Source organism: Indicator indicator, chromosome 25 (genome assembly GCF_027791375.1).
Source record: "Indicator indicator isolate 239-I01 chromosome 25, UM_Iind_1.1, whole genome shotgun sequence".
Classification (NCBI taxonomy): Eukaryota; Metazoa; Chordata; class Aves; order Piciformes; family Indicatoridae; genus Indicator; species Indicator indicator.
Genome location: NC_072034.1, coordinates 5,744,666 through 5,816,754, shown reverse-complemented (window position 1 = coordinate 5,816,754; position 72,089 = coordinate 5,744,666). Strand labels below are relative to the sequence as shown.

At 38.7% G+C, this 72,089-nt stretch overlaps 1 protein-coding gene across 1 annotated transcript; it reads left to right on the top strand.

The window, feature by feature from the left end:
- Window positions 1–33,020: 33,020 nt before the first annotated feature.
- On the top strand, window positions 33,021–67,077 carry PDE5A (phosphodiesterase 5A). Its single transcript, XM_054392274.1, has 20 exons — window positions 33,021–33,614; window positions 34,524–34,613; window positions 42,082–42,153; window positions 43,696–43,785; window positions 44,919–45,056; window positions 45,445–45,512; window positions 47,577–47,685; window positions 50,619–50,703; window positions 53,302–53,477; window positions 54,900–54,959; window positions 57,047–57,193; window positions 58,564–58,689; window positions 59,356–59,450; window positions 62,678–62,765; window positions 63,828–63,928; window positions 64,023–64,100; window positions 65,101–65,164; window positions 65,702–65,776; window positions 66,251–66,334; window positions 66,940–67,077. Exons 1-20 carry the CDS (start codon window positions 33,036–33,038, stop codon window positions 67,075–67,077), a joined length of 2,463 nt encoding a protein of 820 aa, XP_054248249.1. The 5' UTR covers window positions 33,021–33,035.
- The last annotated feature ends 5,012 nt before the right edge of the window (window positions 67,078–72,089 follow it).

Below are 72,089 nucleotides of genomic sequence, written 5' to 3'. Positions count from 1 at the left end.
ATGCCAGAGCCCCACAATGCACATTTATTTGTGCATCATGTATAAAGAGTACATTGATATGCACACTCAAGGTTTACATTTCCCTTTTATAAACTCATACAATGCCTCTTACCTCTAACTTTGACTTTTACATGTTTGACAGCCTCAGCTCAGAGTCTATATTAATAAATTCAAAAATGCTGGTTGCCATTTCAGAAGAAACTTCCTTTGAAGGAAAAAAAAATCTCTTTGATAATCCTAGGATGGCTGTGTTCAAGATGCACTCAGGACCCAGGGTGGCTAGGGGGCTCACCCAATGTTTTCACACTGCAGCAGTATTAAGTCCAAGGGGAGATTGTCCAGTATCTGGAACTGTTTAATTTTCACCAAGCATTTTCTACTGAGCATGAAGATTATCTTCTCTCTCCTTCTTACCACTGCACAATGTATATATGTGTTTCAGTAATGTTATCACTTAGTGGGATTACCACATTTACATAATTGCATCCATCAAGTGACCGTTTTAGGACACAGTTCCTTGGCATTTGACCCATTTCCTGTAAAGAGGGGAAGGTCTTTGATTTCAGGCCTAACAAGGGTCACTAGAGAGTGAAGCCAAAGATGCTGAACACTGATTTCAATGGACATCTCAAAACCACATGTTTAGTTGAAGAGTTAAGATAATAAGGTCCCTGACTCCTAAGTGCTGTGTACCTCCTGGGAGACATGAGGACCCTCCAGCTGCCCTGGCAGTCAATGGGAGTTGAGGATGCTCAGTATTTTGCATAAACCAGCTATAAATGCATTACACTTAATGGCATAATCTCAAGGATAAGAGAACATCTGTCATCCAGTAACAGCAAACACCATTTGGTTTCATATCACTATACTCCTGCTTACTTGAACAAATGAAGCTCAAGTGACACTGGGCATTGCTTCAAAGAAAAAGTAAAATGTATTTACACTTGCTACTTTGCCCTTTTGCACATTTTGAACAGCTATAATGAAAGGCTTTGCCTACAAAAGCTTTCATTAGACTAATTCGCTATTTGTGCTTTCTCTGTGATCGTTTCAGAATTATATCATTTTTTTTCTAACTATCTCATGGAATATATCCAAACTAGTTATGAAATAACTCATGGCCTATTACTCCTGACCTTAGCCAGTAGCCTATTTCTCTTTCAAATATAATATCAAGAGTCCTTCTTGATGTTTCAGCCTCTGCTGCTTCTCTTTGCTGGTACTAAAACAAAGAACTGCATAAGCAGCACAATATTAAACAAAAAATCTTTTCTGTAAGGCTAAACTAGTCCTCCGGAATTTCTCCAGAAGAAATGTATAGTTGAGCTAGTTTGAACACTTTGTATTGTTCATAATCCATACTGACTTCTTATTAATATTTCTAATGTCTGGAGGAAAATTAAATTGTACTTTTCTGTGCTTTGGAATCAATTTTTAATGATGTTCAAATTATCTGACTAGATAATCCTTCCTCTTCTGACTCCTGACTACAACTGTTCCTTCTGTCACTTGATAAAACAGATAGCAGAGCATGTGCCCTGCTCTAAATCAGAAAAAGGTTCTTTGGAAAGCTTTGGGAAATCCATCATTTCACCCACACTACTATGTACTGGAAAGGCAGTTCATCATCACAACGTTATGCTTTCCAAATGTAGGTCTCAAGGGACTGATGTGCTGAGCCCCGACAGAAGAGTACTTGACTTGAAAAATCCAGCTTAGGATCTAGCAGTAGAAAAGGATGCTCAGGCAGGCCAAAATAACCAAATATAAACACAGCCCTGAGAACTGAGGGGAAATTAGTAGAGAACTAGAACAGCTTATAGAAATCTAGAGAAGCAAAAATATGTTTATGTGGAATCTTGGCATACAAAGTCAATTTGTATCTAGTGCTTGGCTGAATGTTTCAGCCAACATTTCAGAATGTTTGTCATTTTCTACAGAATTTATGCATTTCATTATAATTTATAGAAACAATCTCTCTGCTTCCCTAAATAAGTACAGAGCAAAGTTCTGTAGGTAGGTCTTTTTCTGCAGACTTGACCAATTATATCCACACACACACACACACACTCCTTCAAAGAATAAAGCATTTTACTTGAGATGCCTGCAAGCTCCCAGATGAAGTTACAGCTTTAAAACAACTCACATTTCTAAAGTCCCCAAAGTCTTGATCCACAGAGCTCAGTCCCACACTTGCACCACTATTCTCACCATAATTTCACACTGACACCTCTGTTGTCACCATAAAACTGAGAAGTGATGGCTCAATACAATGTTTAATATTATTTATTGTATGCCTTATGACAGCACTTGAGAACCAGAATAACTTGTTCCTACTGTATTTAGAACTGTGCAATATCTGTAACATGAGACTGTCTTATTTAGATTGTTACCTACTAGAGGTAGGAGAAATAAGCTCCAAGAGATGAAAAGTTAGAAACCAGCTCTATTGATTTCCAAACTAGTGCATTATACGACAGAATATGCCAACTATTACATTGTCATGAAAGCCTTTGAAAGGCTCAGCGTCTTTGTGCATCACTCTCAAACTCTCTTCTAGGTCACTAAAAGAAAGCTTTGTACCTCCTTGCAAGCTGAAAATAAGAATTTGTGAAAATCCCCTATGAGCACATCTGAGCTAGCCTTCAAACAGACACTGAAATGTTTTGCTGCTTTTATCTGCACTGTATGCTGTAGTACATTCTGTACAGATATAATTGAGCTGGTTCTGACCACAACACCCCAAGTGCTGAAAACAGGATCCTTGTTAGTGCTGACATCAAGGCAAGCTTACTTATCTCACTCTCCCTCAGACATATTACTACCTTCACAGCAATACATTAAATTGTAAATTATATTGTAAATTAAACTGTTCTCTTTTTTCTGGCTATCTTTGGTTTCAGAGAAGCCTTACTTCTCAAACAGCACTATAAGTCCTTGAAAACAAAGACAGGGAGATGCCACTTGTCTTCTTATGGCTACAAATCAACTGGATTAAAAGGTTTCTGTCATGTTCCTTGTCTAGATTACCATCTCCTTACATTTGTTGACACAATTCACAGATAGTTAAGTCCTTAAAGCAGATATTTCAAAATAATCCAGGCTACTTTAAGTATTACTAAGAGTAGTTTGAGTTGCCTTTTTTTTCTCTAAATTAATCCTTTTTTTTCTCTAAATTAATAGTGTTTAGCACAAATTCCATGAATAGTAGTGGCACCAAATTTCAGGGATCAGTAACCCCTGCTGGAGACAGGGCAAGTCTTTATGAGAAACTTGAACTAATCTGCACAGTGGGGCATTAACCTTATCAGCCCAGTTAGCTGGAGCCTGAACAGGACACTCAGCAACCTCACTAAGGCTGAAACAAGTCCTGGATCTGTGATGTGAAATGAATCAGGAAAGTGTCTCTACGACACTGCATGAAATAAAGTTTCTTTCCCTGAAGAAATTCATATTCATTAGTATTGAACCCTTCAGCTCCACCCATCCCTTTCTGCCATGAATTATCCACCCATTTTTCAGGGAAAATCATTTTAATGTAAAGTCAGTGTTCAGAACAATGAAAGCCATAGCAAGTCTTCTTTTCATAGAATCATAGAATGTTCTGCATTGGAAGAGACCTCCAAAGATCATTTAGTTCAGCACCCTCTGCAGTAAGCAGGGGCATCCTCAACTAGATCAGGTTGACCAGAGCCCTGTCGTGCCTCACTCTGAATATGTCCACGGATGGGGCCCCAACCACCTCTGTGGGCAACCTGTTCCAGTGTTCCAGCACCCTCATGGTAAAGAACTTGCTCTCTTCTTTAGTTTGAAGCCATTGCCTCTCGTCCTATCACTACAGGCCTTTGTAAACAGTCTCTCTCCATCCTTGTAGGCCCCCTTCAGGTACTGGAAGGCCACTATTAGATCTCCACACTATTAGGTTTCCACTAGGAATATCTTCTGTCATGCTATAGAAAGCCCTTATGACACTCTTATTTCTCTTGTGTAAGTATTAATGATGGGAAGCCTTCAATGCCTTTGGCAGTGGTAGGAATGGAGATAAGGAATTCTGACTCTTTGCTATATCAAGCCACTAAAAATTCACCAATGAGACAAAAATGGCAGAAAATCAGAAGGGAGAATAACTATTATCTACTTGTGTATGGGATGAAATTGCACTGCTGGAAGTCTAGCTCATGGGACTAAGAACTTGAGCCTTTCTCTGGTATCTTTCTCAGTGTGCTTCTCTGGCTCCCAGGTCCAGCTTTCCAGCCATGTTTCCACAGGTATTTTATTGCTGGTGTCTGCACCACTGCCATTTGCAAGATGGAAATTCTTTTCCATGAAGAAGCCAACTTGAACAGAAGAGTGGGCTGAGTGAGACTGGTGTGCTCCCAGCCCATGCTCAGCCCCCCACCTCACATACCTCTGGCTGTGCCTTAGTATTGCCTCCACCATCCCTGAAACACAACTGTGGGGCCAGAAGAGACAGCTTGCTCTCACTGCAGCCTGCACACTCCCTCTGTCCTACAAGTCCACAGCAAAGCATGTTCTGGCTCTGAGACCAGTGATGGCAGACATGGAGACTCAGGATGAAGCACTTGTGCATGGCCACCCTGCTCGCTCTCTGTTAGGGCGGGCTGACTGTGCATGCCTCTATCAAAAAGTAACAGCCACAAAAAATCAGAGGCTGTTTTTCCTCTCCAGACTGCCTGCTTGTTATTTTTTCTCAAAACATGAGTCCATCTGTGTCTTCCCAAGCTATGGACGTGTAGAGACATCTGTGTCACTTTGAAAAAAGCATGTGTATTTGCTTTGAACGGGAAGTTGGAATTGCCAAGAAGTAATTGTCAAGAGCCTTTGTTTCTTTCCTTTTTGTACCTGTTATTTCTGAGCAAAAATGACCTGAATCTCCTCTCCTTACCAATGAGGATCTGAATTAAGCATCAAAACAAATATTCTTGAATCCAGATGATATCTATTGATTTCATTTGATCATACACATAACCTGTATCTACTAAGCTCTTACTCAGCTCCCTTCCAACCCCTACTATTCTATGACTCTGTGAACTTCACTGTACTTCCTGGTGGTAGCAAAGTTCATAGGACTGACCTACTCACCCACTGTATTAGTCACCCAGAGATATTCAGCCTGATGGACAGCACTAAGTACTCCCATGACAGCACCAGAGACAGAGACAAGACCGTTTCTGTAAACTGTTGTGGTACACAAGCAGTAAAAATGGAATTTTAGAAAAAGCTGAACCTGGTAGAAGAGTGACTGTGCTTCTCAGATTAATTTAGTTTGATAGTAGTGATGAGAACATGATGGTGAAGTGGACAGCAAAGATGAATCCATGTATCACTGCAGCCAGCCCTCATCCTAAGCCTGTGATGTTTTTACTGCATTGCTGCACTTGGTGAGGTTAATGAGGAGCAATAAATCTATGCATCATATCCTGTTGTAATCACAGAAATATGAAACAATGAGCTACTCCTTGCCATAAAATACTTGCCTTTCACAATTTCTCCTTCCCCCATTATTACAATCAATTGAATTTACTTCAAGGCAGCTAAAAAGTGAAGACAAAACATTTTATTTCAACTCTGCAAAAGACGTGGGACTCGCCTGAGGAAAACAACCACACAGTGACAACACTGGTCATTAAATTACCAGATCTGCCACACAATGCAGCGTAGGGCTTACCCTCCCTGTGGCAGGACAGTCATTATCATTAGCTCTGGAAAGAAATCAAAGTCTTTTATTCAAATCTTTGATATGTATTCTTAAAACCCAGCAACAGTTCTTCATTATTTTTCCTTTTTCTTTAGAGATTGCATTGAGAAGCTGCAGCTCATCCTTAACTACTGAAAGTTTACTTACACACATGGGAACTGTAGCATGAAATGTTCAAAATGAATGAGATGAGACTAAAAAGTAAACACCATTTAAATATTTTGCTTCTCAAGACCAAACATCTTTGATCATGTATTTACTTTTCCCAAATAAAAGCTTCTGTCATGATATATGAAAAGACAGACTCATGGGAATGAAGTACAATTTCATATATATTAGTCTTTCTCTTCTGAAGTTTCCAGATTAGTAATTGAAATCAGAGGTTTATCCATCAAACACAAATCTCTAACACCTTAGCTAGCAGAGTCATTATGCTATGGTAGATTTGGAATTAATCTGAGACAGCTATCTGATTGAAAAGAATCATCTTCCTACAGGAGTTTCCTTGGTGTTCATAAGACCTGTATCTTATGATCACATTACCAAAATCCTAGAAAGTTAGGGGAAGTGATAGATTTTTCTCAAAGGGAGTCCTGTCTCTGGACACTGCCAGTCTTTTCTTTCTGCCAGATATGACTACCCTGTGGGAGTCATTTGAACATGTTTTGAAGGCCATAATTTTTTGCTTCAGAATGGCTCAGACTGTTCTGAGCTGCAGGTATTTTGAAAACAAAATTAAGTTTCCATACAAAGTTAAAAATACTCCCCGAGCCCTCTCCCACATCAGACTGCAGGAGTTGAATCCTACTATGCTATCAATACAGTCAGTATATTTTTCAGGAACAAAATATAAACATGGACTTAGAACACTTAATGTAAGTTTGCTAAGTACTTTTGCTTCCTTTCTTGGTCATGGTTATGAGAGAGTGTTTGTTTAAATGTGGAAGAAAATTAATAGATTCCCCAGACTTCCCTCCTTTGCCAGAAAATACAGCAGTAACTGTACATTGCATAATATGTGGTGAAAAGGGAAAAATTAGATTCTCTTGTTAAAATACTTGTTGTCTGTCACTAGTTTGTTTTTCTCTTTTCCTATAAATGCACCCTTAGGGCCACCTTGGATTCCACTGACTCTATAAGGATAGGTTTAGTCCTTAGGAATAATGAGAAATGTCTATAGTCTAAATCCTGTGTTCTTACATACTGGCATGAATCCCAAGCAATTTTCCTACCACTCTGACAGCAATGCTGAGGAGGACCAGGGAGATGGCAGTATTCTGTGGAACTGCCCTGAGGGTAAAAGCTCTTGGCATGGAGGTTTAGACAGCCACAGCCAGTGTGTGGTAGTGAAAAGAAGTGTGGAGAGGCATTGGAATAGCCCTGAGAAGTTGTAGATGTCCCATGCTGTGTTCAGTCCCAGTTTGGATGAGGCTCTGAACAACATGATTTAGTGGAAGGTGTCCCTGTTCAGGGCAAGGGGAGTTGGAACTAGATATCTTTAAGGTCCCTTCCAACCCAAACCATTTTTTGATTCCATGATGCCACACCTCACACTTCTGCTAGGCTGCTGAGATGCCCACCAGCAGCAATGAATTTAGAGAGCCAGAGCCTGCAGAGCAGCCAGAGCAAAGGAGTTAAACCACAACTAGTAGGAGAACATGCACTTCAGTAAATAGCATGTATGTGCTGCCCTAAGCTTTCTTCTTTCAATGAAATCTTCTAGTTGGTAGGAACTAAGCCCACCACCCATCTGGAGGCTGTTTGGCAGCTTGTGAGAAGTGAGGGATTTTATTCCAGTCACTTTCCAGCAGACTGTGTTAACATAAGATAGTCATTACAACTTGCACTATTGGCAAAACTGCAGCGACCAAAGGGAGCCAAGGGATATGAACAGGCAGGACAAGGAAATCTAAATCACTCTTCAGGCACATTAAAAAGGCTCTTTGAAGAATGAGCCCTGCACCACACTGTGGACAAGGACCTCAGCCCTAGCAATGACAGATCAGTGTCTTTCACTAGCACATACTCTCTCACAAAACACTCACATACAAATAAAGCTGAAAATGCTTCTTCAATTTCTAGGATATATAACTTCCAAGACAGAATTTTAAAGCAATGTACATATGTAATTGCCCACCAAATCCACAGAGATGGACTTTGTAGAGCCTGAGAAAGACAAGAGTAGGACGGATCCAAGTATGAACTTCATATCCCTTTTCAGTGAATTTCTGTCCCATCTCTGGGTGTGAAGCATCTGCAAATGACTCTGCCAAAACTCTGGAAGCTTGTTGGGAATTAAGTGCAAGCAGAAGCATCTATGCTCCAGCTAGCACAGCTGTGTGACTGATGTGCTCGTCTGCCTGTGGAGCACTCACCATGCCAGCTGTGTGACAGCATGAACTGGGATGGAGATCGATGAGAGGCTCTCAGAGAGAGGCCATGGCACACTTCAAAAGCATTTTTTTCCTTTCACTGCCCTGCTTTTATGCACTGCTCATGTTGCTTCGGTTCTTTCACTTCTTTAATCTGACAAACATCAATAAAACAGCAAGATCTCCTCCCAGCACTGATTTTTTTAAAATAATTTCTTTAGGCAGTGAGCTCACAGGGTCAGACAGCTCAGGTTACCCAGCCACCTTCCTGCATTCGCACCCAAAAATTTATGTAGAAAGTTTCCATTCTACTTTGTGAAAATCAGCCAGGGCAGCCTGATTTCTTGTAATGTCCTGTACTGAAGGGAACATTGCTGTTGATTACACAAAAGTGTTTACCTTTAATAGCTTTCTAAATTGTTTCATTTCATTGTGTGGTGCTTAGCTCACTGACTAATCTGCTATGATGAGGAATAAAATAACAGTTATATTTTTCTCATCTTTGGAATAAAACCAGATCAACCTGAACCTAAATTGCCCATTTTGTCAACAAGAAAGAAAGTAAATATAAAGAAAAGTTTTTTTCATCCTTTCAAAGGCCTTTTCTTCTGTGTTTATAGCTCTTTTTATGCTCCATGAACATTAGTGTGGGCAAAGCTGGCCTAGCATGGACAGTACACAGAGAGAATCTCAGGCTTGTAGCAGAGATTTGCTATCTCTGAATTAGATTCTTGATTAAATAAAACACATTTTGATGGGCTCAGAGTTGCCTTTTAAAGGTCAAGACATTCAGTCAGAGAACTGAAACACCATGTACAAAGCACAAAGGCCTGGTCCATGTCCCAAGGACCTTTACTAAGCATCACAGATCTATGAGCAGTGGAGATCTGAGATCAAAAGGACAGCAACAAGCCAGAATCACCAGTGTGCACACTCAGATAATGATGGCTCTCTATTAACTTGTGTTCCTAAATGCTGTGAAAGAAGAGTTTTCTGAGGGAAATTTGAATAGGAGAGGATATTGTGCTTTTGCACTAGTGTAAGGTATATTCAAGCACTGGTGATGAAAAGAGTGCAGATGAAAAGGAATATGGTGAAATGTGGTGAGAACACTAGAGGGAGCAGCAAAGAACTTTACTCTTGATGTAGATGCTGGAAAGTTATTTATGGGGTGATGGGCAATACCTAGATAGGTATATCTTTGTTTCCTTCCAAAAAGAAACTAGAAATAGGAGGGTGAATGAAAGTTACGCTGCCTCTACACTGTTCTCTGAAGTAGTGAGTAACAAATGTTGAAGTTCAACCATAGCAGAGGGAAAGAAGCAAGAGAGCAGGTAGATTCTAACCTGAAGCAGGGGAGCTGTTTGTTCTGGGAGAGTCAGAATAAATCCAGATGTGCTTTTTCTGTTTTGGGACTGACAGACTTTTAAATCAATTATACTAACTCTGCAGACAGGGAAGAACTTGTGCAGGAGAGACCTCACTGTCTAACACCTGTCTGGAGCCCTGCAGAGCTCCAGCTGAAGCTCCAGGCTGTAAGGTTCTCTGCTGCAAGAGTACTGACCTCTCCTGAGGTGTTCAGTGACACCCTGACTCTCCATGAGGGTGTTAACAGTGTGCCTCTTTTCAACAGGGTTCTTTTGGGTTTTTTGAGATGTTCACATTGATTTATTTGTTATCTTTATCTCTCCACCAGATTTGCCTGATAATGGCTTGTGGATTTGAAGGATGCTGGAGTTAAAGGAAGTGACAGATATTGAAAGGCACAGTTAAACACACAAACTGAAAGAAGTTTCACCCTTTTTAAAAATCATCTTGTAGTCAGAGCTTCAGAAACTATTTTATATCACTATTCCTGAGCACCAGACTTCAGAAACAGCAAGAATCCTGAGGAGGAGTGGGGGGAAAAAGAAGAAAGAAGCTTTATTTTTGAATGAGGGAGGTTGTCCCATCTAAAGATTTCCTACTGAGATGTACAGTAACCAAACTGTCCTGCTGCTTTGAGCCACTCTGAATGAAAAGCAGCCTGAACCTTCAGGGAGCACAGCAGCAAGTAAGGACTGTTAGCAAATGAAAACAATAGTACCGTGCATGTTTCCGCTCAACGCACAGCAGGGTTGTATCTGTGTTAAAATCTTTATTCTACAAGACTTCATGGCTGGAAAGCACTTGGAAGAACTTGCAGCATTCACTTTCAACTTCACTGACTAGTCTAAGAACAACTTGTATTTATTTATTTCCTTCCCTTATTAATAACTATAAGCATTATAGCAATCCAATTCCTGTTGCTTTATATATATATGTTTCTATCCTTTTTGTTATACATTTTCTATTCTAAACAAGTCATATTCCAGTAAGCAATAGAAGTACAAGATTACACAATGGCAAAATTTGTTTTTCTTAGCAGTAATATGCATCATGCATCCATGACTGAATATTAATCCATATAAAACGAATGTCTTTCAACATCTCAAGAATTCAAAACCATCAAGACTGATTTGGTTGTTTGGTTATTTGTTTTTTTCCTTTTTCTTCCATACAGCTTCTATACAGCTCTGTATTGTCTTATATTCCCAAACTATTTTTAAGTAGCAAACGAGGCTGTATTTTTATTCTCATATACAGATCAAGAAATTAAGAGACACTAAGTAACTAAAGAAAATAGCTGTGGTTTATTTCCTACAAACTAACAAAAAGATTTTGCCTAAGACAGAAAAGCTGGAAGGATAAATCAATCCTCATCTGAAACACACTTAAACAGCAGATTGACAGAGCAAATAAACTGATCACAAGAACTATTCTGATCAGTTATCAAGAACATGTTGAGTTTGTTTTATGCTGAATGAACATACAGATGTTCTTTCATTTGATAGCAAATGTTTCCTGATTTATCCTGAAATTTCAGAACCTAAAAGTAGGAACAGAGGAAGAGATGTGATTCAGGGGAACCTGCAGTAGTCATTTTCCTGTAAATACAGATTCCAGTTCTGTCATTGCAAATTTAATCAACAGTGGGTTTTCCTCACAAACCCTCAAAGTCAGCTGTCAAAGATAAAGCAGGTTTTGGCAGTTAGAATCAAAATGGATACAGTGAAATTTCAGACCACACAGTCTCCATGAATCTGAAGTCTGCAGTCAAATGTGTTGAAGCCAGTACTGCAATGCTTTTCTGCTTTTGCTTTTATTGGTATTGTGGCACTGGCAGCGCTTACCATGCACTCTGAGTAGCATCACATTCTTATAAGACACAGAAACTCCCTCATCTAGAGCACTAATGAAGGAAAACAAAATGACAGATTAAAGCCATGTACCACTCCCACAAAAATCCTGCCTTTCAGTCCATTTTGCACCTCTCTCATTCTGTCTTGCATGGGAAGGAGGAGCACAGCAGGGAATATGGATGTGTTCAGTGCAGGGTGAATGGGGAAGCCAGCTGCCCTCACAGGCTGGCCCATGCTGTGTCACATTTAATTTCCTCAAGGGCACTCATATTCAAGCTGTGAGAACAGCACACAAATTTCTGTTACCACATAACCATTTTACTAGGGAAATAAATAAAATTAAAATGAATGAAATAAGCTCAAATAAAAATTAAATATTTTTTCCTTTGGGCTTCTAAAAGCAGACTTTGCAGCTGGAAAGCAGGAATGTTCAGGCACAGCTGATAGCTCACCAGCAGCTGGAAGGAGTTTTGGGCTCATCAATAGTCTCCTTAAGTTTGCTGTTCTGAACTAGAGCAGTTTAGCATGATTATGTGCTTAGCTCTGTATCAACGTCCCCATCTACCTAGCTCTTTCTGGCAGCTTTGCTCTCAGTTCGATTCTTCCTCACCTAAAATCAATGCTGATGGCCCACAAGAGCTAGCGTGCTAGCTTCTTGCCTCCTTTATTGGGCATGAGACTTTTTCCTTTTGTAGGATGAAAGTCACAGTTTGCATTTTCACGTTCTACCAAAACAAATGTATGTCTAAATTTTTTAAGTGAAAAATCTCAGGTAGCTATTCACTGATGCTTGGCTGTGGCTTTCAGGTGTACGTACATATGGCACTGATGGAAGTTTAAATCCCAAGGTCAACTGCTTAAAGACGTAAACAGAACCACCTACATCCATACTGGTGTCCCATTCAGGCTCTAAATCCCTGTTATACTCCAGAACTACCTGTTGCTGAGCTCCCTCAGAGAACCTCTATGTGGCTGGCACTGCTCAGGAATGAACTCTGTTTTCAGGGCTGGTTTCTTGAGCTTCTCCTTCACTACAAGTCTACAGGCCAGCAGAGCAGCAAGGTAGGAGTCATCAGTGAGGTAGGAGCTCACTGGTTCAGACACTCACATTATCCAATTGGGAGCAAAGACACCAAATCAGGTCTGCCACATTTGAGAACTGGTCAGTGTTGCTTGCAACATGCTGTGGCCATGACTTTCTATCTCTCCTAGGACATGGGATACACTGCCAGATGTAGCTGTGTAACCTTCGTGGCTATAGGAAGCACAGAAAGATTTAAAATCAACTCCCCAGTGGATTAGGATTAGAAGACTAACCGAAATGCTGAAAACAAGTGACTCATTTGATGTAATTTTGGCTATGACAGAAACTCTTTCTATAGCCTAAGTCAAATCACATATTTTTCCACTTTATTACAGCCATCTGTAGTACAGAACCAACTACTGCAGTCCTCACTGATCTAATGGGGAACACTGATTAATAGAAAAGCTTTTAAAAGATGCAAAAGGTATTTGGTTTCCAGAAAAAAAAAAAAAACAAACCAAAACATTCTACTTTGTCATTTGCATTGCTTTTACAGCAGCACATGAAATACCAGCTATGCCAAATGTTGCAGAAACACATGGCCATGGACAGCCCCTGCCTCAGAACCCCAGCAGTGTGCAACCTGCCAATGATGGACCGTAAGTAGCAATTTCTGAAACAGAGCACCAGGAAAAATATCCAGCCATGATAATTTGAACATAGTAGCTGTTGGATTACTCACTGTTATCCTGAGAGCTTTACTTCTTAAGGAAGGCAGGGTGGTGCTGACCCCAAGCCATTTGAAGGGAGAATCTAAAGATTCATTTCACTGATTTGCTCTAATTGTTTTCTTCTTTTATTTAGCAGACAGAATCTAGTTACCTTGTATCAAAAGGTTTTGAAGGCTCCAGGTCTTCGGGTCAGCCAAAACTTAAGTAAGATGGATGAGGTGGCATCAGCAGCCACTGTGGGGAACACCTTTTCATCAGGCTGCAGCTTCATTTGGGATCAGCAATGGTATGCTGTGAATAAACTCACTCAGACTCCCTTGGCTGGACAAATGTCTACACCACAGATGTTTTGAGAGATAGGCATGAAAATTGAACAAGAAAACTGAAGGATCCTGACTATGCCATACTCCTCTGAAAAAAAATCAAATGGGATCCACAAATAGACACACACTCAAGCATAACAACCTCTTTTCAGTCTGACCTCATACATAAAATGCCATACAGGCCCAACATATTCACTACACAGTGCCTCAGTTACAAATCAGTCTCTTACACATTTCTTTTGCCTGTTCAGAACAGTGAAGATTTTGTGGTTATACCTTTAGGTCATAATATCAATGTCATACATGAGTAACCTATTTACCTTGTTTACTGTTGGTTTTGTGGTTTCTTTTTGGTTATCTTTCATAATCACGGATTAATGCTTTACTTAATTACCAAAATATGCATATGCATTCCTAAAATGCTCTGAAAAAAAGAAGTTTTATGCCTATAGTGCATAATACTTGAGTGATATATTCTGTGTTTATTTGTAGGCTCTGCCTTGGACTGGGTACAAACCTCTATTCCCCTCCTTCCTCCCATAAATTAAAACAATATGTGACTATTTGATGACATACCCACCCAAGCAAGAGATATGATTTTGGTACAGTTTCCCATATGAAGAAGTCCTGACTCAAGAAGATATAGAGATGATTTTAACTCAGAATACTTTTTCCAGAACGAGTGATGCATATGGAATACCAATGATGTTTTTTTCTCAAAGTAATCTCATGGGTAGATCACAGTCGTGCTAAAGTATGTTTTCTTCTAATGGGTCAAAAAGAGTTAATTTATTCAGTTAAATGCAGTACAAACTGGGTCAGGGGAACATTTCGTCTTTCAAAAATGTCTCCCACATAGATCAATAGGCAATGATCAACAGTTTAATTACTTTGGGGTCTGGATAAGATCAAGTCTTCTATTACTCTAAGTAAATAATGTCACTGGGTACAATTTCAGATTCATAAAAATGCTTTAAAACTTCATCACTGGCCACATGTCTTTTACCTATTTGTAGCAGGACTGCAATCTGATACACATTTTTGGGCACCTCAGACTGTGTTCAGCAAATGCTTCACAGGGTTTCCAGGGCAATGACTAAGCAGCAGTTTTATTCATTATGGTTAGATAGAAAACAATGTAATTAACAGCATTAACACTTTTGTGTATGTCATATCCTGGGTTATGAAGATTTCATATCAATAATAATAAACAATACTAGAAAGATTAACCATCTCTGTACCATTCAAATATTGCTCATGTGATCTATCAAAGCAGAAATTCCCATGTTCACTACTAAGATTCCAAAATATCAGGAAGTAAAATAACAGCTATGAACCCTAAACCTCAGTAAGATAACATTACAAAGAACCAAACTAAGAAAAACATGTCTTGATCCCATGCGAGTTCCCAAAGACAAGAGAAGCAAGCATTGCTCCATTATTTAATAAGGAAATTGCAGATCATTTTGTCTGACATCAATGTCAGGAAAACTGATGGAAAGGCTGGTACAGGAAGAAATCAGTGTACAATTAAAGGATGATAGTATAATTAATGCCAGTCAACACAGAAAATCAGTTTTGGCAGAAAAAAAAAATCCCCTTACTATTTTCCCATGACGTTAAGAATTAGCTTGACAAAGGAAACTTCTGTATGGATTCTGTAGGGCTTTGGCTCACAACTTTACAGCATTTTTGGTAAAAACCCCACCAATGTTTAGTATTAACATGGTCCATACTAAATGGGCCCAAACCATACTGATGGATATGAACAAAAAATATATAAAATTACTGCTTGAAAAAGCTGCAAATTGCAAGAAGTTACACAGTGATAAACTCTGGGAAGAGCAGGCTATTAATATTGACCAACAAAGTTTACCTATTAAGGTCTGGACTGTATTTCAACACAGGAGAGACAAAGTTGTTCATTAAAAGAAAAACAGATAATTGGTCTCATGTCCAGGATGGAGAATGATTTTGTGAAAAGCAATGACTGAAGAAACAGCAACAGCAGACTCAAGCATTGTCAGAGCAAAGTGTAGGTGAAAGTTATTTTACTGTACAAGATGGGGAACAGCTGTCAGGAGTTGTTGGTGCTGACACTTCTCTGCGGTTTGAAAGAGATCATTACTGGGAAAACATGCTAAAAACCCCATAGCCTTTCTAAAACTCTGCATAATGTGGAATTGCTGGATAAGGTTCCATGGTCTTTCATTATGAAAACATGTGGAATACCATCATAAGAGTAAAGTATTCAAACTGCTGTGGATTTACTTGTTTTTCCCCACAAGAGTATTCCCCCCATGTCCCATTTCTGGTATGCCATATTAATTGCAAGGTACCCAAAATGTCCCTTCTACTTCATTTAGTATTTATATGTGTTAGTTGATCCTAGCTTGGAGAATGTCTTCAGGAATGATAGAGCCAACCTGGGAGATGTCCAAAGTGAGAAAGAATGAGCAAGGGCTGGAAAACATGATGTACAAGGAAGAATTGAAAACCATGGCCCTAATTAGCTTGAAGGAGAGAAGGCTGAGAAAGAAAGACTTGGTAACAGTCTTCAAATCTTTCCTGAAACTTCCAATAGAAAGCAAAAAAAGTTAAAAGTTGAGCATGCTGCTCAGCTGGCATATTAAATGTTAGTATGTTAACTGCAAATTCTAAACTACATTTTTCAGGAGGTAGGTAGACAGTATTTTCCAAACAAATACCTGTGTATTACAAACAACTTTGAGAAGCTGCTGCTTTCCTGAGGTTAACGATAATTTTGCATGGTACTTTGATTGACGCAAATGCTCAATCACATTCAAATGAAAATAGGAGGAAGCTACTATTTTACATGGCTTCCTGAAGGACATATGCAATATTATCCCAGAGGAGAAGGCAGTTTATGCAATGAAGGAGCAACTCTGCATAGCTGTTTGTTTGGGAAGCATTTCCAGTAATTATTTGGAAAGGACTGAGAGAATAAACTGGTAAGACAGTCTCATGATTTAGCATTTTCATCACTGAAGTCACAATTGGATTTTTAAATTATTTGGATTTTGATTGCTGTTTCACTCCCTTTATGCAACTTAAATAATGGAAGGGAAATGGAAACTTGCTTTACTAAGATGAGAATTCTTCTACTTTGTGTGTGTTTGCATGTGTGTGTGAAAGTCCTGGCTAATAAGAAAGTGGAAGTTTGCTCTACCTTATCATATTCTAGCCTCACTGGCAATATAGTACAGCCCTAAGATTATTTTAGGAGCCAAAATGGACCAACTGGTTTCCAGATTTAAGAAACAGTAGAAAGCAAGTCAATTCCCACTTCTTAGCAAAGCTAAATGCTGCTCCAATTCGTCTAATGAGTAAGTCAGACAAATAAGTCAACTATGGTGACATCTGAAACCTTATTTCCTTCTTTTCTAAATGGAAAGGATATAGAAATAAAATAATTTCAAATAAGTTTAAATAAAGATAGTTATTTGAGCACAAAATGCCACAGAAATACTTATTCTTTGTTTACCTACTTCCATATTTGTTCTTACTAATTATTACGAGTTAGCAGCTTTCTAATTTATGTGCCTTGAACATACAACTCCCTCCCCACCTTTCTTATGTCTTTATAATACAATATTTGCAAAACATACAAATGAAAGGCTTCAGCTAGAAGCCTTTTCTCTCAACCCATCCTGCTACAGAACGGCTTATTGCTGGCAAGGCATCCTGGCTTCTATACTGGGCTCTCAAGCACACTGCTTTGCCACAAGCAGCTTGTAAACTTCAACTGCACATATTTGTTTGCATGTCACTACTACAAACCCCTTTCAGGTTTACAGCAACTGCACATCAGTTCTGTCATCTGAGTTCTGGAAACAAACTGGAAATGTGGGAGTGAGCTAAGATACATGGAGCTTTTTCAGAGAACTTTGGAAGCCAAAATTATGGAAGACTTTTTCCACTTTTACCATTCACTTGTTTGTTACGCTTGGCCTTCATCCCCTCCTGTCACCTTAAAAATGAAAACAGCATGTTCATTATTATTCATGGAAATTCATAGGATAAGGGGAAAGTATCCCTTTTCTCCCCCAACTATTCCATTCCTATTTCTTTTGGGAAACACTATGCTGTTCTCTGCTTGGGTAGGAATCTTCTGAACTGCTGCTTTGCCATTGAATTCACAGGAAGATCATCATTTGCATTGGCTTTATTGATTCTTATCTGCAGGCTAAGGAACAGATGCCAACCCCAAGCCAAGCCAAACACACAGAGCTGTGCCCCTGCCCAGCCTCCCCCTCCTCTGGTACTGTCACAGAGTCCACAGCAGAGGCTTCACCCGGGGGCCCAGCACCTTGCGGCACGAATACAGGGGTTCTTCGTGCTTCCCAGATAGCTTAGTATTTAACATTACATATTTACAGTGCTCAGTACAGTATCTGCTCTTGACTGGGACTTACTGGATGCTACTACAGTAAAAATGCTCATTGCTATTATTGCTGCTCCTAATTACATTAAATGAGACACTATGTATTGCAGCTGATATAATTTCATTGGACATTACCTTGTTATTCTCCTATGAGACTAGGAGAAAATTCTATCTTACTTTTTAAATACCAGTAATTAAATTATATACATTTGTATTCATCCTTTCTGCCTCTTTACAGAAAAGATATTTTCCTGTTCTTGTTTTTCCTCTCTAGATCACCTCTGATAATTTTGCAATTGCCTTTTGAGATGGCATGAGCAATACTGTGATCAATATTCCATATGACACCATTCACAGAATGGCATTACAGATATTTATAAAATCTGCATAATAGTATGCTTTTCATTTTTATTTTTTCAGTATTCTAACACAGTATTATTTTCCAAAACCTCTGCATAGCTTAGCTTTTATTGCCACATCTACAGCAGCCTCAAACCCTTTGCTTGAAAAGAAATGGTTAATTTAGAAATCTATAAGCTACATGACAGGCTTATTTTCTTTCTTTTTTCTGACATACCCACTTTCCAGGTTTTGACACTAAAATTCAGTTTCAATTATTGACATCTTGTCTGTTTATGCTGTTTTCTTGGTAATTCTGCATTTGACTTGGTAATTCTGCTTGACTCTTGCAGCATATCTTAACTGGTTATTACTTTACCTTCATATGTGCTCTTTGGTCACCAACACATTTCTCCTGAGATTCCTCTTACAAACAGAGTAAAACTTTTCTTCCTGTCTGCCTCATAATGCACACAAACTCTTACAGCCAAATGACAGTCAAATGAGCGTTATGCACTAATGTGACACAAAGACACAGAAAACTTTCCCCCCAAGCTCATGGACAGGCTCCTAATTCCTTTTCTGTGAAGTTTCTTCTGCTTCCTCTTCTCCAGCTGCAGAATCCCATTTCTCTGTAAGTCAAATCTCTGCAAAGCACTGCAAAAAAATTGCTAAGATATGCAGGGGTGTCTGCTCAGAAGACAGTTTATATGGTATTTCTCAACTGATTACATGGGAGAATAATATTAAAGACCCTGTACATCTCCCTCCCCAGAAACATGCTGCTATTTGTTATTCATATCTTACCTTGAAAGGTACTGCACATGACACAGGAAACCATACATGTGCATCACACTTTGTGCAAGGTCTATTGTGAATGTAGATTATAAACTATCATAAATGCCTGTCTTAGAAAGGAACTACAATACATGACAGTAATGCTCAGCAATAACCAAAATTTCAATACTAGCTAACATTAGAGAATGTAGGAGCTGAGAGTCTGGAGCATCTTCAAAGCCAGGCTGTGTTTATTAGGTGTCTATAATCTATGTAAAAGCCTCACTGTAGGCATGGAAGATTGAAACCCCAGAGTTTTCATGCTCCTCCCCAGGCTGAGGTCTGCCAGAGATCATATACTGCAACCCAAAGAGTGATACGCTCCTAAGTCACACCCCATTTACTGCTTGTTCGAAGCAGCCTGGACCAGGCCATACCTTGAAAAAAGAAGAACTGTGAGGTGGGAGCAAGGGAGAAAGATCCATTTGTCAGAGTCCGGGAGCAGAATTTACTTTTTCGTGGCTTCTCTTTTTTTCTCAGTCCCGAGGGACCGCCTGGACCAAATCGCCCCAGATCTGCCTGAGCGCACGGGAGCCGCTGAGTCCCCCGCCGCGCACACAACCACCTCCTTTCCGCCCTCCCCCGCCGCCGCGCTGGACATCACCAGGCCCGGGGGCTCTCGCCGATGCCCCCCTCAGAGGGGCCGGGCGGGGCGGGGCGGGGCCGGGGCGCGGCAGCCCCCCGGGGCGCTGCGGGCCGCGGCGGAGGTGGAGCCGGCCCGCGGTCGGGCCGGAGATGCGCTGAGGTGCCACCGGCGCCGAGCTGGGGCCGGGCACCGGGCTTCCTGCCGCCCGCACACCTGGGAGCAGGGCGAAGGCGGGAGGAGGGAGCCGGTCCTCTCCATCCCATGCTGGGCAGGGGACACCGCCAGCAGGAGGAGGAGAAGGGCCGGGAAGGGGGAAAGCGACGACAGCAGCGGCAGCAGGAGGCAGCGCGGCGGCGGGAGTGGAGGCGCAAAGCATGGAGCGCAGCTGCCCCACCACGCCGGAGCAGGAAGCAATGGAAGCGTGGCTGGACGACCACGGCGACTTTACCCGCTCTTACTTTGTTAGAAAAGCCACAAGGTAAGACTGGAGCGGCGACGGAGAGAGGCCGACCCTTTATTCCTCGCGAAAGGTCGCTCTTCCATTTCCCTCTGCCAAAGAAAACAAGAAGGCGATCCCCGCCCGCCTCGCCTCACCACACACCTCCCTTCCCCCTCCCCCCCCTCCTCCGCCCATCGGCGGCACTCTCGAAAGAATTAAAACTGGCATCGCCGCGCAGCAGCGCGCTGTGCACATGTAGCAGCTTCCCGACTTCGCTCTGCTGCAGAGACGCACCCGCCCGGCAAGGCAAGCCGAGCGCTCTCACGACTCCGGGGCTCCGCAGCTCCGGGGCTGCCCGCCCTGGGCTTCGATGTAGGTTTTTTTTTTTGTGTTAAAACTGAGACAACTTGCCGCGATGGATGAGGTGTTGTAGCAAGCCCTGCGAACTAGATATAAGTAGTGGAAGCCCCAGATAAGGTCTGAGCTCTCCAGGAGGGAGCGTTATGTACTTAGTCATCTCTCAACAAAGCGCTGCTCTCGAACAGCTCAGTGCTGTGGGGCTTGTCACCTCTGACATCTCTGCAGCCACAGAACAGGGGCTAAGTGCCGAGGCAGGCGCCGAAGCCCCGCCCAAGGAGGGGGAACGCGGAGAGGTGTCGGTGCAGTGGGACGAGCACTCGGGGTAAGCGAGGCGTGGGTGCTAGAGGGCAGCGCGGGGGTTCGGCGGAGCCGGCAGGGGGCAGCGCGGGGCGGCAGTCCCGGCCTGCTCGGCAGGGGGCAGCGCAGGGCCGTGGCGCGCGAGGCGGGCGGCAGCGGGGCTGTCTGGGAGCGCTGCGGGCTCTCGACACCCCTCGGTGCCTGTCCTGCGAAGAAGACCTGATGTACAGAGCTGAAGAGCTCCTCCGGGCTGTGGCTGTCTCCTTGCTTTGCCATGCTGCCTTTTGGAGATCAGACGAGGTATTTGCTCACTGTTGTCACACTTCAGCAGTGGGACTCGCAAGTTGCTGTGGAGTAAATTCGGCTATTTTTAGCAGCAGAGTCAGGTTTCCAGTTGGAATATTTTCCGATAAACAAAGCCGCGGGGATGCAGAACGCAGGGCGAGCGGCAGCTCCCGCCGTATATCTGAGCGGAGAGCCCGGGTCAGTAAGTGCTGCGGGTTGCTCCTCGGACACGCCGTCTCCTGTTCCTGAGCCGCTTGCACCATCTGCTCTCCACTGCCGATTCCCTGCTTTCCCGAGCCCCTCGGCAGGGATGGATGCCTTCTGAAGAGGCTTTGCGGCTGCTCCTCTCTGCATGGGATGGGGCGGTAAGAAGAGAAATCCCCATTAATAATTGACCAGCAGCAAGCTAGAAAGCTTCGGGGGTCACCTGCTTTCTTGTGACCATCTGTCATGCAGTCTCCTTTCCTCTGCTGATTCTTCCTTAGGTTCATTGAACAGAAAAAAAAATAATAAAAATGCCTTTAAAAATGTCTCTTAACTGTTGACTTTTTTAAAAAGGCAGTGCTAAGGTGCAGGATGCATAGATGGAAGCCGTTAACCTTGATCTTCCTCAGAACACTAGTGCATGGTGTGTGACTGAAGGGCAGCTTGTTTGCCCAGGAAATAGGGTGTTAGCAGCGTTGAGAGGTAGCATTTTATTAGTTCAGCCTGTTACACATCCTTTGGAAACTGGAAGTAGTATTGAACAAATAGGAATGCTAATTAATAGTAACTGCTGTGTCAGATTTGTTTTCCCCACGGAGAAGTTTGGTTAGTCCTTTTTTTTTTTTTTTTTTAGTGCTGAGAGAGAGTTTTTATTTGTGTGGGTCTGAGGTCTGAAAGAGGCTGTGGCTCACAAAATACAATCCAGGCATGTCTCCATGATGGCCATGCCTCTGCAGTTAGAGTTAGCCGAAAAACGGTTGACTTCAAGTCCTTGCTTGGCAACAATTCTGTGATGTTTTTGAAGTGATGGAAACATTGCCTTGGTCTCAAAATTCTCGTCTTGCATGGAATGTTTTAGGGGGGGGTTGTCCACTGTGTCTAACTGTAAAAGTATATAATACGGAATACCTCTTTTATATGGAAGTTTGTATTTGTAAAGACAAATGACAAGCTACTTGACTGTATGTTGGTTCTGATTTTATTCACTGAAATGATACCCTATAAGGCTGGGCAGTTTGAAAGAACTGATGTACTTTGTAAAAACGTTCAGTGTTCTACATTTTGGTGCAATTTCAAGCTTGAAAAGAGAAACCCCCTAAAACTTACTGCCAGGCTTTGTTTTAGCAGCGTCTTTGTACAACAGCAGTATACTGAGCAAAGACTATGATGTTAATGCTTTTTATTACTGTCAAGTAAAGCAGAGTTCCTCAAACCCATTTCAGCTGTTCTCTAAACTTAATTTACCGCTGCTCATTTTTTCGTTTGCTTCGTAATATGCCAATGTCCTCATAGGTAGTAAAAGCCCAAGAAGTTAGTTCTACTTTTATTTAGTTCTATTTATTTATTTAATTAGTAGAAAAGACCAGGAAGTTATAGTTAATTTGGTATCTTGTGGAGTACTGAGTATTCTGCTTCATGTTGGAATCCACAGTCACTAATGGATAAAGATAGTTTTTGTATCTGTTTCTCAAATCTTTATATACATGAATAGGAAAAGGGCAGCAGCTCTGCTGTTTATTATAGAGCAATACAAGCCCTTTCCTCTGGTTGTAAAGAGCTTTGAATAAGAACCTAGTTTAGAAATTTTATGATAGGTATTAAATAATTTAGATTTTTTTTTTCTCTTCAATTAATTAATTAATTCCCATGGTGTTTTATACAGTAGTTCCTTTGGTAATTCTCACATTAAAAAAAATAGTTCAGTGTCTAAAATAAATGCTTTAGGTGAGATTATGCCTGCAGATTTGTTGGTTTTATTTTTTACGTATGGGAGCCACATCATTTGATAGCCGTAAAATAGTTACCTGTTCCATTTTGCATAGGTCATTTTGATACTAAGATCACGGTTTAAATAAAAATTCTATTGCTGGGCAAGGTGGCATTACTTTAGAAGATATTCACAGTTAGTTTTCATTAAATGTCACAACTATTCAAGTCACTACACTCCCCAATCCATATTCTGGATTCTCGGGAGGAAGAGCTGCAGGTTGTCTACTTAACAAATTTGCACCTGCTTTCATCCTGTAGAACATGCTGTAGAAGGTAAGTACAATAAATGGCTTACACCTTGTATTTTGGTTCCTTGAAGTTGATAGCATCTCCATACAGGCCATATTGCTGCCTTCCCCAGAGGTTTGATGGCTAGGTGAAGGTGCCATACTCTGAGATAAAGCTGTGCTGATCGACTTCCACCAGTACAGCGGCAAGGTTGCAATCCTGAAAGCACGTAATCCTGGGGAGTAGTTTTAAATTGCTCCTTCGAGTGCAAAAAGTGATCCCATGAGTAGGAAGCTACAAAATCAGTTATTTATTACTTTATTTTTGTAGGAGGGAGATGAGTGCTATTCCAGAGATAATATAAATAGTTATTATCCATGAAGTATTACAGTATGATCAAAGTGCAGAACAACAGACAGGAAATGTGTCACCAGCATGCTTGGGACAAGATGCATTTGGTTTGCTCAGTGATACAGTGTGCTGGGTGACAAGCCTTCTTGGCTGGAGAGTTTGTTACTGCACGCTTGTGGGTTCAAGAGTGTCTGAATGCGTAGCTCCTGCTAAATTTAAGCTGTTTATTTTATTCCATTTTTTCAACTCCTCTTGCTATTTTTCCCCTTTCATTTTTCTGGCTCACAGAAAGCAGAAACATTTTGAAGTAAAATAATTCTTGTTTTAGATTATGTTTTTGTTTACCCAGGCTGTTAAAGGCTCTTTTGTAGCTGCTGCTACAAATAAAATTGTTCCAATTAGACATTATACAAGCATAATCTGCAGCCTTTTTGTCACAAAATTGTACTGCATTTATAGCTGGACTCATTATCCTTTTTGCATTGTCATGTTCAAACATCAGACTTACTTTACCCACCTATGGAATACTTCTGTATTTCTGACTTCCTGTTTGTCTCTACTCTTAAATATAAGGGAGTGAATCTCTGTCAGTGCTCTTTTTGATCAGAAGCAGCAGACTATGAAAACAGCCAGAGTAAAAATTCTCTTCTTGGTTAGAAGCAACTACATTGTTTCAAGCAGCTTTTGTTTGGTTTCCTATATATATGGCATGATTGATAAAAATTCTTAACCCGAGTCTTGTATTCCTTTCAATAGACGTAAGGTTATTTTGTTATAAATACATCTTGGCTTATTAAGAGGGTTGGAAAATATTTACAAATTAATTAAAGGGGGGTTGTATTTGGAAAAATGTATGTCCTTAACAGCATGATACTTCATAGTGCTTCACTGAAGATTCCAGAAGTGGCATTTGCTGGGAAACTATACTTTGCTGGAATTCAGAGATTGTACAACTTGAATATATCAATTCCATTTATTGGTATGAAAAAATTGAAGTACAGTTGTTGGGCTTTTATTCTTCTTGGTGGCTGATGAACAGTCAATTTGTAATGTGCTGCTGCAGTACTGAATTACTTACGACTTTTGCCTTCTAATCTCTGTGCCTTGCGGGCTTTTAACAAATGTTTTTCATTTTGAGCTGGCTATTTGATGTTTAATCTCATAAATATGTCATATGCATTATGACATTGTTTTGTTTGGTAATATATCCGTGCTTAGTTTTTTGTAATTGGAAGGAAATTAATTTTGGGAGCAAGTGTATGGAAAATTCAGATTTTCAGAGATAGAGATATTTAAGATTTTCTGCACTGAAATGTGCTTTGGCCTGTGTTATTTCTTTAAAAGGTATTACTTATATACAAACAAAAAAAAATCATAATCCTAAAAATATATAGGTATGAGCCATAGTCATCCCTAATATCACCTTGGTAAATGGGCGCTCTGTGACTGAAGGGCCCCTAACAGTTTTCCAGTGGAGGCACAGAATCCTATGCAGATTGTTCAAATCTGCTGAAAGGGGACTCATTTTTCTCAGTTCTCCTACGTAAAGCATTTCCAAGAGGATTGCAGACCCGCTTTTGACAACCACAGGAAGTAGCAGTGTTAATGCAGGGATCAGAATATTTTCTCCCACTTACTTGGTTTTATTGCATGTTTACAGTGCTTTTCTGAGAATGGAGTACAGAAAAATGATGGGTTTTGATGAATCCTGGAAATTTTTCTTCTTGGTCTAATGATTTCTGTAGTTGTCCCACTTACAAATAATGTGTCCATATCCTTAGCCTTTCTTGATAACTGCACAGTATTAAGATCATCCCAAAATATTTTAAACTCCCGAAAAGCACTTAGGAAGGTAAGGAATGTTACTCACATTCATGAACTTGTAAATGTGATTAAGTATTTTTGGCATTTATTCTTGGAAATAAATCTAGATGTGTGCCTGAGTATTTGGAAACAATGTGTAAACCAGCAGTTACTGTAGTCTGAAGAACCTGTCATTTGAGATACAGTAAGAAATCACTTAGTAGCAGTTTATCCCTTTCATTCCCAAAAAGCTATAACCTGAACTCCTACATAGTATTTTCTGCTTTCAGACGAAAGTACTGCACAGCTCAAGGACAATGTGCTTTTACTATGTACTTTTTGTCCTAGGTCATAAAGCAACAAATGGGCATGCAGGATATATTAATTAGAAGACAACTGGTAAACCTTAGAGGACAGGTTGAAAATGAGATGGAGTAAACTACTGCAACAGTTAAAATATTTTCTTGCCTTCTTTTGTTTCAGGGGAAATTTATTATCATATTACAGTACTTTGGAAAATGCCAATAGGCATCTGAAATGCATTTCTTTGCTCATACTAGGAAGACTTCTGACAATGGGGACAAGTATCTGGCAACTGGGAAGAGAAGAGGAGCTGAGGCAAAATGTTGCCTCTGTGGGAGACAAGAAAGTTAGATAGCTTTTATTTCTAAGTTGTAGAAGTTCAGGGAAGTTTTGTGTTGGGTTATCTTCAAGAATCATCATGTGAAGATGAAATTAATTTCTTTGTACAGGATTAGGACAGAGACTACACATAGAAAATAAAAATAACAATCTGTCCTATTTTGAAGCTGAAGTGAGACTTCTATAATGTGTAACACTGTGCTAGCTCTCTGCACTAGGATAGAATTTGTGATACATCACCTATGATGTCTTCAGCTGACAGTAAGTACACCATAGCATATGTTCATGATTATTTGAATGCTAGATTAAAGCTAAATTGTATGGGAATATATGACTCAATCAATAATTATAACGCAATTTTAGAGGATATATTCTTGACTTGAACTAATAAGCTACCACCTATTTCCATTTTCACCATTAAAGAAGAAGCATTTTTCTTTTATCATGAATAAATATAATTCATAAAACCTCAGAATACAAGTCTTTCTCTTCCTTACTGGCAAAGAAACATACGTAAATTTACATGGAATGCTTTCTCATTTATATGATTTACTTGACAGAAAAAAAATACAAAGGGAGCTATTTACAAAGGGCCAGGAAAGAAGCCCTACTCAAATACCCCTTGTGAATGACTCAATGGTTGCAATTTCACATTAGGTCTGGTATTGGAAATAGAGCCACAAAATATATTTGCTTAGTAAAAGATATATTTTCCCATTTATTTGTGCATTATGGTGAGCTCACCCCATCAGAGAGAGCCATCTCAAAGACTATGCACCACTTAAGTCCTACTTAACCCCTATTTTAGGAATTCAAGTGGAACTAAAGTAGCCCTTTGACTCCAGGCAAGTGTGAACTAAACTTTTAATCCATCTTGTACCAAAGTCCCTGGCATTGCCTTACTGCTTTCCACAACAAAATTATTAGGTACACAGTTATTGGAACAAGAAGTAAGCATTTAGATGAGAAATAAAGGTCATGTTTTAGCATTTGACCTTCAATACATGATGATTTGTTCTTTCTTTACAGTGGAACAGAAAGTCCCTTCTACGGAAGAATGCTTTCCTGCAAAAAATTAAGCTTGCAGTTTCGTTGTTAAGGAAAACTTGAAAATAGCCAAGAATAGCCTCTTAGTATTACTCCTCCATTTCAAATACTTTTGCTTCAATAATAAAGCAACCTCTATTTTAAAAAATGAGTGTTCAGACAAGATCTGCATTACTTCATAGTTCCAAAAAGTTTTTTCACCATTTCATGAGCATGGTTTGAATCAAGAATTAGAGTTATTTAGTTACATCAATATTCAAGCAAAATCAGTTGGGCCACTTAACATGTTTAAAGTTAAATATATGCTTAGATACTGAGCTGTGCCCAAAAAAAGGCACTGGCTTTGTCATGTGTTGTCTTCAAAAACTGTTTGCCTAGCACTATTAAAAATACTATCCCTAGTAGCTATAGTTGGAAAGGGTTTAAGGAAAAACAAGTATCGTCTCTGTCAGTCTACTTTTTTTAGTTTGAAAACACTTCTTTTAGTCAGTTCACCAATTCTGTCTAATGAGGCCTTACACAATCCATTTAAATCTTTCCATGGCCAGAAAGGAGGCAAAATCACTTAGAACATGACTGTGAAACAGGAAGTACTGCAAAGAAAATGGGAGGACAAGCAGAACAGCCAAGTGACTTTGACTTTCAAAATGATTTTTTTTTAATTAAATAGTTTTTGCTAATGCTTTAAATGTTTTCTGAATTATGTCAAGATGCAGGAAAAATGTGAAGACATCTAGTGGTTATTTTAAGGAAAGCAAATGAGAAAATAGTTACAAAGCTTGACTTGAAATATTGTTGATTTCTACACTAGGAGGAATTAAGATAGTTGAAAGCTGGCATTTTGTAGTAGGCAAATTTGGACTGAATCCCTCTCCTCACGTGTGGTGTCAATTAACTGCTGGTTTCACTGAAAATTAGCAGAACAGTCTACACAACACCACCAACATTCCATATGAAAGATTCATGAGCAACAGAGAGTTATTTGTGGTTTCACTGAAAGCCACCCATCACTCAGTACTCTCTGGTACAGTCATTATGCCATCTTTGTGCAAGATAAGTTAGATGCAGTATACTATCACGGTTGCATCTCACTATTACTTTTGTGCTGTGTTTTTGCACGTTTTGTCCAAAGATACTAAATGCTTGCTGAATGGTCTCATGGGTATTGTCCTACCTATGTAGCATGGTTACATGGGTGAGCAAGAAAAGTATAATCTAGCTGTTACTCTTCAAACCTCTTGACGGAGGTTTGCAGTTTTCTTTGAGAAGTATGCTATTTTGAAGATGGGTACAATAAATTAATTAATATTCCCAGTAAATGACTAGGATTGTAATGAGTGTCAGGTTGGCATGCTTGGTATGTATGACACAGAAAGTAAAGCCAAATTGTCTTCAGGTCTGATTGCGCCCTTCTGCATGACCTGGGTCAAGCCATGTCAGTTTCTTGTGTCTGTTTCCTCACCCATTGATTTTCCATTTTGTTGCCTATTTCAATTGAAATCTTGTGGCATGAAGGACAGGTGTTTAGCAAGTCAGGGACAAAGAATCTTAACTCCTCCAAAGTTCCTAAGTTCTCCTAGGCTGCAGATAACACATACTTGCAAGTGATTATAGAGGATCACATAATCATTTTCTTTCTTCCTGTGTTTTACCTGACATTGAATTTTCATCCCTTTCTCATCCTTCCCTCTTCAAAATTTCTCTCAAATGTTGTCATCTGATGAGGAGGTCACCAAGCAAATTCAGCAGTCACTCTTGTCACACTTCCTTGAAATTGTGTTTTATAGAGGAAAGACTGGATTTGGCTGATAGAAGTGACTAAAATGTGGTTATTTTATCTCCAACTATTCTTGGTTGGTTTGGTTTGAACTACCTGCTGTGGTAGTGGCGCTGGACTAGATGATCTTCCAACCCCTAATACTCTGTGATTATGTGATCTGCATAGATCAGTAGAGATCTGTTATCTGCTCCTGTTTTAATACAGTCCTGCAGCTTCTAAACTTAGTTCTACAACAATGGTCTTGTCCTTACAGTAAGCTCTTGATAATGCCAGTGCTTACAGAGGACTATTCATGTGAACAGTAACAAGGGTTTGTTTCTTCCTGTAGTCCTTTCAAAATGACACCTTCATCTTACAAAGCACTTGTTACTAATTTCCAGTAACCTTACTTGTGGTTTTGTGTGTCTGGTATCAGATATCTGTTGAGCTAATTCTATGCTGAGAAAGTATTTGTTAGTAATGATAGTCTTCTTGTTGTGCATTGTTAAATAGGATTGAGTGTCGACAAGGGAATGCACGTCAAGACTTTGACGTTGCTTACTGTGAAATGCTGGTTCTTCCCCAGTGTGTAACTGTGACTAAAAGAAGCTAAATAGTTTCCTTGTTAGAAGAGGCATTCAGTAAAGGTCAGTGAACACTGTTCTTATTCCAGCTGAATTTGAACGGCCTTCTTGTTGCCCAAATAAAAATGCCTAAATGATCTGAAGTTGAAAACCGTGCTTTAAATGGTATAGTTAAGGATTTGTTGTTAATTTACAGAGCTTTTTGAGAATTACACACTAGGTAGACAAATTATTGGGCTGTCCTCTACGAGATGTTAAAGGGGAGAGGAATATGTTAGTCATAGTTATGCAGCTTGACGTATAGCTCTGTTCAACATCAAAGTGCTTCACAAATAGCACAGCTGCTACCTAACAAGTTGTCACTTCTGATTAAATGTAATTACTTTCATGTGAAAGATGTTTCAGTTATATTCCACATCCCTCAATAACCTCTGTAAGGCAGAAATGCTTATTTTTACGTAGTAAAAAGGCAAGAAGGTAAAAACTAAATTATGGCTGCATCTTGCAAACTGGTGTTAGAATTCAGAATACATGGTTCTTACTGATTGCTACACAATTAAGAGCAGAGGACATCATTACACAACGCTCCAGAACACATAACATGGCAGGTTTCAACTGATAAACCAATTAGCTTTTGATTTGTCCACACACGGTACCATAACACAGTGACAAATGTAAATTCTGTGTAACACAGAACTAAGTGAAATGGTAGCATTTAATATTCTCCTTTCCTCAAGAGTAAATAATCAGGGAATCAGATTGCTCTACAAATTGCTGTCACTTAGCAATAGTATAAGTTCATGCCTCTGCATTTTCAAACATGCCCAGCCAAAGTACACAGCCTCCTGTGTCTAATCACTTGCTAGTTTAAGAGCACTCTCTATCTGATAACAGGTTGTTACAGTAATTTTTAAATCCTAGTTTACATTAATGCCAGTCTTCGATGTTCAGAAATCAAGCCAGCACACACAATCATGAAACTGGATCGTCACAAGCTTTCTTTTAAAACTACTGATTATTCTGTATTTTCCCTCTTTTGTCTGAGGCTGTAAATGAACCCAGTGTTTTTTTCTGCAGCCCTAGTACTAGATGCTAGATTTTGTTTAGAAAAAGCTAAAAATTTTAGGTAATTTCTTGAGATTAGAGTCAAACAAAAAGAACTTGCCTATATCAACATGACAACAAGAGTGATCAGTGCTGATTTTAGGGGTTGTACAGTGTTTACTTACAAACTTTTGTATTCTAAGCCTTTTTTTTTTTTTAAGGATACTTCTGGTCATTTTCACCACAATTTTTTATTGTTTGCTCATTCAGTTTAATAAACAAAAATTCCAAATGTCATCAAATGCTAGCTTCTTACCTTGAGTCATTAAAACAGCTTTTGCAAATGTGATACTGCCCTATGTGAATTACACATTTCAGTAATATGTAGTCCCACCTCCCACATTTAATATTTATCCTGTTTAAGTACTATAATCTTGTTAAAATCAAAGTTCTAATAATAAATTAATTGTTCTTTATGCTTTTGCAATGCAACAAACATTCAGAAGAGGTAACACCACATAAAAAAAAAGTGTCACTGCTATAATAAAGAAGAGTCATTGGTAGTTGATATAAACATACTTAAAAAGCAGACCTTACTTCTTTTAAAAATAAGTAGCTAAGCAATGAACTAAAACTTTCAGAATAACAATGGAATTTCATTGTATTCTCTGGCACCATGTTTCCAGTAACTGGGCTAGCTTTAGATTGCTGGGAAATTTATAATAAATGTTGATTGAGGTATATTATTGCTACAGCAAGCACTGTTGCGAGGATTCATGGAAAATGTGAAAACATGGAATGAAAACCTAGCTCTGTGGAACTCCGGCAAAACTTTCACTGCTTTAATTGTGCCCAGTGTTTCATTCAGTGCTTTTGGACTCTCACTGTCAGAAGATTCACAGATGGCTTATGTGGCCACACTGACCATTCAGCCTTGAACATCACTGGGGCCATAAATGATATTAACTGTCTACATAAGGGTTAATTATCCAATTATTTGGAGTTGGGCTGGTGTGAATAAGATAAGAATTTGGGTTTACAGTGCCACACTGAGTAGTACTTACCTCAACCATAGTTTTCTGAGGGGGAAAAGAAATCCCCCTCAGAATAGCTTGCACTGAAGTAGAATGGGTACAGTAAAGTGATGACTTTATTTTGCTCAGGTGTTCCCTAAAGCAATTCAATTTTTTGTAGCATGTTTGCATGCAGTTGAGGTCTCCAAATGACAGGCGACTGCAAAATCTGAAAAGCTCTTTCAAACGTTCCTAATAGAAGACAGATAAGTTTCCTGTTCTGGATTGCTTGCTAATAAAATTAGTATTGGTTTAAGATTTTAATGACTTACTTTGAATTAATGGTCAATTACACATGCAGTATTGCATTCTAGAACATATATGAAACTCTTCTGTAAGGTAAAAAAGGCTGTGTACAGTGCTTTTCATATTTAACTTACAGCGATGCATGTAACCGATCAGCAGCTGACTAACCTTAGTTCCATGCTTTCATTCAGCTTCACTCTCAAAATTCCTGTGGTCTGCTGAGCAAATACAAAAAATCCCAAATTTAAAACATGACCACCATGAAAGGTTTCCAAAAGATCAGACTTAATAGGATTTTTGCTGTTCATAGGCCCACACATTATGTAATTCAGAAAAAAGCCACATTTCTTCTGAGAGCAGATTGTGTGCTATGAGGAATCCTCGACACTGAGTAAATGAAATAAAAACCCCTATATTAAAACACAACCAACCCCCTCCAGATTTTAGACAATAAAATATTATACTGATAAGAAAAAATATATTCATATTATTGCTATGTCTGCTTACAGATAATTCAAGATATGCTGTATTTAATGAGGACATTAATAAGGTTGGCATTCTAGTGCAAAGCTAATTTGAGAAACATTAAATACTAGAGATACGTGACAATCTTTAATGAATGGCAAACTTCAAAAATAGAATTTTGGGGATATTAGTATTTTGGGTTGAGGTAGGCAATGAGTTTTATCTGCAAGGAAATGTAGGAGGAGAGATGTATGAAAACTGTCTTTTCATTATTTTAAAGGGGGTTGAGTTAGAAGTATTCAAGGAGGTTGAATTAGAAGTATTCATGTTTCTTTCTGACAGTTTTTAAGGAAAACTTTTGTGCTTTGAGTCAAACCAATGTTTTGCATTAACTCTGAGAGAACAGGGGAAGTTAACTTAAAAATAGTGTGTAGGTGACATGAAAATAGGTGGGGCTGCAGGTAATTTGATAGAATTAAATTTTAAAAATATCTAGAAAGTTTTGTCTTCATATGACTACATATACATCTTATACTGAAATCTAAATCTTAGAGTGGAAAAGACCAGACTTTTTCAAGCACAAAATTACAGCATAAACTTCCGATCTATATTCTGAAAGCCACAGCATAAGCAGCCTTCCACTGCCCTGTTCAGGTATTTCCTTTAGGTAGAAATGGCTTCCTTTTTATGGTGCATAAAACATTACTGCTTAATCTAGTCCAAGTGCTGTGTGAAATTGAATATTGACACAGAGGAGCACTAGAGCTGCACTCAGCCCACTGTATGTAAAGGTTTGGCAGTGTCTGCTTCAAACATGTTCATTCCTGAGGAGTTTTAACTTACATCAGTCACTGTATTTTTATTTTTTGTTTTACAGAGAAATGGTTAATGCATGGTTTGCTGAGAGAGTTCATACCATCCCAGTCTGCAAAGAGGGAACCAAGTCCCAGAGCGAATCCTGTGCTTGTCACCAGCCTGCCTGTGGTGAGACCACCAACTCTGGGACACCAGCAAGGAAAATCTCTGCTTCTGAATTTGACAGACCTTTAAGGCCTATTTTTGTCAAGGACTCAGTAGGAGCAGTGAGCTTCCTCTCTGGCTCTGAAAAGAAGGAACAGATGCCTCTGCAATCTCCAAGGATTGAGACCAGTGTAGGGGATCAGTGCTCAAGACTATTGGAACTTGTGAAAGATATTTCTAGTCACTTAGATGTCACAGCACTTTGCCATAAGATTTTCCTGCATATCCATGAGCTCATAGCAGCCGATCGCTATTCCCTGTTCTTGGTCTGTGAGGACAGCTCTAATGAGAAGTTTCTTGTAAGCAGGCTGTTTGATGTGGCAGAAGGCTCCACCCTGGAAGAAGCTTCCAACAACTGCATTCGGCTAGAGTGGAACAAGGGCATTGTGGGTCATGTAGCAGCTATAGGCCAGCCTCTGAACATCAAGAATGCATATGAGGTAAACCATGAAAATTTATCTTCACCAATTCTTGATAAAAGTCATATTGTATCAGCTGTTGAATATTGCCATTTTAGTGTATGTATTTGTAGCTGTATTGGCTTAAACCAGTCAAGATGCAAACCCAATACCGTGATTCTGGTTATAATAAAAGTATTATAGATACATGCATATGCAGAAACATGGAACTATGACTAATGCTAGAGGAATGCTAACATCCAAATAAATTACCTAAGTTTGATATTAGCAGTCAGATACCAGCCTGTTGTCTCCAGCTATGTGCACACCAATATTTGCATTCCTGGCTTTGGACACAATTATATTCACAATATTGTTCATTTTGGTGCAGAAGTATAATTGTCTGCAAAAGTGGACTCCTATGACTTTGGAGAATTTTAACATATGCAAGGCACAGAGTAGGAGCTGAATGAACACGAACAGGATGAGGGTGTGAGCTGTACAGCTGTCTCCCAAATGAAATGATACTCTGTGATTTGCATTATTTAATGCAATGCCAGATGACAAACAGAAGAGAACCAGCACTGGGACAATATGTTTTACAGCTGAGCTTAACATCTCTTCATTCCAGGCTTTTTGGATATGTTGATTTTGCCCTCTGAATTTAGGGGTGATGGAAATTTTGATGAAATACTTAACTGATTAATTAACTCAATAAAGGCATCCAGAGCTGAAAATTACCTCTTCTGGTTGATCAGCTCTCAGTTAATCTGAGCATGTTTACAAAATAAGGCAACATTACTCAGCAGATTTTTTTCAGAAGCAAAAAAGATCAGTATGGTTTCATTTTCAACAAACACTTGTTTGCTACCTCAGAAAATATCTAATTATTTGCTAAGATCTAGTCTTTAGGCAAGTGGTCAAATAACTGTGTTTTTTTTCTTGTATCAGGATCCAAGATTCAATGCAGAAGTTGACCAGATCACAGGGTACAAGACTCAGAGTATTCTCTGCATGCCAATAAAGAATCATAGAGAAGAGGCAAGTAACAGCATTGGGATCACTTCATGTAATACTGTTTCCAGCTGTGCTGATGCTTTATTAGCTGACAGTCATTAGCTTACAGTATAAGACCATCTCTTCTTTAAAAAGATTGCTTATGTTTGCTTGGACTCTAAGTTTATCTTACCTAGTTCAGTAATGTAAGTCAATGGGAACTGTCAAGAAGAATTTAATCCCAGATGCAGAAGTAGAATATATGTATTTAACTCTAGAAGTGCTGTTTCCTGGTTCTTGTACAAAGTATGTCAGCATTGAAGTTCTCTGCACACTTACCAGTTGCTGTATACTCAGATTGCAGTTAAGGGTTTCTGTACCTCAGCTTACGTTGTATCCACATTATTTTCTTCAGGGGACACAAACTGGTGTCCGAAAGGCTGTTTGTTATGTGCTAGTAACTCAGTTTTTAAGTAATAAATTAAGAAACAGGTGTTTAACAGCAGGCACTGAAAAACACACAGTGTTGCTGTGATTCAGAAAAGTCATCCACAAATCATGTAACTTAAACCACTGCTAATTTCAGACAATGTGAATCTGCTGATTGAACTCTTGTGCATTTTTTCCATCCATGGCACTTCTCACAGAAGTTCTCTCTTCCTTTCTGATGCTGCTGCAGTAGGGAGAATTCTTACTATGGACTAACAATGTCTTCTTGCACTGAGTAGTCTAACAGTGAATTCAGTAAAGCCAATGAAAGGAAAAAAAGTGAGGTCCACTGTTTTACTTAGGAGTAAGTAAACTAAGTTTGGGGTTTATTGATCCTGAATGTAGCCTTCAGCCACATCACCAGTTTTAAAAATACTCACAAAGTGTAAGGCTCTCTATACAGACCTTTAAAATTTTCTCTTCTGTAATTCCTTTATTTATCCAGAGTATTTATAGTTTGCTTCCAGAGAGCTCAAACTCCAAAAAGAAATGCTGCCAAGACTGGTCTAAAGACATCATACCTTCTTTTTCTTGGTCTTCCATCTTTTACTGCTCACTAAATGTGTCACCTTGACTCTTATTGCACTGAACTTTTCTGTTTTTTCATTAAATAAATTGATTAAACTTCTTTATTGAATCTTTCTCCAGCTGACCCAGATGATCAGCTGGATTTCTTTTCTTCATATACTGCTAATTTTGGCTTAAAAATTTTTCCTCAGTTCTTCCAAGGACAGCACTTGCTCCTCTACTGCTCCCTCTCTCACTTAAATGTCTTCCCTTTTCTAACCAGCAGCAGCCACTGCTGGCCCTGGGCCAGCTGATGAGCAAAGCAGATGTTTGTGCAAAGAGCTGTCAGGGACCAGTGGTCCATGTCAGGCTTTAAATTTCACCCAAACCATCCCATTTTTCTTTTTCTTGAATGGAAAAGTTGCTGTGGTCTATGTAATTTGGATTAGAAATTAATTACAAAATCTTGCTTGCCAGGGAGCGTGAAAGTGCTTTATTTCTCACCAGGTCCTGATGGTCGGTGGGGGAAGAAATAAGAGCTGTAGTTTGTTGGGCCAATACTCCATGACTTACAGGCTGAATAAACCTGCAATTGGCCGTATCTTCAGCCAGCCTCCTACTCCTAAGTGCATCAGCAAGTGGAAATGAAGCAGGAATTTGTTTATTTTGAGAAGTTCAGCCAACTTGAAGTTTGAGGATAGTGTTATACTCTATTCATGTAATAATTTGAAGGGGATGAACTATCAGATTTCTTACAGGAAAGAATAGCACCTTCCCCCCCTGATTTTAAAGTCTCTACCAGAAGGCTTTTTTCCTTCTCACCATAACACATGGCTGACATGTTCTTGGACAGATGTTGGAGTCAGTGATTCAGTCCTAATTTTCCATTTGCATTCTGCTGCTTTTTATTTAAAACACCCCAAACAGCAAACCCAGAATACTGGCTCCTTCCTGCTAAAAAATAAATAATTAAAAAAAACTCCAGTATCGTTGAAGCCCTCTACCAATACTGAGGCTAGTGAATGCTGTCCTGGCCCAGGATGTCACCCACCACAGTCAAAAGACTGTCTGGAAGACATCTGAAAATACTGAGAAAATACTGTTTGTTTGTTTAGCATTAGTACTATTTTTTTAAAAAACCAGAAGAGTCAGTAATTGAGAGGAAGAAAATCTCATGCTGATTATTAAATCTTCTGGGCCTCCTGAAGAATGGAGATTTTTTCCGGTAGATGTTTTTCACATTTGCCTATATTTCCATGAGGCAAAAAACCCAAAGTCTCACTTAAAAATAACAGCTAATAAGAAAATCCGTTGATGAAAAGAAGAAAACTCTTTGATTCACAGGGGAGCTCATAAAAAGGACCCAGGATCCAGGATCTAGTAACAGTGAGAAAAAAGCAGCACATTAAGAGAACTTTACCTCTGTACAAATACTTAACAGTAAAAGAACTTTTCTCAGTCCCCTACTCAACCTATTCTTGTTGACAGAAATTCCATGGAAACACTGCACTTCAGATGCAGAAATTCTGCTGATTATGTCCTTAAAGATCAGATCACAGAGGCTTGTATAGTGATAGCTTTATGAAAAGTTCTCCTTTTCCCATGAAAAGTTACAAATACAAATTGACTGAGCTTTGCATCTGACTTCAGGGGCTCTGAACCAAGTTCTAAGATCTGTAAGATCCTACTCCACAATCTCTAATAACAAAACAAATCTTTTCCATCATATGACAAAAGACTTGCCACGTGATGTTTTCTGGCATGCAAGGCTGTATTATTTGCTGATCATCATCACTGAAAACAAGGAGGAAGAAAGGCCCTGGGTAGACTCAATTGTATTCTACTTAAAAGGAAAACCAAAATGGTTCTAAGTCAGATCATGTAATCATCTGACCTTTCATCCTCAGTAGTACAAAAGCCAGCAAGGAAAAGTTAGGTTTAGCCAGCCTGTACCACAGAGTTACCATGGTTATTTCTTTTGCAAGAGGAAACTGGCATTGCTGGCCACAGCTCCAGCTATTAATGCCAACCATTTCAGTGCTCCAGTGCTCATACAGAAATCAGGGCCTCACCACTACTGGCAGAAGACTGAAGGTTGTTGCAGTTGAACATTGTGCATCTCAAAAAGCAGCTTTTCATTCCTGGTGTGTCCTTAAGCCTTTTAATTTTTCAGAAGCTTCAAATAGTACTGATTTGCTCTCTAGAGCTTATGTAATGAAGTCAGTAAATGCAGTAGCACTTTCTTCTGTTTTGATTGGTCTTGGATTCAGAAATCCAGACAGAAGTCTGCAGAAGTTCTTGCAAATAATTATTACCTCAATTTCTCTGTCTGGTTTTGCAGACATTTGTGAACATTCATTTGAACAAAATTTGTCATAACTGAATAAAAAACGGAAGTCCTTAGCTTAAATGAACTTGGGAATTTATCCAGAGCTGATACAAAACATTGGTTTGGATTATCTGTAGAATGGATGGTATGCTTGGTCTCTGATGCACAGTCATCACAGCTGCTGTAGAACATCAACAGGAATGACCTGATACAGGTGGACCTGCTCTGGCAGGGGGTTTGGATTAGACAATTTTTCGAGGTCCCTTCCAAACCCTAACATTCTGTGATTCTGTGACAGTTTTTTGTTGTATCTGCATTTTTTTCTGTCAGGTCTTCAGAATAATTTTCATGAAATTCTGTTTAACTTTTACTAAAATCTGTAGGATTTTCTACATCTGGGAAGTTCTAGCTGAATTAAGTGGGACCTATATCCCAGGCTCTCAGTGTGTAAGACTAAACTTCCTACTAATCACCCACGGAAATGTTTTATTCTGGCAATGCTCACTCTTCATTGTTTAGTTTGCTGTTTACTTCACCGTATCTCCTGTCACTGGGAAGCTCTTCCTAGCAAATGAGGGGTGCTAATCTTTTGACAACAGCCTTTGAAAATATCCTGTTGAATTTTCTTGTGCAAAATGTCAGCAGGCATGCTACCGTTAGCCTGCTAAGTTACTTCCTCCCGCAGTGGCCACGTTGGGTATAATACATCACAGTCACTGCAGTATAGCGTAGATCTAGCCAAGCTAACTTTACACAAACTAACTCAGCTTCCAGTAGTTCCTGCTGCAGGATCATGGAAATCAGTAATTTGCTTCTTGGGTGGATTTTCAGCTTATGTTGAGACATGTTATAGCAGCCAGACTGCTGGAAACCATGCAGGCTACTGCTGGCATGAATGAGAGAAGAGGATGTGAAAGTTTTGTTGATTATAAGGGAAGTCTATAAATACAGTTCTGGCCCTGCAGGATAACTTTATAAGCTTGAATCAAACATCTACAAGAACAGGAGAGTAAAGTATGGTTAAAACCACTTCTCAAGTATGTTCCCATCTTCAAAATCAGATAAAAGCTGAGTTTCTCTCTTCCTGTTACCATTTGTTAGCTTAATGTAATTTTTCTTCAGGTGCCAGAAAAGTAAATAAGTGAAAAAAATTATATTAATAAAAATTACATTAATTACATTTTTGTGCTGAAGTAAGAACCAACTAAAAAGGGAAGAGGCAACTATTGCAAGAAAATAGTAAAGATAAAGGTCTCAGAAAATGAGAAGAAGTCTCTGCTTGTAATGTGGATCAGGCATTATTAAATGGGATAACTGCCACAGATCGAGAGGAGATGTTACGGAACAAGCAGCAGCACTGGAAGATCACCTGTGTTGCCGGCAAGAATACAGTTAGGAAAGTGTGTTCAAATATGGCAAAACAGATGTGGATATTGACTCAGCAATTGTTGGAGGGTTTTTTCCCCCCATTTGGGACTGTTTTTTGTTTTCATGGCCTGTCTTACCTGATCCAAATGGAAAGTATCAGAATACTTGTTTTCAGATCCAAGGGGAATTTTTCCAGCTGACTTTAAAGTTGGACTGGTAAGGTCCTTTATGTAGTTTGTTTCTTTCTACCCACACATTGTGTGCTTTCAATACAGCAGACCTGGGTGATGGCAGTACAGAATGGTGTGACTACTAGAGATACACCTTGTTCTATAATCCCACCTACCTAGTCAGACTGGGGATAAAGCTCATCAAAAAGAGTGTGTCCCTCTCAGCAGCTGAATGGTTACTTCAAGGATTAAACCATAAGATCACAGGTATCAAACTATAAGCAGAAACTAAGTATTTCAGTCTTTCCTATCCTTTAGTCTTGGTTGTCTTCAGTCCTAAGTAGTATCTTCAGCTTTTCTAGCAGCCATCCCCTTTCACAGCTGTTTTTAATTCCTTTCTTCCCTACTAGTTTTGTCTTGGGTAACCAAGGAATATACAGGATAATTCTGTAGGCATAGTAGGAAACAAACACACAGATCTTTGCTTTATTACTACAGGATTCAACTTTCAAAAAAGTTCACCTGGTGTCTGCCTGTTAGAGAATTAAGAGATACAAAATATTGTGCCTACATAACTTAAACCTCACCTTTTGGTTAGACTGGAACAGTACTTCCATGAACAAGTGTTTGAGTGGACTGTCATTTTTTCTGAGATTCTTCCAAGCTTTAGGGAGAATTATCCTTATCTCAAATATGTCTCATTTATTGCCACAGGGATTTCACAGTTTTAATGTACTGGTTATCTGAATAAGCTTTCTGTACAGCTGAGCTCAGAACAGTTGGTCACCTTCAGTTCAATTTTTATGCTGGTGTGAACATAACTCCCAGCTGGAGATCACAGATCAGACCTATTGTTATTTCAGATTTGTTTACACTACATTTTAAAAATGAGAATTTGGTTTTCATGCTGTGCTTAGTATTCTCTAAAATGTTGGCATATATTCTCCATGGCCTGAAGTGCTACTTTTGCCCTAATTACATAATTAGTTTAGTAACAGGAACAGATCCTCTTGAGTTTCCTACATCCTCTCCTAATTAACTGGTTGCCGGCAAGACTCCAGTGGCTAAATACTATCTATCTCAGGTTTTTTTCATTCTACAGAGTTTAGTGAAGATCACTGGAATTTGTACTGGTATAAATGAGGCCAGAATTTGGACCAGCTTAATTTTTAAAACTGCTTTTTGTGTGGAAAAAAATGGAACATACCACAAAGTTATTAAAAGCTAAGAATATAACCAAAACAAGAGAGTTTGCATCTGCACAAAAATTTTGTCATCATCGAGATGAATTTTGAGTAGGTTTATTCTCCTCTTTACTCCTTTCCTCTTCAGTTAAAACTTTTTATTGAAAGACCTTAACAAAGATCAAAAATTTACCATTTCTCTTGGAACGCATGCCTGTCTTACTGTATCAGAAGCCTGCAGTGCTAATAAAGGGAGCCTAAACAACCTTTTTGCTATATTCATATGGTTCTTTTACTGTTTTTTAATAGCTTTTCAAAAGCACCACGGACTTCCCTTTCATGGAGGAGATGTGTTTACACAAGATGAAAGTACTCACCTTTTGGGTGTCTTGAAAAGCCTTTGACCTCATTAAAGTTGTCTTAGGACATGCTGGCTCAAAACTGAAAAGTAAAACAAATTAAATAAATATCCACATAAGACAGAGCTGTGAGAAAAGGCCTAACTATTAATCTCTGCACATGTAGGTTAACACAAAAGTAGTGTGACTGGTTGAAGGATTTGCTTGCTATTCCAAGTCTGCTGTAGAAGCACATAAGGGTAGTTGTACATTGTTGTTACAGTAATCTCACTGGATAAGAAATATTCCTCACTGAAGTAAAGGAGAGGCTGACTGTGGGAAAAAGTGGGTTGTATGGAACAGAGCTGACAGTTGAGCTTTATTTCAGACAGACATATTTGAACCTAGATTTGGCAGTGATTCATGCTGCAGAACAATGACCTTATTTGTAACATTAATGTTTTGGGAAGGTGAAGCTGAGAGATAGTAAACTGTCTTCTTTTCCATTAAAAGAATAAAACTGTATGCCTTCCATCTGTTTAGCAATTATAAATGTAATGATTAACAGTTACATACAACTTTTTAAACATGCATGCCACACAGTTTTCCTTCTGATATTGTTATCTCAAAAAAAGCAAGATTAAAAAATGCTGTTGTTAACACCTTGCATCAGTCTTACACTACTTGGATCTCCAAGTTCTTTACACCTTTTTCAATCATTTGATAAAGCAAGCATTCAAAAAAATCTGAAAAGAATCAAAAGCCTTGCATAGACTTTATGCTTTTGCATGTTATTATACACAGCTAGGTGGGATGCACCTGAGCTAGCACATCCTAGCCTGTGAGTTTACTGCACAGATTTATTGAGCCTAGCACAAGATGAGATCCAGCCATTTAACATGCTCAGTGTAACTGCAAGGAAGTGCAGGATTCATGTCACTTTTTTTTTTGATATTTTAGGTTCCTGCTCAATTATTTGTATCATGAATAAATTAGGAAAAAACACGCTTAAATATGTTCTGTTATTTGAAGGCCAACCTTGTAACGGTCTTCTATAAATATGTCTAGAAATAGAAATCAATGACAGACTCCTAAAAGCTATCTAATTACTCTGTTTTGAATTACTAGGTTGTTGGTGTGGCTCAAGCAATCAATAAGAAATCTGGAATTGGTGGCACTTTCACTGAACAAGATGAAAAGGTATAAAACTGGACAGAAATGTCTCTTTTCCTGGGGGAATGGATATTGGTTATTACTTTTAATACTTATCAGAAATTTTAAACTTACTAAAAGTTAAACACATCTGAAGAAGTAAAATTTCCTGGTAATACTGCACATTTCTTTCTTTATGAGGCCATGGGAAACATGAATGTGAAATAGTTTAATTTCTGGATCAGCATGGTATCTCGCATACATTTGTGAAACACAGGATTATTTCTGAACTGAAATGCATTGTAAAACAGCTTAATAACTTTTTTAATATACATATTTTTTTAGGAATTGGTCCTCATTTTCCTGGCATCCCCAGTAAAGATACTTTGAGTATTAAAATTTGTGTAGTGATTCTTTCTTAAATACTGTATCACCTCTCAAGACAGCAATTACAGGATGAGAAAAAGCTTTGGATAAATTATGAACAATATATGAGAGAGTAGAGCAGACAGCACCTTGATTTCCTAATTCTCACACTGCAGTTGCTTTCCAAACATTTCCAGACTTCCCATTCATATTGGTGTAGCAAAAAACCAGGGTCAAGAAGTTGATTAAACCCTCAGCACTTAGTTTTTTCTAGGTAAAATATGCATTGCTGCAAAATGAGCTGATTCCTATGAGCTGCTTTTTCTGTCAATCCTACTTTAACAGGATAAACTCTGAGTTTAAATAAATGAAAGGAAACAAATTATGAGTAACTGAAAAAAAAGAAAAAAACCTAAACAAGATCCTGAATATGTGTAAAGATTACTTAATACTTCAAAATGAAGACTTGGGGATGTATGGTTTCAAAGGTGCAACTTGGAGAAAGATATGGGGTATTGGTTGATAGTCGACTGAACATCAGTAAGCAGTGTACCCAGGTGGCCAAGAAGGCCAGTGGCATTCTGGCTTGTATTAGAAACACTGTGACCAGCACGAGCAGGGAGATGATGATCCATCCCCCTGTACTCAGCACTGATGAGGCCACGTCTTGAGTACTGTGTTCAGTTCTGGGCCCCTCACCAAAGGAAAAAAAAATAAAGGCGTTGGAGCACATCCAGAGAAGGGCAATGAAGCTGATGAAGAGTCTTGAGCACACATCCTGTGAGGAGCAGCTGGGGTTGTTCAGACTGGAGAAGAGGAGGCTGAGCTACCTGAAGGGAGGTTGGAGTGAGGAGGGGGCCAGCCTCTTCTTGGTGGGAAGTGACAGGACTAGAAGATATGGTTACAAGCTGCACCACAGGAGGTTTAGGTTGGGTATTAGAAAATATTTCTTCACTGAAAGGGTTGTCAAACATTGGAATGGTCTGCCCAGAACCGTGGTGGAGTCACCATCCCTGGACAAGTTTAAGCAGCTTAGGGACATGGTTTTGTGTTGACCCCTCAGTCCTGGGTCAAAGGTTGGACTGGATGATCTTAAGGTCTCTTCCAACCAGATATATTCTGTGATTCTGTGAAAACAAAAAATTGCAGTAGCTTATCTTTGAATAGAGGTTAGATGCTGTGAGGCATTATCTTCATGAGGTGTTGATGTCCATTTGTCTTCAGGATTTTGCTGCCTATCTGGCGTTTTGTGGAATTGTTCTTCACAATGCTCAGTTGTATGAGACGTCTTTGCTTGAGAACAGGCGCAATCAGGTATGCTCAACAGGTTTGTCCCAGGATACAGAAATTACCATGGTTAGCTGGTAATCAGTGCCTGCTCCTGGTATTTCTCACATGGTAGTTATTCCTTGGCTATTTGTAGTTACTCTAACTGAATGCTGTGTGTCTCTGATGAAGCTGTAACTAATTGCATGGAGAAGTAGCTGGGCACATTCCAGCTTGGGCTGCAAGAAGTGAACTGTTTGGGGAAGAAAGTAAAGCTATGTGTCAGAACATTCATTCCATGTCCACATACTTGATATTGCCTGAAGTTATCCTCTGGATTACTGAATAGTTTATACAACCAGAGGTATAGAATACATTCCAGAAATTTCAAATAGAATTATCCCTGCAGAACAGTAGAGGTTAATCAGATTATTATTCTAGTCTGCCACAACTATAAATAGTCACTAACTGTAATTCTAGTAAGGAAAAACTGAAATTTCTTCTCATTAATGTAACTGTATTTTGCAGCCATCTTTATAACTGATGGGTTATTAATGCCAGGGCTGTTACAGGTGAATATGTCTGCCATATATGGTATGAAAAGGCTTTGGAGAAACAACTAGGCAGCAATTATTGTAAAAATTTTCTGGTAGGTCTGAGTTTCCAAGTGACTATCAGTGTTTGTAAATGGGTAGAAAGCTGACTAAAGTTTTTAAATTGGCTCCATGCTTCTTGTGAGGATAAAAGGAATAGAATATGAGCACATCTGAGCAGTTGAGTCCTTTGGCAGCAGCTTTGAAATACAGCAGACTGTCTCTAACTGAAGTTTTCACCAAATGAGTTCATTAGGATCTTTTAGAAACTGTTAGGTTTCCCAAGCACAAATAGGTGTGTGTTGTCTGGCTTTCTCAGGTTTCATTTGATGAACTGTTAAAATCTATTCTGTCACTCTGGCCAAAAGCATCAGACAGCTAACTATGCTATTTATTTCTTCCATCAAAAGTGTGAAACTGGCTGTTACTTATTGTTACCTTGCGGTCTGGGTAAGAGCCAAAACTTAAAGTTGGTTGCAGACATAAATGTTGACTTCTTTGATTCAGGGAAGAATCAAAGACAGTAGTAATGATAATTATTGCTTAAATCACAATTAGCCAAAATTTCATAAAAGCCCTTTTCTTCAGGTGCTTCTTGATCTTGCCAGCCTGATTTTTGAAGAACAGCAGTCTTTGGAAGTGATTCTTAAGAAGATAGCTGCCACTATAATATCCTTCATGCAAGTGCAGAGGTGTACCATCTTCATAGTGGATGAAGATTGTCCTGTGAGTGTGGTGTTTGTCTAAAGGCAGAAGTGCTTGTTCCTTGGGAGCAGTGGGGGCTTCCCCTTCATTCTGGCTCAACAGTATTTCTTTGAGTTAAAAAGAAGTTCTGTGCTGACAGATAAATTTGGCACAGCTTGTAAACTGGCATTTCTTCTCAGAGTGATCAATAGAGAATCAAGGCATTTCAATTGTATTTGAAAGTTGTATCAAAAGATATTTTTCTGGTAGGATACTGTACACTTGCTGCTAGATGAGAAGTGAAAATAAATATTTTTACACTTTATTGCAAAACAGGTTTTGATAAGTACAAGCTTTTTATGAATGGTACTATTCTTACTTACAACAACCTTATACACTTACATGTTAAAATATCCTCTTGGTATTCCAGGATTCATTTTCTAGTGTGTTTCACATGGAATCTGAGGAATTAGAAGAATCAGGTGAAAATCTGAAGAGGTAAATCAATTAATTCAAACTTTTGTTCATTCCAGGAGAATGTTGAAGACAATATGCTTACAGAAGACCTTATTTCCACGGCAGTATTACTGCTGTTTCGACAGAGCAGGTTTTGCCCTGAAATGTACATAGACACACGAAGAAAGGTCAGACTGAACACAATAGGGAAGTAGGGCCTGATCTCTTCACTTTGTCAGGTCTAAGTACAAAGTTGTACTGCAAGTCTGACCTATGGAAATGTACAGTAGTGAGAAGCAAAAATGTAAGCTGGTGGGCTGCTCTACAAACAACCTGTAAGAAATCTGCCTAGATGACTGTCATGGTGTGGACATACCCACATTAGTAGATACTGATTCTATTTATGAGTTTAAGCATTATTTTGTAATGCTTTTAAGCATTTTGTAATGATTTTAAGCATTTTTTTGTAATAGGGGAGCTGACTCAAAGAACATGACTGACTGACTAGATAAAGAATAAATTCCTAAAGTTCTAACTTTCAATCATCTTTGAGAAACCATTAAGAAGTTCAATGGGGAGGGAGAGGAAGATACTGAAATAGTTGAATCAAAGTACCCAGATGAAATAGTTTCCAAATTTAGTCTGAGCTTCTATACTGAAGTGTGAAAATTAGTCTCCCATTACCTTTCTCTATCATCAGAAATGGTTGTTTGAAATATTGCTGAAGAGTGAGACACAGCTGCATATAAAGTGCTCTACCACAGAGTCTGCAGAGAGAAATTGTAGATTTCTGTACCCCTTTGATTTTTTTTTTGCAGTGAACGTTTAATATACTAAATTTAATTCCATGTCTTAGAAAATTATGTCCAAAGTATGTGGCAGTTAGCTAAAAGCTGTATCAGGATTTTAGACAACATACAGCCAGGCAGTACAGAGGTACAGCAGGCTAGTAAGATCCCAGAGGGACAGAGAAAGTTCCTGTTCACCTCCTTTTCTTACTGTGGGAATGGTAACAAGAATTGCCCCTTCTTATTCATTATTCCTTTCCTGGTTACTAGTTAATTGACTCAAAACGTAATTTACTGCTTGCATGGGCCATCAGTAAATTATTTCTTATAACTGGTAAGGAAGGACTCTTGGTGGCCTAATTGTGTATCTGAATCTTGTTCATGAGACAGCACAATTTTATGCCAGGGACTGTCCTATGAGTCAACCATTGGAGTTAGAATTCTGCTGTGTTTGAAGGACATAGTTTTGGGGAATAGCAGAAATAGAATGACATGGATTAGGTGGGAAGTATCACTTTACATAATTAAATTTCAGGCTTATTATGTAATCAAGGACTCTCAATCAAACCCCAAATCTGACTGGTTTTCAGAACTGTGGGGCATTGCCTTGTGTAACCAAGCTTGTAAAATAATGCAAGAATAATTTCCTTCCTCCAGCACTGTGAATGTCCTTAGACCAGAAGGACAACTATACTCAAATGTCAAAGGGAAACCACAGGAGCTTGATAGAACTGGGGTTACATGTCCTCCTCCAAACCAGGCAAAGTGTCCAGGAGAATTGAAACACCTTAATTAAATACATTGTGGAAAAAAAAAAAGTGTAGATGATTGATTCCGTAAAGATACTTTACATCCCGATTTGGAATAAACAGTTCTATTCCAGTAACAGAATCCCCAGGCAACTGATCCAGCCTTTACTTTTAGAACAAATTTGAAGACTTAAAAGAAGAGAATTCACCAATGTTATCTGCTACACTCCTTTTAAAGAATATGTGAATTTCACCCAGTATTGATTTTTCAAGGGTGTCAGATTTGTGAATGGAGTTTGTTTTCAAGAAGTTTGTTTCAATATGAACCCAGTTGTTTATCTGTCATCTGTATAAACTGCACTGATTTATTTATTAAGTTTGGTGTTACCATCATTGAATGTCAATCCACTCTGCTATTTTGTGATGACAGCTGGATCATGATACAGAATTTGAACTCAGCTCTATTATGTATGTGTATCAAACAGGAAAGATATGCCAATTGCCTGCTTTGCATAACAAAATGTCCCATTTTCATACTAAGCACATAATAACGCTGCTGTATCCTTCAGGGACTATGATACAAACAAAATCAATTATATGTACGCTCAGTATGTCAAGAATACGATGGAGCCTCTCAACATCCCAGATGTCTGCAAGGACAGGAGATTTCCCTGGACAGTAAGTAAAATGAGCTTAGATTTTAAATTCAGAAATGGAAAACATTTCCCTGTTTACCTTTCAACCTTTTTTTCTTTTGTTTTCCCCTTATTATTTCTATTAATGTAATGGCCACAGCAGTTAGAATTATGCAAACACAAAGGAAGATACATTTGCTTGATAAAATTCATTAGCTGTGAAGAAAAGGTGAAATACTAACAGAGCGAACCATAGGAGGGATTTATCCCTATTAGTGGAGAGCTGGCAGTGTGGTCTGTGGAAAACACTGAAGTGAAGATCAGTAGGAGGTTTTCACAGTAATACTTGGTAGTGTACTGCAAGTGTTGGGAAGTTCTCAGAAATTCCTTCCCTTTTAGGCTCTCCTTTCCCTTCTTGTTCTAGCAAATGTTGATGTTATAGATGCAAGTTCTTTGCTGTTTTGGAGAAGGTACAACTTCACCTTTCTTTGGAAGATTTTGCTTCACGCTTCGTTAAGTGGAGCTTGTGGTATGGTGTACTACTGAACACAGATACTGGAGAGGTAGGAGGGAAGGTCACTTGGCAAGACTCAGATTAAAGCTGGATGGCCTTCAAAATCATCAACAAAAAGCAAACTTGCAGTTCTGTATTATTCTCTCAATGCAGAAATTAGAAAGATGTCTGCTCTTACTGTATTTAAGCTTGCTAGCTAGAGACGCTCAGGGAGAGGGTAATAAAAAAGGGAGGAGAGTTATGACCAGCACAGAGGCTTTTACCAAACTCTGTTCTGAGATGCACATTGAAAATGTCAGAAGTGTTCAGTGTGATTGTTCCAGTAAGTAGACAGTTCCAGAAAGGACAGGTTGTTGGTGGGAAGCTGTGTTGCTTCTCTTTTTCTCTGAGCAAGTTTTATGGATGTTTTGGATTGAGTTTCAATGAAGATTGAGCAACACAGGAATTGAAGCTCACCATTTTGCAGTACAGGGCCCAAAGTTATCTTAACTGCAGGGGTGAAAGTGCAAACAGAATTGGACAGATACTATTTGAACAGTGATTATTTTGAAGACATTTTAAAATAAAGTGAATACCTTGAGAGTCATCTAAACAACTGCTTATCTGAAACAGGTCTGTCACTTTGCCAGTAGGGTTAGAGTTCCCTGGAATCTAGATGACCCCTGGAATCTAGATGATTTTTTTCCCTGGAATCTAGATGACTTATACCTTATGCATGTGAACAAAAGTAATAAAAAGAAAATATAGTACTACTAGAAGGATTTTTAGATAACGTTTTTCAACACATAGTTGCCACATCACCACTGTGTAGGAGAAATCTTAAGGCAGAGCTGCAAGCTAAATGTTTTGAAATCTGATGAACCCTGACATGAGGGAAATCCCAAGTGTACCCAGTGCCCTAGAAACCCTGGCTTGCCTCTTTGGAGGACATTCAATAGCATGTTCACTCACCTTATTGAAATAACTTTGTGCTTTACAAATGCTTTGGTGGCCTCAGCTACCTAGTCTGTAAGAGCTGTGCTATTGCCTGCCTCAGCTTCAGGGCACTTGTAAGGACAAATGCCAAGCTTCAGCAGTCATGTGTAGGAGTTCTTCCCTGAACCAACAAAGAGTGCAGTGGAGACAAAGTTCAAGTATCTACCAGACTCCTTAAAAGCATTTAAGCCTGGTTTTCCTTAATCCCCTTCCTGTTCATTCGTACTGGCTCAGGCATTAAGCACTGTGCACTGTGGTCTTATCTCCACTCCAGTATAGTTTGAATTTCAATGTGTCTGAACTTCACCATAAAATGGCAGGTTTTTGTCAGGGTAGCCATAAACCAATTTTCATGCAAGCTTGACTTTGTTTCTCAACTGCCCTTACCAGAGGGGTCTAGGGAGAGATACTGAATGTTACATCCTTTTTTACAGCTGATTTCACAGGTATGTCACAGTTCAGAATAGAACAAATCCTAACCTTGAATTATTCTGTATGCCACTATTAAGTAGGGGTACTTATGGTTTTCTTTAAAGAATTACAACTCCCCTTGCGGCTTGTAAGCATTATAGTTCTTGTGCATTTGACTGTAGAGAAACTGTCTACAGTCCTTGCACAGCACCAGTGAGCAAAGCAACAATAGCAAAAAAAAAAGCAAACCTTTTGATGTGGTAGTGTGTATCCATTTATGTCTCACAGACAATTAGAGCGTGGACCAAATGTACTTCACTTTATTCCAGGAGCTTTTAGAGCAGAAGTATGTCCTTTTCTCACCAGGTATTTGGAATTAAAAAGCATTGTCTTTTTGTTCCACTCTGTAACCTCAAACACACACACCCACCCCCCAGTAAATTCTGTTATCTTGGAGCATGAGAGAGGATAAAAGGTCTTCGGAAGACCTAGTTGGTGATAATTCTCCAGTCTCCACTAAGCCTCCTTTCATTGTATTGGTGGATTAATCAAGGCATCTCAAACAAACCAAAAGAGTTTATGAAAATTTCAGTGCCACAAGTGCACAATTAGCTTAATGTCAAGTAGTTACTCTTTTATGCCATCTGTTCCTTACATCACCATATTGCAAGTGAGGGGACCTGCTGGGAAGGGGAGAGATCAGTTCCCTGATGAGGGTAAAAAGGTGTCCCCAAGACCATCAAATCTCTTTGCAGCTGCACTGAGTGGAACACTGTCTTGGTGAAAAGCCGTAGTTTTAATGGAAGTGGTTCCTTCTAATGGAAGAACCTATTGCCCAATGAGCACATTTTTAGCACAATTACACAGTCACTGCAAACTCCCAATGAACAAAGATTAGCATCACTACCTAAATGACCATTCACCAAAGCCTGTATCAGACACAGTGTTTATTAGACCATCCAGACAGCGACGTGCAAACTCCGTAAGCCAAGGGTAGTTTTAGATCCCAGATCTGTGGAGTTTTCAGCCACTTGAACATTAGTCTTTAAAATTGTATTTGTTTGTTTGTTTAACAGAATGACAATGCAGAAAATGAAAGTCAACACATAAAGAGTTTGCTGTGTACACCAATAAAAAATGGGAAAAAGAATAAAGTGATAGGTAGGTATCTTTAAAAAAAGTTATATACGTTTTATAGAAATATTTTTGTGTTCCACAGTAAAATCTCAGCAATATGGAATTTCAATCCAGGAGAAAAGATCCTTAATTACCCAGTTTTCAACTAGTAAGTCCACTGCAACCTTGACTGTAAATTGTTTACCTAGTAAGTTACCAAGTATCTACAACATTCCTGTGATAGTTCACCATTTTTATAGCTTTTTTGCATTCAAAAATTTTCTGTAAGTAAAATTATTTTCATAGCTTCCTGTTTAGAGTGTCAGTTACTAGTGTGGCTTGTGAAGATCTTTTACAAGCCAGTGGAAGGAAGACATAAATCAGTAAATAAGGTTTTGAGGCCTGAGCTGTCTGTAATGCTGGACTTTTCAGGCAGAGTGGTGGCATGTGGAAATACAAGCTGAACTGCACAGACGTTGACGGTCTCCTCAAATAACTCAGCTACAGAAAGATCCATGTCAGCTGCTGTGCAGTTTGGGTGCTATGAATTGTCCTCACAAGATGCCTGCTTCTACCTGAAGCATTCATGTGCACCCAAATGGTGTCTCTTTTAAGAATTCATTTGGTTTTGTGACTTATTCTCTGTTGAGTCTTAATATTACATTCAGTACGTCACAGTTGCTATGGAAATAATTAAAATGTCATAAACAGTACTAAAGAGAGATCTGAAAGTGAGTTTCTTGAGATTTTCTTGCAGAGTTGTATAAGTTAGGTTCTTTTTCCCACGGAAAGTTAATCTTGTTCTTAGTGAAGCAGATACCAGCAAATGAGGATGTGCTGGCAATTATCTATTTTTACTTTCATTCAAGTATCTAGTCATGTCAGTCTGTTGATGTTCAGAATCCTGCCACAACAGTTTACACCTACAGTTATATTATTCTTACTGATTTTCTTAGAGCAGACTGTCATACTAAAGTAAGTTCCTTAAATAGACACAATTTGGAAACAGGACAGCATTACTTTGTCAGCAGACACTAAAACTTCTACCTGCAAGGCCAGTGTTCTTCTAAAAACACAGTTTGCATGTGTGTGATCGTTCTTTTTCTCCATTTTTCTACCTACTGGATCAGGATGCACATTTGCACCCTCAAGGACTTTTTTGTCCTTTTAATTAAAAATATTAATGAGCTTTTTTAGTCTGTACATATGGAGTACTAAAATGCTGGAAATCCTTTCATATAGAAAATGTTTAGCACTGACAAGACCTTACAGTAGCTGCTGATTATGTTCCCTGTTAGTACATTTTAATTTCTTCCCTACCCATAAGCACAGAGCAAATCCAGCCTCCCTGACCTTACGCGGTGAAGTATAAGGCATTCAGATTCTGTTCATATACCCTGTGTTAATTAGGAGTAGCTCTGCTGATGCAAGAAAATGTAAAAGCTCTTAAGTATCTGGAAATACCATGCTCAATAGTTGTCTTCTCTTTTGCTGGCTAAATACATACTTAATAACTCTTTCTCCTGCAAAATGTTCTTCATAAAGCACCCAAAGTATACAAACTGGTATGTAATAGTGGCTTATAGAAAATTAAGACTTTTAATTTAGTGATTTCTCTCAGAATTTTTAGTTTGAAGCTACTATTCTCACTGGGATAATTATTTGCAGTTGGCCAGAGAAATGCTAGTTTTTATGGCTGGAACTCTTAGTACTCACACTCATGAGAGCAGGAAAATATTTGGATTCACTAAAGACAACAGTCACCCCCACAGCAGTTTTACCCAAAATCAACATATATTTACAATGCAGCTGCTTTAATTAATATTCTGATATCTTAGCAGAAATTGCCATCTGCTAGGTAAAACTATAGAGAGGTATATGTGTTAATTTCCCTCTGCCTAAAATGATGTCAGGGATTTAAGCTGCAGCAAGGTTTGGCAGAAATTACCAATCAGACCTTTCATGACACGTAGGCAGAAAAGTCCAGAAGTTCTGAACAGAAAAACAGATGCAACTATGAACAAGTTTGAATCTAACCAGCTAAATTCAGTAAGACACTTTTCAATAAGTTCAGTAGTTCTTGGAGCAGGCTGGAATTCAATCACATCCTCATCAATTCAGTGTGTATACTTAAGCTCTAAGCCTCAACTTGGGCTCCCTGTCTAGTTCAGTTATTTTAAAAAATTTCCAGCACTGACTCAAGTAAGGAAGTCAAAACTCTATGTACCACTGTTCTGACTTTCATAGACGTTCTTTTGGCATGGCTACAGAAGTTTAATTAGCCTCCAAAGGACATATTGTCTTTAGGGATTAAATCAATCTAGAATACTATTAAAAGTTAGGATGAAAACGATCCTGGAATTTCACAAGATAATCAAGCCCTATATTTTTTGATTTACAAATCCTAATAAATACTTTCAAGTCTACTTAGTCATATATAGTATTTTAGCATCCATTCTTTAAGACAATGAAATTACTCTAAATAATTTTGGGGAAAATCCTACAGTGCTCCTCTGTGTCACTTTTATGTATATTAGTGGTTTTCACTGTAGGCTAAACTGTTCTAGACTCAATTTTTTTTCTTGATGTTCTATATACTATGTGATATTAATTACTTCTTTTAATTTCTATATCCTGGCATAGGGGTTTGCCAGCTTGTGAATAAGATGGAAGAAAACTCAGGCAAAATCAAAGCTTTCAACAGAAATGATGAACAGTTCCTGGAAGCATTTGTCATCTTTTGTGGCTTGGGCATCCAGAATACGCAGATGTACGAAGCTGTAGAGAGAGCCATGGCTAAACAGATGGTGACATTAGAGGTGAGCCCAAAATCTAGGTGGTGCTTAATTAGCCCTAAACAGATCTGAATTTTCTCCAGACCCTGTCTGTTCTACACATAAGTGTGGCTACTCACATGGATACTGAAGAGAAGTTGCCCTCCCCCAGAAGAATATCAGTTGGCCTGTTGAGTTGCACAGGAATTTTTCTGTTTTTTTCCATATCTGCCAGCAGACTCTTTTATTGGTATTGCATTTTAACTTTACTCATAAGATTTAGTGGTGAGCTGAAGCAGTCTGTTCCTCTCCTTGAGGCTACACATTGGCAACATAGTAGGCTTGTTCTCTTGTGTAGAAAGAGAAAATGGTTTGGGAGATTAGGGGCTTTCTTTTCTTGTCTGAGGTCTTCTGTGATGATTTTGGCCCCATCCTTTAGACAGACCGGTTTGTGGAGTAACAACATCGTTATTGTTGGCTTTCAGCAATTTCCTCAGACTTCATCAAACCGTATCAGGATGAATGTCATCTGGTCTCATCTTTGAATTGGGTACTGTTAAGTTTAATACTTAAAGAGGGCTTTAGCCTGAGAAGCTGAATTACTCAGAGATAATGACTGGAAGCTGAAAGTGAAAAATGTGTAGACTTTGGATATCATAGCATTCATTATGTAAACAGTGTTTGCAAAATTCCTAAAATGGGGATTATGCACACCATAGCATCTAAAAGAATTCAAATAAACCTGTATTAATTCATGTTAAATAAAAAAAGCGGTAAAATTATTGTGAACATAATTTCAGTGCTTTAAAAAAAGAGCTGCTTGTTTATCTGGCACAATAGCAATTCTCTCTCTACTGTACACATAATATAGGAAGTCCAGACAGATTATAAACTGGTATACAAGATGGCTTCTTTACAACAAAAATCAGTTTCTAGTTGCTAAAAACCCTCCATTACATTTTCATGTCCTGTATTCTCAACAGCTAAGTAAGATGATCTTCTTTTGTAATTTAAAACAAACTTATGGTCTTTCAGACTTTTTTGCCAAATTTCAGTTAGGGCAAAACTTAATTTTATGTACAAGTAACTCCTGAAAAGATTATTATGGCAACAATGTCAGGCTCATAATTATAGCTGTTATATTAATGTATTATTTGTCTTTGAAAGTGGGGCATGAAAACTTTCCAAAGAGAAAACCAGAGTTCTTTGCTCTTTTATAGAAACTATTTATGTTTTTGTGGCCTAATTATCTCGAGATAATTCTGTGCTGTGGGAGGCTTGTGACAGCTTGCAGATACCTCATGCTTTCAGAGAGCTCCCTTAAAACCAGTGTGGACCCTGCATGGACGCTAGATTTCATCAGCAAATGCAATGCTGATGCAAGCTGAAAATTCTGCTTTAGGAAAAATACATCTGTATCACATTGCTCTTTTGTTTGTACTAAGGGCTGCTCTTCTCTTTCTGTAGGTTCTCTCCTACCATGCTTCTGCTGCTGAGGAGGAAACGAGGGAGCTGCAGGTAACAGTGGTAATTGAATTTTTTACTATTACTTTAGAAACATTCCATTGATACAACAAAAGGCAGTCTTTACACAGATCTGATCCCTAAACATGCAGAAGCATGTCTTCCAGAAATAAAAATTACAGTGAAGCTTAGATTGAGAATTCCTGAGTTAATCAGTATATCACACAAAAAGGAAATGTTACAGTGCCTACAATGGGAGATACAGAGAGCTGCAATTACAGGAGAACCTGTAGCATACATCAGGAGTTCAGCTGACAGGAACAGCTGATGCAACGTTAGTATCAACTCACAAAGAAGCAAAATGTTGAGAACTTTTTCTTTCTGCAGCTAACACAGTTGTGTATTTTATATCTTTGGTACCTTCCCAGCATCCCAAGTATGGGTGCAGTTTTATTGCCCCTACATAGAAGTTCCGTATTTAATTGTTAATGCAACATTGTATTGTTTTTACGGTTTCTTTTCTGTGCAGTGTCCTGTTCTGCTCATGTTTAATTCTGTGTTTAGAAACCACTGCCTAAGGAATAACTACAACTGGGATTTCAAGTGTAGTTCAAAATACAGCCTTTGCTTAGCCTCTCCATTTTCTTTGTTGGAGCAGACTATCTGTGGAAATAGGCTTGCTCCTGTCATACAAAAGAAAAATGAAAGAGATGGAGGGATGGAGAAGAAGGTAGGCATAAGGGACCACAAGCTGGGGAGTATGGGACTGGACTGGACAAACAAGGTGCCACTAGTTTGAGAATGGTCAGTGTCACACTGATTTTGAACTTTCGTCCTACCACATGGCTGCCCATTGATAAAGAGGCACTGACAAGACCAGCATGGAGACCAAGTGGAGAAATTGAGCAAGAAGTTGGTCAGTGCCTACAAAAGCTGATCATTGTTCAGTAATTTGAAATTAAAATAGCTAATGTACTTGCATGATGTAAAATGGGGGGCAGATGGCTCGACTGGCTTCAGTAAATGAAAGAGGAAGTATCTAATCCAGTTCAATAATACTTGAATAGCTGTAGATTGTAGGTCTTTTTGCCACAGCTGAAATTAAATGTTGTGGCTGTCAAAGGCAGCATATCAAGGCAGGGAGAGACAAATTATGAATGAAGTTAGTACACAGGCATGAGGTGTTCTGTTGAGTTCCTCCTGTGTCCTTCCAGCCCCTTTCCTGAAGAAATACCAGACTGCAGTTGCAGTGTTTGAGAATTATGCCATTACAGTTCCTGAATGGTTGCATTATTTTGCACTGAACATACAAGCCTGGTGGTTCTTTCAAATGCTTGTAGGTGAAATACCACATGAATCCAAACTGAGGGACACTAAATTACTGGTACAAGAAATGTGTGAGAATGTGGGAATTTTTTTTCTTGTGTAAATACTATTTTTCATAATCTTTCAGGATGTTCTGACACACAGGAAAGATAACAGCAAACACATGGAGATTGCTACATGTAATTATGGGGAGAGCTAACTGGCATGCTGCATCTAATAGTACTGTAGATTGTGACACAGGCTTCCATATCAGTGTCTCAGCTTTCTAGAAGAGAGTTTATGACATCAAAACCATTGTCCAAAGGTTTTAAAGATCACAGGTGAACCCTGATTTTTCCAGTTTCTAGCCCTGTGAAAGCTCTACCCATGGACATGTTCTGACTACCATATCACTCAATGTGGATTCTGTTAGGAATTCTGCTCTATTGACATCTCTTTTCTCACCATCTTTAGAAAAATGTCAGCAGTTTCAGATTTTGATGTCTGCACATCCGTAAAAACTTCACTACCTTATTTTCTCAGTCTCCCAGTTTCATACATTCACACGTTTCTCTTGGTTATAGTTTGTCATGGGTGATTTCTCTAACAGCCTGAACAGATAACCCTTCCATTGTTCTCTTGATCTATGGAAAAGCGTGTGTTAAATCTAAGGAAATCAGGTAATGTTAAATAAGAAAGGTTAAGGAAAGGTAAATGAGAATAATAAATCAGTATAATCCGAAGGTAACATTTAGCATCTCACTACTTCTGTGTTGAAAAAGCAGATGTTTATGTTATGCTTTCTCTTTCCTAGTGACAAGCTGTGTTCTCTTATTCTTCTCTAGGCTGCTGTGGTACCATCTGCACAATCTCTCAACCTAACTGACTTCAACTTCAGTGATTTTGAGCTCTCGGATTATGAAACAACACTGTGTACAATTCGAATGTTCACAGACCTCAACCTGGTGCAAAATTTCCAAATGAAGCATGAGGTATGAATGCTGTCAAATGCTGCTTCACATAAAGAGACAACTTCAGTATTAGAAAATCAGGAGAATAGTGAAATGAGCCTGTAGTAAATGTAATTGGAAATCAATATTAAAAAGTAGCTAACAAACTAGGAAGGCATACCAAGTGGGCAGTCCCTGGGGTTTGTCCTCAGCTTGGTTCTACTGAATGATTACAAATTAGTAAAAGAAAACAGGTATTTATTTTTTAGGTCTTCAGTTTATAGACCACTTTAGATTAGTAGTATTGAAGGGCCCAAAGTAATATTGTGCTCTGATCTCTGGAATATCCTGGTACTTAGTTTCACCTCTGTAGTAAGCCCATGAACTTGTACTTCCTTAAGGGATATATCCCAGCAGAAGACACGGAATCAGGCAGTCCAGTAAGGGGTGGGCTTCTAGTTCCTACTGGAGCAATTGTAATGGTTTTGCAAAACCAAAAGAACACCAGGACAATAGACAAATACTTACACATCTCAATAGAAGCAAGAGAACATTGATAGCTTTGAAGCTACACTTTCAACTTTCCATACTAGAGCTAAAGAAAACTGGCAGTAGTCCAGCACTCCTTTCTTACAGTAGGAAGGCAGAGAATGCTGCTGCTTTTGTCTGTGTGGAATCGTTTACATGGGTGAATGATACTGGATTTTCATTTCTGTTGGCAGGACATCTTTCACTAGGAACACTAAAAATTTTTTTTGACAAACCAAGACCTAGATTCTCAGCCAGTATTTAACATGGAGCAGTATGGGCTGTATCGGTCTAACCTGAAGGAGCTGTTCTAGTACACATCAAAACCTTTCACTTTCATAGCAGTATAACCCACAGCCTGTAATACTGCATATAAAAATATTACCTGAGAATATAGTCATCACTGTCTTTCTGTCACTTACTTGCTTTCCAAAGTCCAATTCTGCTTGTCTTTTGACAAGCTGATATGAGGGAAAAGTCACATGTTAGTTATCAAAACAGCTCTTGGAAGAACTCTGCAGTTAAAAAAAATAATTCTCTGTATCAAATATGTTGTTACAACCACGGATTTTCTTTCTCCCAGTTAGCTCAGTGTAATTCAGTGTCTGAATTAACAGCAGTTGCATCTAACATAAAGATTTAGCTATAGGCAATAAAACCACAAACCCACAAGTATCTCTTACTCAAAGAGAGGCTGAACTAGTGACTGGAAACATATTCTTATCTATGTTCACAGTTACAAGTATGTTGTATTTGAACTTAACTGATTGAAAAGGATGTTTTTTTCTGTGAGAGTTTTCAAGCAGGATTAGAGGAAGATTTTTCATTAAAAGAATGGATTTCTAGTACATTTACAGCTAACCATGTGATGCTGTTTCTTAAAGGTTCTCTGCAGATGGATTTTAAGTGTAAAGAAAAATTACCGGAAAAATGTTGCTTATCACAATTGGAGACATGCCTTTAACACAGCACAGTGCATGTTTGCTGCTTTAAAATCTGGTAAAATTCAGGTACATTTTGCTTTTTCTACTTCTAAGACTCTTTTAGCTAAACAACTTATATAAAAGATTCATAGTTCTGATTCTCATGTCAGTAAGATATTCATCATTCTGTGGTATTGCCAGTGTAATCCAAGTATTTCTTCTAAAGACTTCTGGCTTTACAGGCTTGGTTAGTGAAATTGTTGTGTTGTTATGTACCCAGTTTCAGTTAAATCCCCTGGAAATGATCAGGTGGATGTTCCCAATGGGAATATCTCATACAAGGGATGTAAATGATTATGTCCTTTTTTAAGTTAATACTTATGCTTAAATCACTCGAAAAACAAGACAAAAGGTGCTGGAATGGACAAAGGCAAGGGCTTTCATATTCATTCTGCAATGAAGGGCATGGTAGTTTGCTCTGTGTGCAGTCTAGCAATCTCTGATGATCCTGATAGCTTTCTTTCTATTTTTGGAACTCTGTCCATCTCCAGTGCAATTTCCATAAATTATTTTATTCCTAACTACTTTGGATTCACCCCACACTGATTTTCATGTCCTAGATTCTGGAGTCAGAACAGTGTTGAAAAAAATCTCTCAATTTTCCCTAGTTTGAGGGAGAAAGCAAGCACTGGGGGATACATCTTCCTAGGAGAAACACAAACCTAACTCACTGCATATGCTCTTCACATACAGAGCAAGCTGACTGACTTAGAAACACTGGCACTCCTGATAGCAACTCTAAGCCATGATTTGGATCACAGGGGAGTGAACAACTCTTACATACAAAGGTGAGTCTGAGAGAAGTTAAATAAATGATTACCAAAATCACGCAGCTAAACTAAGTACAACTGAATTGATTTGATGATGTGAGACTGTACAAAGGAGCAGTTTTTTATGAAGCAGTAAGTGCAAGAACAGCCTGAAATATTCAAGGGGTCCAAAGTAAAGATGCAGAACCTCAGTTGCACTGACAGAGATGGCAGATGAAGGGAACTCTGTAGACTGTGCAGGGACAGCATCTTCCTGCTCTTATTCTGAGTGTCCCATCCCCCACTTCCCATGCAGTGACAACAGAAGGTCCTAAGGGACAGTGGCAGCTTTTCAGATTGCTCCCTGCCCAGCCAGCTGTTTCCTGTCCAGTCTGGGCTAGCACAGAGCTGAGATCTGCAGCCATCTGACACAAAGGTGTCTCCCTGCCATTTTCAACTCTGATTGTTTTACTCATGATTTAGCCATTCTACGTTGATTTGGATAAGATACACATTAAAAATTAATTCGGTGTTACCTGTACTCTTTAACTTTGATCAATTCTGGAATTACAGGAAAAAACATCGTGAAAAAGTAAAAATGTGGTTTAAAACCTTGAAACAAATATTTTTACTAAATAAAATGCTTCACTTTGAAAGTTACCAAAATTAAGCATCTGACCTCTTCTAAAATGTTCTCTGTATTTTAATTTATAACTAAAAGTTCTTGGGGTTTTTTATTAACAGTTTCAGATCTGCCTAAACTGTGTTTTCCAGTGAATTTTGTATTCACTTCAATTAACAGTCTGTGATTCTCTGATTAAATAAATAGCTTGACTTAAAACATGGTATAATGAGATTACTGTGATATGGCAATGTGTCCTGATCTGACCAGAAATGGGGAAAAGATACCCAGAAATGTAGACTTGTATCTTTTTCTGGCAGAGCTGGAGAGTGGTTTTGAAGCTACCTTTGGAAGAAGTGGTCTGCTGTTCTCGCTGTGTAAAGTAAGATACTAGGGGAGGAAAATTTTGCTCGAGGCAGAGAATACTGAAAGGCAGAAAATAAGTAAGCTGAAGCAGAATTTCTGCTTTCAGATCTATCTTCAGAATTACACTAAGACAGATGTGTAAAACATAAACCCCCAAACTTTAACCCCAAAACTCCACAAAAGAATAACCTTTTTCTAGTTCCCTATTAGGGAATTCCAGCAGTCACTGCAGCCTTGCAGTGATTGGAACCAGCTAGCTATTTTTTGCTTTATTTATTTAAAAATAAATTTCCTGGAAGACATCTGGAGATGCGTCATCTCCTCTCTGAAATGTCCTGGGAAAATGTTATAGACAGCAAAATCTAACATTTGCACACACTGTCAAGCAGAGATGATTACAGCTTAATAATTCAATAGAAAGTTGCATGAATTTTGTTTCTAAATCCCTCATTTAAATCTAAACGAAAGGTTATTTTTTCCAGGAACAGATCCTTTTTGCTTCTTTCTTGGACACAGTGAGAGTAGATATTTAGCATATGATTCTTCTTTATGCAACTGGGTTTCAAAAATTAAAATGGTTCTGGCAGTAGAAATTACAGGAAATTAACTGCTTAAAGGTCTTTTGGTAGATATGCTGGGGTTTTATTTTCTTTTTCTTCCAAACCCACATGTAAAGTAGGCAAGCACAGGGTATGAAAGCTGAATAACCAAACTACTGTGTTCAGAAAGCAGTGATGTCCCTTGGCCTGGCATGGTGGTTTAACAGAACTGTGGTGTACTACAGAAGAAGGACCTGAGTTTATTTGTAGCACTTGCATCTTCCCAGACAGCCAGGGTCTGGAAGTACTGAGCAAGCTCTGGCTTGGTGCAGTACTTGGGAAGATAACCTAAGATATTTCTCACATATTTCTCTCCACAGTCAGGATGAACTTTAGGGGACACAGTATGCATCCCACTTAACTCAATGGGAATTTCACCCAGCATGTGCTGGCACCATCCTACGTTTTGTTTCCTTGCAGAAACATGCAAGCATACTTGCTCTATACTCTTGCAGTGGTCTCAGAGGAGGTGCTGGGCAGCCAGCCCATAATCCTCAGGGGCTTGCTGCCTTTAATCTCCCTTTCCGTGTTTTTGTTTGTCTTTCCATCTTTCTCTCCACATTTTTGTGCTTCTTAAATCCCCCGAGTCTCCTCTTATGATATTTATTTGAGTCTCTGTGTGTGCTTACTGACACAGGGACCCAATCCTGCAACCATTAATTCATGTGAATGATCCTTAACCATACAAAATGTCCCATGGAACTATATGCTACAATAGAATTTCTTACATGATTAAACATTTGTAGGCCAGATTATAATTAGAGTAACAGATTCAGGATCAGCAACAACACAGATGTCCGAAAGAACCTTGATTCAGTTGAAGAGAAGCAATGTGGGCCCAGGGGCTAAAATGAAGATACAGCAGCAAAAGTTAAGAACTGTATTATGCAATGAGGAACAGGGGTAAATTGGAAATTCTCAGGAAGGAGGACTTTCTGTATTATGTCTAAAGCTACTCAAACAGTAAATTCTATTTTCTAGTCTAAGAGAGCTTTAAATTCTGCATCCACACAGTTGGTTTCATGCTGGTTTTCACTGCCTGTAATAGAATCTACAAGCAGAAACCTTGTTTCCCTTTTGGATTTTACCCTGGGCAAAAGGTAGGCAAGGATAGTGCAGTAGTTTGGTCATGAAGAGAAAGGTGAAGAATGAAGTACCAGTACAGTTACTAATGATGGGAGATTACTTGCTTAACATTTTGGGCCCTGCACCAGAGCCCACTAAGGTCAGCAGGGATTTTCCATTGGTAGCAGTGGGCAGTTTGACTTAAGAGCTCAGTAGCTGAGATGACTAAATGTGCCAGGCAGGAGTTTAAAATGTTAAAAAAAAACCCCAAACCATCACATTTCGCTTGTGGATGAACCCTTCTTGTACCTTTCCTTTTCATACAAGAATTTTAACTCGATAAACCTTTAATTCCTTGTGTACAGCTGGTCTCTACAGGTAACAGAAGGCAGAAAACCAGAGTTGCTGGTTTTCTGCGAAAGTGACAGCATTGTCTTTTAACTGTGCATTCATTTTGTTTGGCCAGTTACACAGAAGGGGAAAGGAACTGGTCAAAAACAAGCATGGGGGAGGTAAACCACTAATGATAAGAGGACATTAAAATGGAAGTTATTTCTGGATTAGTATTATGTTTAACTTGGTTTCTCCATCTGATGGGTCCTTTTAATCCTCAGAAGTGAACATCCACTGGCTCAGCTGTATTGCCACTCAATCATGGAGCATCATCATTTTGATCAATGCCTTATGATCCTCAACAGTCCAGTGAGTGCTACATTTTCCTGTATGCTGAAGGAAACTATTCCCTATTTTACTTCTTATTTTTAGCTTTTGGACACATTCCCACCCTTATACATTCCTAAGAGATCTTTATTCCTTTTTGGGTAAAGAAAGCAAATGCAGCAGTTTTGAAATCACAGTTCCGTTGCTGAGTGTCACCAAACCTTTCCAAGTGTTGCCTGATAAGGGCAGCCTTGCTAATATCCTCTGGAATACCTGCTTACTTGGAGCAAAGGGGAAAAAAGGCTTTGTTGCCATTTTCATGACCTCTTATGAATCACCAAACAAACTAAGTCCTTGCTCTCGTTTGAAAAAAGCATTGCGGCCTACACATACACAAAGCAGTCCTGATGAGACCAAGCCAAACACTGCTGATGTTGACATTCCAAAGTGAAGCCAAACCCTAAGTTAAGTAAATATACAAATAAAACTGCAATCTTCTTGGTTTATATTAACTAATTCTAAGAGCAGTTATTCATCATGCACAATCATTGCAAAGCAGTATATTTTCACTGCTCATTTTGTATCTCTGGTATGGCACTTCCAGCCTCCCTTGTGTTGTAATGATTGTTTCCTATTCAGACAGGATAATACGGGGTAAAAAGTGGAGGCCAGATGCCATTTTACCAGCTCCACCATTAGTGCTTTGGGTTAACAGTGGGCTGCTGAGCTTGTTATTTATGCTGCTTCAGAAAAGGAGAACATATCATTTACATGAGGTGTACAGGCAGGTGCTGGAAGCTACTATAGATCTGCTTCAGGGAGGGTACAGCTAGTGGCAAATTTAATTTTGATGAATGAAATGGACTTAAAGGCTTTGATGCTGCTCTTCTTGCAGTTTCATTTTGTATTAGTCAATTACTATGCTGTTGCTGGGTAGCTTTCTGTCATTACTCAAGAAGAATGGAATTTTTATTTTTAAATTGGTGAATAGCATCAGATTTTGGCAAGCAACTCATAAAGATTTAGCATCTAAGAGACATTCTAGCAGACTGATGTGCTGTTGCCCATTTTACTCATAACACTGGTTTTGGTTTTTTTGTAAAGGGAAATCAGATTCTCAGCAGCCTTTCCATTGAAGAATACAAGGCCACGCTGAAAATGATAAAGCAAGCCATTCTTGCCACAGACCTAGCACTATACATAAAGTAAGTCAGAGGCCAGCCTGGCTGGAGAGTCATTGGTGGATGTTTGGATTGTGTCAGCATCCTACAAAATCTTTTTGGTTTACTTCTTTTAAAGGAGGAGAGGAGAATTTTTTGAACTTCTAAGGAAGAAGCAATTTAATTGGGAAGATCCTACACAGAAGGAGCTTTTTTTGTAAGTAAATGCAGACTGATTAAGAAGTCATTAATATTACTAAGTACCAAATCTTCCATGCCATCTTGCTGGGAATTTCATTAAAACTAGCAGATCTGTGTTCTCTGAGCCCTGTACAAAGTGGGACTGACACACAGGTCACTGAATGACTCCCTGGGTTTAACTTACTAAGTCTGCAAGCTGCATATTAAGTAAGTAGCACATGAAATTACATGAGCATTTATGTTCTTCTGAAAGACTGTAGGGTTCCTGTTGTTGAGACTTCATACTGAAATACTGAATTGCTGAAACCAGTAACTAAAGATGCAGGACAAGTAGTTTGCTTTGAACCGGTTTCCTTACTGGCAGTAATGAAAAACAAAGATGAAAGCTAGTGACACATATAGTAATACACAGCTGCAGAAGAGCAGGCTTATGCAGGCTGTCTCAGAAAGGAGCAATGCCCTACTTCAAGTTCAGTGCTTTTAAAAACCAGTCTAATTTAGTCATGTTCCATGGATATTCCTATCTCAATCCTTGGCCCTCATACTGTCAATAAGATGGCAGTCACTGCTAATGTCAGAAATCATAGAATCACAGAATGCTGGGATTGGAAGGGACCTCCAGAGATCAAGTTCAACCCCACTGCCAAAGCAGGATCACCTAGAGCAGACCGCACATGAAGGCATCCAGGGGGGTTTTGAGTGTCTCCAGAGAAGGACGCTCCACCACCTCTCTGGGCAGAAATAAATAAATGTGGTATATCCTGGAGCAAATGGAATGAAAGAGCTCTTTTGACCAAAGTCACCAAATGAGCCAGTCAGTCCATATTTACTCAGTTCTCTGTGCCCATTTCAGACAGGTGAAAGTCTACCACATCACTGAGCCTTGGATACCTTTGTAACTTTGCTTTAATTTCTCTTGTTTTTTCTGACTTTGATGTTCCTTTATATTCTATTTTACTAATCACCTGACTTTCACAATACAGTCATTCAGAGATTTCTTTCTGTTTTTTCTACAGAGCAATGCTGATGACTGCTTGTGATTTGTCAGCCATCACCAAACCATGGCCAGTTCAGCAACGGGTATATGTTTAATTTTAAGATTTGCTAAATACAAATTACACTTGACAGCTTCTCCTTCCTCCATCTAGTCCTTATTGCAAAGGCAATGGTGGAATGCAGAGCCTTAGGAGGCAATCCTTCAAAGTGCTGTATGTGGAGTGATGACTTGCTCAGGTCTTTGTAGCAAGGTCTCTGCATTTAGCTATATCACCATAATCTGTATGTAAATCAGCAATCTTTGTGCTTTCCAACAAGGCAGTCAGTTGATAGAACACACTAACTACGTGTTGATTGTTCCAACTGTTACCAGTGCCTATGTGCCATTTTATTCACTTTATTTTGTCTGAGTAAGTATCAGCACAAGCAGGTGTTCCTTTGTGCATACCTGTGCATGAAGAATTCTAAAAGCTAGCTGTTAAACTGGAGAGTCTTATTTTGAGAGGTCCCAATTTGATATATCCTACCGGGAAATAGGAAACACAGGAAAGAGTTTTGATTGTAGGTAGCAAGCAAACTTCTAGAGTTGTTAGATTTGCTCATGTGTGAAATCTCTTACAGATTGCTGAGCTTGTAGCTACTGAGTTCTTTGATCAAGGAGATAAAGAGCGGAAGGAACTCAACATAGAACCAACAGTAAGTCGCAGAATCACCTCTTTCAAAATTGCTTCTACAAACAACACTTCACCTTCCTTTCAAAAGCCACAATTTTTCCCATTGACCAGAATATAGGAGCAACTTCTCTGTCTTCCCTGCAGTTCCCAAACACCAATGGTGTGGTCATTATCTCTGAGCCAGAGGAGCAGATAGCATTATATCTTCTAAACTGGTATTACTAAATTGTCTTGAAAATACATTCCTAAATTGGTACCTATTTGCAACCTATCCAGTACCACTGAGCTTGTCTGTTTGGGCTCTGTCAGTCCAGAGGCAATCTCCTAATGCAGTCAAATTACCTGCATTACAACACATATACTGATGCCCTGCTGTGCTAAGCTTGCTGTGCTTTTTAAATTCCTGCTTTTAATTCCAGCCTGTCTCTTTGGGTTTGGTTGGGTTTTTTTAATCTAATGCATTTAAACGCAGAGCTTGTTTACTTCTTATCTGCAGGACCTAATGAACAGAGAGAAGAAAAATAAAATTCCCAGCATGCAGGTTGGATTTATAGATGCTGTTTGTTTGCAGCTGTATGAGGTATGGTGCCTAAAAAATAATTTCAACTATCTAGCTCAAGATAAACTGCTCATTTTAGCCTTCTAATAGATGGAGATAGAAAACACTGGCCACAAAAGGACAATCTAGAATTGTCATGTTGTAGTTCTGCATTGCATTCAGTAACTGAGCAACCTCACTCAGCTAGAAACAGAGAAAGAGAAAAGTCAGTGTGGGGAGGAACATGTTACATAAGACTTTCCACTGCACACAGAAATAGATGCTTTGGGCACAAGCTTTAACACTTCTGTATTGTAGTGAGTTCCTTCAGGGAGATCTCATCACATCTATCAAAAAAAGAAAAACTGCTTATGTATTGTTCTTTCATTTATTTTTGCAATTCTACATTAAATATTGGAATCCATTTTTCCTTCACTCTGATACAGTAACACAGACACATCATGAAAAATACTTGATTGTATTTCACATTTGACGTGCAGTAGGAAGCCCTCCTAGAAGTTCAGAACACCAGTTCAATTTCAGTTACAGATAGATCTCATATTTTGATATGGTCTCTGTCATGTTCATCTTTAAGAACACTTACTTTGTTGTAAAATGTAATCTGTTCTACATGTTCTTTATTTCAGGCCCTAACACATGTGTCAGAGGCCTGCTACCCCTTACTGGACGGCTGTAGAAAAAATAGGCAGAAATGGCAATCCTTAGCTGAACAGCAAGAGAAGAATCTGATTAATGGAGAAAGCAATCAAGCCAAACGGAACTGAGATACTGACTGAACAACCACAAGCACATATTCACACAGAAAACATAGTAATAGGGGAGTGCTGCACCTTGCTAAACACTGTATGAATTTGGCCTATGTTTTGCCACTGCTGTATTATTTTTCCACGTCCCAAGCTGCAGCATGACCATGTATATGCCAAAGCCATATGCAGATACATGTTCATTACATCCAGATGAGATGGAAAAAGATCTGCAAGGGTAGTTTTTGCTACCCTGTTCCACAAGAAAGTATGAGTGCAGTTACTCAGCTGTCCCTGACAGCCTATTACTTTAGAGATGTATATAGTTAGTGATCATATTGTGGCCAGTATCTTAAAGACTACTGCATTTCGCACCTTTTTAGCCTTCTTCCAATTGTGCTGTGTTACGTTTTAACTCATGTGCAGTCCTGTATGTTCTCTTCCCAGAGGTTTAGAGGAAAGACAGACTAATTCTGGGGAGCCTAAACCAGCATATACTATGCTAATGTCTTTCAGGAAACAGAACTGGGCTTTGAAGAGTGAAAGCCCCAGAATCTGTGCACAAAGCAGGTTTTGGTTTTGCTTGGTTGGGGTTTTTTTGTTGGGTTTTTTTGTTTGGTTGGTTGTTTTTGTTTGGGGGTTTTTTTCCCCCATATTAGAGGAATGTCTTAGCAAATGTTTTACATTTGGATGTATTTTTAAAACCTTTGTAAATTACAAGACAGTGGGGGTCTTAAGAGTTTTTTTGGTAGAAGCGTTTATCCATAAATAATGGGAAGTGCTTGAAGATTGAGGAAATGTTACAACATAACTGACAGACTGCCATGGAAGAATAGCTCATACAGAAAGCTGCAAAAAGCACACCCAAGAATGGAAACAGGACAATTTTCATACGCTGATTTTAACTTCATTTGGAAGTTGAATTTAACATCGTTATAACCAACGGACTGATCACAGGCAGGAAAAGTAGAGAACATTACTGCAAGAGCAGGAGATGAAAATGTGAACGAGAGTGATGCAAGAATGGCACACTTCTAGCAAGTCAGTGACTGTGATTCTTCAGGCCAGTGCTGTTATGAAATGGCTACGACCACTTTGAAGACAGTTTTATGTTAACATCTTTTTAAAATATTTTTTATCATTAATGTTAACAATCATTAATCACAATGTCTTAAAAGGAGTAAAAAAAAATAATGCCACAGGGATTTGCCAGTTGCACATGAGGCATTATTGTTCAGAACAGTAAGAAAGCCATTAACTTGCACTAGTAAAAAAAACAACACTGATATTTTATTTAAATGAAGATGACTAATAAAAATGGTTGTGAATTGGGAACCAGTTCAAGAAAATACACATCTTAACCCCCAAAAGAGTGATACAAATAGAGTTCTATTCTCTGAGTAGACAGGATTAGGAGATCAGGGTCAGCTAACTAAGACTGGTCAGCAGTAGGTATAAATTCATCTACAAAGACACAGAAAATGTCTTTCTTTCTTAATCTGTAGTAGTGATTTTCCAGTTGAAATCAGCAAGAGTGTTAGGCAAAAGTAATACACTCGGGATCATACTTTGAAGTGCAGGAGTTTGCTTCTATTACAGTAACACAGAAAATTCTAGTTGGAAACAGCAATAAATTCTTCTTCCTAGGGCATTATCAATCCCCCCCTTGTAAGAGGCCGATCAGACAGACAAACAACCTCTTTTTATCAGTCTCAGCATCTAGATAAACCATACCAGAAGTTAAGAAATGATGAAGCAAATGTTTAAAAATGTTCAATGATACTGAGTTTCATAGCCCTTTATTAAATGTAGAATACGGCATTCTGATAGTCTGCAGCATTTATTCCAAATGAAATTATTTGTCACCAATTAAGTCCTATATCAGATTTATCTGACTACCAATAACATATTATTACAGCAGAATTTGAAAACATTTTTCTACCACAGTATTTCTCCTGATTCTTTTTTTTTTCCCCAGATAAAACAAACAAAACAAAAACATGGAATTCCACGACAATGAAGAATTCCAGGGCTACTGTTACACAGTGCTCCATACCTTTATTCATACGCATACAGAGTAGACTGTATGTATGTAGTATGTCACAGCTATGCAGAAAAATGACAGCAGCCTGCTCCCATAACACACACCTCCCAAAAAGTTTTTAGGTACTTTCAGATAAATAGGAAAATTTGCTTCAGAATTTGCATCATCCTTGTATATTTTTTTCGCCTGAATGCCTGAGATGCTAAAATATAATTATTATACTGATGAGATACATATTTAATATGAATAAAGTGTATGTATATAAAGGTGTATTCTTGCTAGTATGGTGAAACTAGTAATTCATGGTAACAGCGCAGAAAATCAACTACAGTGCTATCACAGTGTAGTGATACGTCATTTACATGAAGATCTCAGTATTTCTTTGCTATACTGTGTGTTTAGCAAAGCTTTAGTATGAAATAAATCTACAATTACTACACAGGAGTGATAGATTCCTCCCTTTGACTTGAAAAAATGGACATGGATGTTGCATTTTTTTCAAAGGTTCACACAGTTGTACAGTATGTAAATATATTTTATTACATATCTGTACACACTTATCCTGCAGAACCTCTTCCACTACAAAGATCACAACATACAAAGAAATACAGTTCCTTGTTAAATCATTTAAATATTGCCATACACCTGTATCTGTATATATTGCTACAAACCCAAACCCTTGAAACTACTGTTTTAAGAACCTTATAAGCACAGATTGCTGTAATTCAAGAAACTTCAGAGTAATCACATTGTTTATATAGTGCTTCACTCTGCCTGAAAGCAAAGTCGTCAGGTTGTGCTGGTTTTGTGTCATAGTTTTGTGTGACCTGTTTGCAGAAATTGATCATTCTTTTTGTAATGGAGATGGGTGACAATACGGAAAAAAAAGCCAAGCTGTTTTTGTCCGGAAATTCATTGTCTTCAGAATTCAACATTTTCAGCCCCAGCTAGTGGATTATAGCCATTAATTTAATCATGAGTTGTGTGTTCAATTATTTCAGTTTGGGTCTCATATTGTCCCCAGTTTTTATTGTCTAGCTAAAGCAATCAGTGTGGATTATACAAGAAAAAAGTGGAAAGGGAGCTTAGCACTTCATCAGTTCAGACTTTAATGGGCTTTGTCAGTCCATTAAAGCAATTGTGAAATTTTATATTTAAGTCTTAAGGTACAGACACTGTCTCCCCCACTAATTTTTAATACTTGCCTCAATGAAGACATCTAAGTTGGTATCCCACTTGTTCTGACATGGACATATTTTCTCTTAAGAGTCACTCTACAGCACAGTTTAATGTGTGAAGTACGCTTTTCTTCCTGTTTGGGTTCCCCTTCTGAAAAAAAATGTCCTATCACACCTATTAACATATCCAAAATCACTGATTAACCCTACCTATTCTAAAAAAAACAACAGTGAAACTCTTCATCTATTCTTCAAAAAAGTTAGTCACACATCAATATTAGCTGTAGAATGTCTAGGTTTTCTATTACAGAATAAAAGAAAGGAGGAGATGATACTGATTTTTAATTAGTGGCTTAAAGTTAAAGGCAGATTGCTCTAATATCTTCACAGAATACAAGTGGGTTAGTGATAAAAGAAAATATTCTGTTGATGACTAGCTGATCTCTCTTTAGAAGAGAGGACTGAAGTTTGATTTTATGCCTAACTGTCTGACAATTGTGTATATATAAACTTTTGAACTCTAATTCAATGCATTTTATCTGGCAGGGGCATGAACTGACAAAACCAGAGCACTGTCTAGTTACTGGGTAACTGATTTTCCAAGCCCTTATGCAGAAAGATTAGGAAGAGTCAGATCTAGTCTCTTAAAACTGGAGGATGTTGCCCAAGTTGTTTGATTAGTATTCCTTGCAGTTTTGCATGAGAAAATAGCTGAGAGTTTTGATGGAAAAAATGTCTCACTTAGAAGAAATTCATACATTTTTAAAGGCTTTATAGAGACCTAGTACTTCAGGAAAATTTAAACATTAGCTTTAGTTATAAGTGTTGTCTGTGATGCTGTAGTTTCTTCTTTGTGTTAAGTTACATGCAGTTTACATTCCACAAGGTTTCAACTTTATTTCACAGTTCCCTGCTGTACTCCTTCAGGGTCTTGCACTAATTTGAAAGCTAAGCTTGAACATTGGAGCTTGAATCAAAAAAGTGAGTTTGGCCAGAGCATGATAAATATTGAGAGCTGGATGATTTGGTTGGGACTTTCACAGAAACAAGAAACATCACAGAATCTGGCCTGGTAATTAGTGACACTTGCTAAATACAGCAAATTGTGACAGCAAGGCATTTTATCTTTGTCACTGCTAGATGAATTGCATGGGAAAGTTTCTTTTCCTCATAAAGAAGTTTGTTTCCATAAAGAAACTCATATCTAAGTACCACTGTTTGTAAATGTATATTTATGTGACAATGCTATATAATTGCTAGTTTCCACTAATGTTCACAGCATGAGCTTGTCACTCTAGGGCTTAAGGCATGCTCAAATGCCCACCTGAAGTCAATTACATGATTCCCATTTACATCAGTTGGAGCTGGATTGAGCTGTACAGAAAGTGAAATAATGGGTCAAATCCGCCTTTTTTTTCTTTACTTACATAGAGGGACCAAACTCTTACCCTTGGTAACACCTGCCTCACCTGCTCTTTGCTGTATTCAGCCATTCCTGCTGATGCCCAAGGTACCTTACAGATGTAACTGAAGTCAGAATTTGAGCCCTCTTTGTATTCACATGGCAGGCGCTTGCAAGTGTCTCTTAAAGAATGTAGTGTGAAATGCACTGTAAATAGTTTTAATACACATTTCTATTATAATTTAATAAAAAACTTAGTCACAGTCACTAGCCACTGAGTTTGTCCATTTGTATTGTTTTATCTTAATCTATAGTTTCTGGGCACAGTATTTTTGTACTAGGTTAAGAAGGTTACTCTGTATATTATGTTTTGCCTTTAAGCAGTATTCAAGTATTCTGAATGTTATCT

Excerpts from the sequence above, each read along its gene's own strand:
- PDE5A (XM_054392274.1), top strand. The coding sequence starts at position 33,036 with ATGGTTAATGCATGGTTTGCTGAGAGAGTTCATACCATCCCAGTCTGC. Across the intron at positions 47,686-50,618 it reads ACAGGAGATTTCCCTGGACA|AATGACAATGCAGAAAATGA; the intron begins GTAAGTAAAATG and ends TTTGTTTAACAG. Across the intron at positions 66,335-66,939 it reads TTTGTTTGCAGCTGTATGAG|GCCCTAACACATGTGTCAGA; the intron begins GTATGGTGCCTA and ends TCTTTATTTCAG.